This window comes from Pelodiscus sinensis, chromosome 17 (genome assembly GCF_049634645.1).
Source record: "Pelodiscus sinensis isolate JC-2024 chromosome 17, ASM4963464v1, whole genome shotgun sequence".
NCBI lineage: Eukaryota > Metazoa > Chordata > Testudines > Trionychidae > Pelodiscus > Pelodiscus sinensis.
This window is the reverse complement of record NC_134727.1, coordinates 14,823,681-14,876,531: the sequence shown is the minus strand read 5'-3', so window position 1 is coordinate 14,876,531 and position 52,851 is coordinate 14,823,681. Positions and strand designations below refer to the sequence as shown.

At 46.6% G+C, this 52,851-nt stretch overlaps 2 protein-coding genes across 8 annotated transcripts; one reads left to right on the top strand and one right to left on the bottom strand.

Moving 5' to 3' along the window:
* Positions 1-26,065: 26,065 nt before the first annotated feature.
* SLU7 (spliceosome associated SLU7) lies at positions 26,066-44,622 on the bottom strand. Its single transcript, XM_075900193.1, has 16 exons — positions 44,226-44,622; positions 41,926-42,108; positions 41,533-41,686; positions 40,767-40,847; positions 39,310-39,474; positions 38,212-38,280; positions 36,143-36,190; positions 35,405-35,536; positions 34,253-34,350; positions 31,142-31,209; positions 30,800-30,939; positions 29,443-29,604; positions 28,663-28,767; positions 28,442-28,516; positions 27,997-28,110; positions 26,066-27,147 (listed from the first exon to the last, which is right to left on the bottom strand). The coding sequence occupies exons 2-16, from the start codon at positions 42,093-42,095 to the stop codon at positions 26,968-26,970; spliced, it is 1,761 nt and encodes a 586-aa protein (XP_075756308.1). The 5' UTR covers positions 42,096-42,108; positions 44,226-44,622; the 3' UTR covers positions 26,066-26,967.
* Positions 44,623-45,387: 765 nt separating this feature from the next.
* PTTG1 (PTTG1 regulator of sister chromatid separation, securin) lies at positions 45,388-52,500 on the top strand. Of its 7 annotated transcripts, none has more exons than XM_075900200.1 (7): positions 45,388-45,526; positions 45,831-45,905; positions 48,590-48,693; positions 49,401-49,576; positions 50,168-50,258; positions 51,650-51,802; positions 52,333-52,500. In XM_075900200.1, exons 3-7 carry the CDS (start codon positions 48,609-48,611, stop codon positions 52,410-52,412), a joined length of 585 nt encoding a protein of 194 aa, XP_075756315.1. In that variant the 5' UTR covers positions 45,388-45,526; positions 45,831-45,905; positions 48,590-48,608; the 3' UTR covers positions 52,413-52,500. The 7 variants fall into 7 exon arrangements, with proteins under 7 accessions (XP_075756315.1, XP_075756314.1, XP_075756309.1 ...); XM_075900199.1 differs by having other exon boundaries at positions 45,831-45,975; XM_075900194.1 differs by having other exon boundaries at positions 45,504-45,625.
* Positions 52,501-52,851: the final 351 nt, after the last annotated feature.

The following is a 52,851-nucleotide window of genomic DNA, read 5'->3' as shown; positions in this document are numbered from 1 at the left end:
ACACTTAAAAACTTCAGAGGAGTAGCCGAGTTAGTCTATATTTGGAAAAACTTAAAAAAACAACAAATAGTCTATCAGCACCTTAGAGACTAACAAAATATGTAGATGGTATTATGAGCTTTTGTGAACACAACAAAATTGGGGTGAGTAAGCAGTAGGTCCCCAATGCACACAATAATCTCACACATCTGATGGCAGGAACTGATGTTCAACCTTTAGAAAAGCATCCAGATATGAATTGTTTTCATGCTTGTTCATCTTTAGCATGGACACAGAAGGTGTCTCGTAGCTCCTCTACAAATCCTAGCTACTTAGGGCCCACATTACCAGAATAATGGACCACCTTGCAATAGTTGATGTATAGATTGACACAGCAGCCCTGGAAGATAGGGCTGTGTTAGAGACCCTATTTTACAGATGGGGACTGAGGCATAGAGACACTATGTACTGCCCCAAAGAAGCCTGTTATAGGGCAGGGACTTGAATCCAGGTTTTCTGACACCCTAGCCACTGGGCTGTGTACTCAGTGCCACTGGCACATCAGAAATTCCTCTCCCCACGCAGCTGGAATGCCATTTGCCTAACACAGGGCTGTACGTCCCTGTTTTTCTGGGACAGTCCCAGATTTAAGGGTTCTGTCCTGGTGTCCTGTAAAGGCGGCAAATGTCCCAGAAAACCAGTTGGGATCCAGCTACAAATGGCACAGTCATTTCCCCCCCTCTCCGGGACACTCTCACAGACAGCAGCGCTAGCGCAGAGCAGCAGCAATGCCCCGCCTCCACCCAGCACGTAAGCAGCTCCCTTGCTGCTTTGAGCAGGCACCCAGGGCCACTGCCGGTGGCGTGCAGTGTCCAGAGCTCCGAGCTCCCATGCAGTGCATGCTGCTGTCCGGCACACCCCCTGCTCCCCCGGCACTTCCCTCCTGCTGCAGGAGCAGCAGTGGATGGCCCTTTCTCCCCCTGCCCTTTCCCACTCCGCTGGGGGAGCATCAGGGCATGGACCCTCTCGCACAGCCGTGCTCCACAAGCCAAGTCTGGGGGCTTCCTCCCCCCCGGGCTCCTGCTAATGTGAGCCAAAGCTAGTGTGGGGACTGCAGGAAAATTAGCACCATGGGTGGCCCAGCTCCAGGCCTGGCAAGCGATCCTGCCATGGAAGCAGCTGGGGCTGGGGCAGCAGGGACTTCTGGGGCCTGACCACAGACTCCAGCCCCATAAACTGGAAGGCAGAATGTGGGGGAGGGGCAGGGGGAAAACTAGGAGGAAGGAGAGTGGGAGAGGAAGGGGCTTGTGCTGAGGGGAGGGGGGCAGGGCAGGAGAAGAAAGGGGAAGGCACCAAGGGACAGGGTGGAGGAGAGACAAATGCCAGGGGCCAAGTGGAGGCAATGAGAAAAAGGACAGGAAGAAGGAGGGGAGGTGTCAGTGGGGGTGGGAGGTTGGAAGGGACAGGGTGAAGCGAGGAGAGGGGAGAGGCATTGGGGGGGCAAGAGGGAGAAGGGGAGAGGAAGGTGCTGGGAGAAAGGTTGAAAGGAGGGGTGGGCATAAGAAAGCCAGTGATGGAGCAAGTCAAGTGAGAGAGCACAGAGGGGCATTAGGGGAACTGGGGCAGAGGGTAGTGAGGGGATGGGCATTGGGGAAAAAGAGGGCAAGGGGGCAGGGGCAGTGAGGGAAGGGGAAGCACAGGAGGGTGCAGGGCTAAGGGAAGTTGCAGGTGCCAGGGGATTCTGGGGTGAAGCAGAAGGGCAGACACCTGCAGGGGAGGGACCAGCACCAGAGGAGAGGCAGGGCAGGTGTGTAGAGGGAGGTTTTAGGAGAGGGGATGAGGAGAGGTAGCTACACATGATCAGGAGGAGTAGACACAGGGGGGAGAGAAGGGCTGGTGGAGGGGGGCAGGTGTCAGGACAGCAGAGGAGGGTGAGGGGTTCGGGGACAGCAGGCACCAGGGGAGCTGATGGAGTAAGGGGAGGAGACAGGACAGCAGACGGAAAAGGTGGTGGTTTATAAGATATTTATTAATAACTTGGGTGCCACAGTGGGACATCCAAACAAACCACATGAACTCAGTACTGGTGCACAACACAAAATTCATTCTGCTCATGGGAGGAAACTCTTAGAGGGAACACTTCTCCCAGCCTTCCTCCCCTCTCCCCAGTTAATGACACACAAATTGGGTTAATGCAATTGCAGGATAGTGGCATGAGGGGGGGGGTTCGGTGGGGGCCAAACTCATCCCTATTGGTAGGAGGATGGTGGGAAAAGTTCTTAGAGGGGGTCATATGACACCTTTTACTTCTGGTCATGTGTCCATCTTGACCCTGAGAGTGTAGCTCCAGAGGCGTGACTAATGGGGATCAGGGGCGTGGGTAATGGGGGTCAGGAGTGTGGCTAATGGGGGTCGGGGCATGGTTAACAGAGGTCAGGGGGTGTGGCTGTGTCCCTAATTTTGGTTCCGAAAATATGGTCACCATAACTATGCTGGCATTGATCAAATGTCCCTCACATGGCAGCTGGCAGCACAAATGCCCACCTGTATCAGGCTTGCTTCACTGATTCTCAGTGTTGATTGAATAAATCAGAAGAACAAAACATTTTACATTCACAGGCAACTGTGCCCTTCTTCCAGGGTGATAATGTGAAATTGCTGTTTGCAAGGGGCTGACAATTGTTGGGCCGCTGGGAAAGGTGGAGAGAGGTGGCTCTGTGCTCTGGGAAGTGGGGGGCCTCAAGTGGAAAAGAGGAGACTGGGGGCACGCCACACAATCACCCAAGCTAGCCCTTCATGCCAGCCAGAGTGCAGCAATTGAAATGGCATGGGGCCCCAGCCACCACCACTGCTGCAGCAGTGGGGGTGGCAGCCAGGAGACCCAGGCCCTTTTGATTTCTGGGGCTCTAAGCAACTGCCCCATTTACCCACCCCTGTCAGCAGGCCTGACTGTTTGCACCAAAGAAAAAAGGGATAAAGGAAATCCACGAATACAATCTGTTCTTTGCGCTCAGCCTCTCGCTCTCCCTTTGACCCCGCTGCGCAAAGTTAATCATCTGGTGAACATATGGTGTGTGATAATACTATTACAGTTGGTACGAGTCCACCACATACTGTTTGTGCTGAGGGCCGACTTTGCTAGGGACAATGAGAGCAATTCATACAGCCACGTAGATAGCTTTGACTAATTATTTGATATTTTTCATGCTAAGGAGAAAATGTAGCCTTTTGAGCCTCTACAGGAACTAATCTCTCTCCAAGGCTACGTCTAGATTGCAGGCTTCTTTCGAAAGAAGCTTTTCCAGAAGAGAGCTTCCGGAAAAACTTTTTTCAAAAGAGAGGGTATGTCTTTACTACCACCCTAGTTCGAACTAGGGTGGTAATGTAGGCAACCGGAGTTGCAAATGAAGCCCGGGATTTGAATTTCTCGGGCTTCATTTGCATAAAGCCAGGCGCCGCCATTTTTAAATGTCCGCTAGTGCGGACTCCGTGCCATGCGGCTACCCAGAGTGTCTACACAGCAGAAGTGCATTGAAAAAGTGAACTGCTTTTTCAAAAGAGAGCATCTGTACTGATTGGACGCTATCTCACATATAAGGCCACCCGGAACCAGTTCAGGCAGGACATTAGGTCAGCAGTTGCTTCCAGGTGCTGCTGCCTAAGGCTAGCTGAGAAATACGCGTAAAGGGACCCCCCTGGACAGCCGTTTCTCTGGTTCTGCTGTGTGCTTGCCTACTTCTCTGAGGGACAGCACAGCGTTAGCAGTGCATGCTCTGGTTGCCCAGCTTTTGGACATGACAGCACTCCTTGCCAGGGAGCCAGAGCTGTCTTTGGGCATTTGCTGGCCCCACACTGCCATGATGCAGTTTCTGCAGCAGTTTGTGCAGGCTGCCTTTATAGCCCTGCACAAGCTCGACACAGAGCTCATCCTTGAGACTCTCTCCCTGTGCAGGAGCAAGCCCCTTGAAACCGCACCCCACAATGGAGAGATGGTTTTGAAGGCTGGACACCAGTTCCGACTGGTGGGATTGGCTGGTTATGGTGTGGTGGGACGACCAGCAGTGGCTACAAAACTTCCACATGTGGAAGGCCACCTTTATAGAGCTATGTGCCTGGCTCGCCCCTGCTCTCCGACAACGCGACACCCACCTGTGGCCGGCCATCTCCCTAGAGAAGCGGGTTGCTGTTGCCATCGCCATCCGGAAGCTTGTCACCCCAGATAGCTACCGGTAGGTGGGCAACCAGTTTGTCATGGGGAAGTCCACCATCAGGGCCCTCCCCATGGAGGTAAGGCACTCTTGGGCTGCAGTCCCTGCAGGGGTGGTGGTAGTCCTGGAAAAGGGGACCCTAGAGAAAGGGTCTGTGGGGGCTCAGGGATGGGCACAGGAGTTGGGGGGAGTCCTGTCTCCAGGGGGTTGTGCCATCCTACCTTCACAGTGCCCTGCTGCTGGGGGGGGGGTGGCCTCATGGGGGGGCTCATGGGCTGTTTGAGGGGCATGAAGGGAGCAAGCACCTCCCAAGGGCTCAGGCACTCCCTCTCTCATTCTCTGTTTTGTGTCTTTGTTTGTCTCCTTCTGCAGGGGGTGACGGCCATCAACTCCATCCTACGGCGCAGGGTCGTCCTCCTAGGAGACCTGGACCTGATCATCGCAGGATTTGCCACCCCGGAGTTCCCGAACTAAGGGGGAGCAATAGATAGAACCCACATCCCAATCTGTGCACCAAGTCATCAAGCAGCCCAATACATCAGTAGTAAGGGCTACTCCTCAGTGGTGCTGCAGGTCCTGGTCAAACACCATGGACAGTGCACAGACATTTTCTTCGGGTGGTCGGGCAGAGCGCATGATGTCCATGTATTTAGAAACTCCAGCCTCTACCAGAAGCTTGAGGCTGGCACATTCTTCCCCTGGCGTGACTTTGGGGTTGAGGACGTGCAGCTGCCACTGTGCATTGTGGGGGACATGGCCTACCCCCTGATGCCGTGGCTGATGAAGCTGTACACTGGCCACCTGGACCTCAGCAAAGATCAATTCAATTCCCACCTCAGCTGGGCCCGAATCCAGGTGGAGTGCACCGTGGGTGCCTCAAGGCATGGTTCAGGTGCCTCCTGACCCACCTGGATATGGGGAAGCACATCCCCAAGGTGGTGACGGCGTGTTGTGTCCTACACAACATTGTGGAGAGGAAGGGTGTGGCCTTCCTTCCGGGGGAGGGGGCTGAGGCCAGTCGTGAAGGGAGGTCCTTCAAGCAGTCAGGGTATGTCTACACTACCCCGCTAGTTCGCACTAGCGGGGTAATGTAGACATACCCTCACGGACAGCTGCCATCCACCAGGCCCATCAGTTGGGGGTGCACATCTGGGAGGCCCTGAGGGAGAGTTTCTCCCAAGGACCCCAGTAACTCTCCCCAGGGCCTCCCCACTAGGGGCCTGTGCCTTGCTCCACTATCTTTTTTCCACCACAACTCCTCCCTTCTCCCCTTCCATGAATGCTGAATAAACACACCTATTTTGATTTCAACAAAATGAACTCTGTGTTTTTCTTTCAATAAAATAAACTGGGAGGAGGAGGGCTGAGAACCTGGAGGGGGTGTGCTCAAGGTTGGGAGTTGTGTGTGGAGTAGCTGGAAGTGCCACCTTGGGTCCGGGGACCTTGGCAAACTTGGGGTCGGATGGGGCCTGGGACAACTGGCGGTGGACAGGACGGGGGAGCTGGAGCAGGGTCAAGGATGGCAGTGTGAGGGGACATAGGCATAGCAGGGGGATGGAGCAGAGGCATCACTTGGAGGGCAGAGGGAAGGGGAATGGGCATAGCAGGGGGAGCAGGAGGATGGGAGGCAGGAGGAGGGACAGCAGCCAGATGTGCTATCATTTCATGCATGATGGCACACATGTTGTCGCCCTGCCACACAAGCTGGTCCCACATGCGAGTCTGCCACTCAGCGTCCTCCCGGACCTTCTGCGCCAGGATGCTGTATGTCGTGCAGGACACCCACATGCTGCCTCATGAGGTCCTCATGGACCCTCGTGCACTTTCAGGTCCCCCAGGGTTGGGCAGCTGCCTTGGCTGGCGTGGATCACCCCTCAGTGATGGCTGGTCCGACTGTGGAGAATAGAGGGAGAGGTGGTCAGTCATCCATGCAGAACCTGTCCCTGAGGCTGTGCCCTTCTCTGTGAGCAGCGACCAACAGTCCTCAGGCCAGAGGACGGGGATGTCCCAGGAACAAGGCCATGTGTGGCCTGCGCAGCAGGCCCTACTTCACAAAGGCCCCAAGGTATCCAGGGGACCATGCTGCCCTCTTCCCCCATGAACAAGCAGACAAGGGAAGTGTCCAGCCATAGTGGGGTCACATGGGCAGGAGAGGGGCTGGAGCAGCCTGGGCCTCCACGGGGCCCATACACAGACCTGCGCCTCACAGCGCTGTCCACAGGAGCAGGTGATGTCTCTCACGCAGGCAGGCATCCCTGTGTGCTGGGTGTGGCACTCCTTGTTCTGTGTGGGGGTCATGTGTGCGCTCTTGTTCCTAGACTGCTTCCAGCAGTGGGCTGCTGGTGGGAGGGCGTCCCTCCCAGAGGCCAGATGTGTGTGTGGCCTCCCAGGCCTCTGAGCAGGATCCCAGGAGTGTTTCGGGGCTGTCTCCTGAGGCTGCATGGCGCACACTGGTGCTGCATGTGCTTCCATGTGCCCTGACTGCAGCATGATGTGCAGGCTGAGGAGGCCAAGTGATGATCAGACCCCTCTGTGCCCGCCTCCCCCGCCCTGTGTGTGTGGAAAACTGAGAGCACTCGCTTGATGATTCCTCCCTGCCGTCAGAGGATGCCTGAAACATGTCCAGCGGTACTGGCTCCAGGGTAAGTGTCAAAGTGCTGGTAGTGTCGTCCTTGTCCTGTCCCTGCTCCTCTTCCTCCTCCTCAGCAGTGAGCTCCAGGTGGGCAATGAAGGGCGTTTCAAGCCCCAAGTCCACCACCACGTGTGGGGAAAAGGCTTCCCGCCCCCCAGGATCTGGTGGAGCTCCTGATAATAGGGTCAGGAGTGGGGTCCTGCCCCAGAGCAAGAGCTGCACTCCCTAGCGGAGCTTTTTAACTTTACTCCAGACCAGTTCTAAGGTCTGAGGGAGGTGTCTCTGCTCCACCAGGGCCTTGGACATGCACCCATAGATATCGGTATTTCGGCACCGTGAGTGGAGATACTGCAGGGTCTCCTCCACCCCCCACAGTTCAAAGAGGGACTGGATCTCCACTCTGGGCCAAGAGGGCATATGCTGCTTGCTACCCCGGCAGGATCCTGGGAGCCCTGGTGTTGCTCCCTGTGAGAGCCAGGGGTGCTTTCGGGGGGCTTGTGGCTGGGCCAAAAGTGGCAATGCCTGTGCCAGGGAGAGCTACATGGTCAGGTGCTGCTCCCAGGACCAGCTTCCTGAGGGTATGTCTACACTACAGCACTAATTCGAACTAACTTAATTCGAATTAGTTAATTCGAACTAAGCTAATTCGAATGAGTGCATCTAGACCTAAAAACTAGTTCGAATTAGCGTTTTGCTAATTCGAACTAGCATGTCCACATTGAGTGGACCCTGAACCGGGGTTAAGGCTGGCCGGAAGCAGTGCTGGCAGGGCATCAGATTAGGACTTAGAGAGTGGAGCTGCTGTCTCAGGCTAGCCGAGGGCTGTGCTTAAAGGGACCCGACCCCCACCCCAGACAGACAGTTCTCAGGGGTTCCCTGCTCGCTTGTCTAACTTGATGAGGGGCAGCAAAGCACATCACAGCACTCGGCCATCAACCCGGCTGCACTTGCCGCAGGCTGCCATCCGGGGAGGAGGGTCAATCGGGGGACTGCAGGAGAGCTTCTACCCCGAGAAGCCCACAGAGCCACCCCAGTCCTCCCCATCGGGGGCTTGTACCCCATTCCTCCCTCACCTCCTTCCACTTACCTGTCCCTAGCCCCCGTTCCTGATGTACAAAATAAAGGACACGTGTGTTCAAAAATAGAAACTCTCTTTATTGAACAAAACTCGGTGAGACTGGGAAAAGGAGGTGGGAGAGGGGAAGAGAGAGGGTGGGAGAGGGGATGGCAACTAAAATGATCAGGGGTTTGGAACAGGTCCCATATGAAGAGAGGCTAAAGAGACTGGGACTTCTCAGCTTAGAAAAGAGGAAACTGAGGGGGGGATATGATAGACTGGTGTGGAGAGGGTGCATAAAGAAAAGTTCTTCATTAGTTCCCATAATAGAAGGACTAGAGGACACCAAAGGAAAGGAATGGGTAGCAGGCTTCAAACTAATAACAGAAAGTTGTTCTTCACAAAGCAAAGAGTCAACCTGCGGAACTCCTTGCTGCAGGAAGCTGTGAAGGCTAGAACTAGAACAGAGTTTAAAGGAAGTTAGATAAAGTCATGGAGGTTGGGTCCATGGAGTGCTATTAGCCAGGGGGTTGAAATGGTGTCCCTGCCCAAGGTTTGTGGAAGGCTGGAGAGGGATGGCACGAGACAAATGGCTTGGCCATTATCTTCGGTCCATCCCCTCCAGAGTCCCTAGTGTTGGCTGCTGTCGGCAGACAGGCTACTGGGCTAGATGGACCTTTGGTCTGACCCAGTACAGCCATTGTAAGCTCAGGGCTCAGGGTTGGGGGTCTCACTAGACCACCTTGATTTTCATGCAAACCTGCTCTTGGGTGGCCAGGCTGGCAGCTATCCTGCCCTAGATGGCCACTTTCCTGTGCCTAGTGCGGAGGTTGTGGATGAGTTCCACGATGTCTGCACTAGACCAGGCGGGTGCCCGCCTCTTGCGGACCTGGGCAGGCTCCCGGAAGCCACCAGCCTGGTCCTGGGAAGAGGCGGACGGTGGGTGGCTGGCTCGAGCCGTGCCAGGTGCAGGTCTGCTGGCTTGGTGCTGGCAGGCTTGCACCTGGCACGGGCACCGTAGCCAGCCTGTGCCCCTTTAAGGGCTCCGGGGCCGGGAGGGGGGCAGAAGAGTTTCCCTGGTGGTGCCCAGAGTGGCCACCAGGGCAAGCTGGGGAGGGCTAGCCTCCCACTAGTTCGAATTAAGTGGCTACACAGCCCTTAATTCGAACTACTTAATTCAAACTAGGCATTAGTCCTCGTGGAATGAGGTTTACCTAGTTCGAATTAAGCGCTCCGCTAGTTCGAATGAAGTTCGAACTAGCGGTTTGCTAGTGTAGTGCCTATCAAAGTTAATTCGAACTAATGTCTGTTAGTTTGAATTAACTTTGTAGTGTAGACATACCCTGACAGAAGACTTGTCCAGGGTGCCTGCAGATTTAAGAGCTGGCAGGAGATAGGAGCTATAGAGTTCTGATTACTTTGGATGGTGTGTCCACCAGGGCATCTGTATTATTTCCTGGAGGCCTCTTTAAAAAAAAAGCCTCTTCCGTGTCCACACACGCCTGTTTCTGAAAGAGCTTTTTTGGAAAAAGGCTTCTTCTTTGTAGAAAGCAGTTTACCGCTGTCAGAAAAACCCCTCCGTTTTTTTGGCTTTCTGTTGAAAGAATGCAATTGCAGTATGGACTTAAGTGTAGTTTTTCCAGAAAAACACTGCAGTGTAGACATACCCCAAGTGAAGTCAGTGGAAATGGTGTATATATAGTAAAATATCTGTGTGCAAAAGCTGGAGACCTTGGGTGGCATGTGAACTTCCAAGTGGGGAAAGACTAGCTCCCAGACTTGCCCCTTCTGCACTCTCCCACCAGTGTCCACATTCTCCCACTCTGTAGGCTCTGGCTCCCACCCCACACTAGAACCCCCAACCCTGGAGAGCCAGGGGGTTGGGTGATGTGGTCCTAGCCCCAGTCGAGGTTAGCACTGGGGTTTTGGAGCTCCATGCAGACTCAAAGTGGGAATCGGGCGGTGGGGAGAGACCAGGAAGCACAGCCTATGGTACCCACTACTCATGCTGGAGATGATACAAGAGCTGTTGCAACATAGATCGTAAGCTTTTAGGGGCAGGGACCAACCATTTTGCTATTGCTATCTGCATAGCAGTTAATACCGTGGGCTACTGCACCATGACTGAGGCTATTAGGTGCTACCACAGTACATGTAAATCATAATAAAATGCTAAAGAATTTATTATTTAAATTTAAATTGCAATCTACTTTGAAACGCCTCATTCTTCTGGACCTTCCCTCAAATATTGCATCAGTGCAGAGGGTGTCACAATGTTGTACACTATTGCTAAAACATGCCTTCACCACCAGTTGCAAGCTCATACCAGATATGAGTTAAACACTGAGGCACCAGAGTTTATTCAGTTGTTGAAACTGGATAATTACAGCTAAACCCTTCCACTTTGTTCCAAGCATGAAGCAGGCCAAGGGCACAGTGTACAAGGGACGTAAAAACAAGCAGTTCCTCACCTTTGCAACTATTGTTCTTCCAGAGGTGTTGCTCGTAGCTATTCCAATTAGGGGTGGACATGTGCCATATGCACGACTGTTGGAATGTTTTTCCCTAGCTGCTATCTAGCGGGTCGGCTGGGGAACCCCCTGGAGTGGTGCCTGTACAACTCCCTGTCTACGACCCTGCTGACCCAATTGCCCCTCAGTTACTTCTTGTCTGCGACTCTGACTGTGGGGAAGGAAGGGTGGGAATGACAAGTACAGGATCTGCTGAAAAAGCTCCACATTGTCCGCAGAACCGTGGCTACACTTTACTTTCACTTTCGACACTGAGCCTGATATTTAAATCCCGGGTTCATATGCACTTCCAAAGTGCTTGATTTGCATCCCTCCGTAGGCAGAGATATGCAGTCTAGGCTTAGCCTATCTGATGTTAAGGACAAGAACAGACCCTTACGATTATTACTTGAACTCAGACTTGAGAGGAATATTGTGAAAAAGATAAGTGTCTGGTAAAACTGTAACTGGAAGTCCTTGCCTTAATGCTTATAGTGTTTCTATGTTAATGAACATGCCCTGTTGTATGAATGAGGAATGTGAATGAGGAATGTGGTAGGAGAGAAGCAGGAAAGCCATCACCAGGTGTTCTAGGGAGGGACCAGGACAGACGCGAGGTGCTGGGATACCACATCAAATCGTGAGAAGGGGGCATATTGATGACTTTGAAGGAGGAAGGCAGGCAGTTCTCAATTGAGACAAGATAGCAATAATCAAAACCAGGCATGATGGGACAACAGATGAGGGATGAGAAGAACAACTTGAGAAAACAAGCTCTCATTAAGACGGTGCAAAACCCCACTGGTCTCAATTCAAGAAAAACTGCTATAAGAAAGGACTGCACTGCCACAGACTTCTGGTTCATCTGCCACTTTCACTGGGATCTCAGCCCGGGCAGAAAGGAGCTGGGTCCTGATCCTCATACTTCATTAGCTTGGCCAACTAGTGAAGGCGAGCAACAGGCTGATAATTATAAACATCAACTGACAAGTCGGTGTGTGCATGTCTGTGTGTGCACGCATGTATGGGTGAGCAAATGCTAACTGCTTCTCTACTGTATTCTCAATAAACATGGCGTATTGCCTTTTCCCCTGAAAAATATCCCGTGTGCTTCTTATAAGCATCACATAGTCCAATGTGAAGATAGGTACCAAAGACCAAGTTGCAGTTTTGCAGATTTCCTGGAGGGGAATATAAGACAGGAATGCTGTCAAGGAAGCTTGCACTTGTGTGGAATGCACAGTGAGCGGTGATGGAGGGCCCAGATCATGTCAAGTGCGGATGCATGGAGTGCTCCAGAAGGATATACAGTGTGATGAGACTGGCTGTCCCTTCACCCAATCCACCACTGCTACAAACATTTGCACTGTCTTATGAAAAGGTTTGGTCCTTTCGACGCAGAATGCCTAGTGCACGTCTTATGTCAAGGGAGTGCAGGTGTTGTTCCCAGGCACTCTAATGAGGCTTAGGGTAGAACATGGGAAGAAAGACATCTGGCGTGGTGTGGAAGCTGGAGACTTCCTTCGGGAGATACAGGCAGAACAGGGTCTGCACGTCCAGGACTATGGGCTTCAAATGAACCTATGGAGATCCTTCCAGGAACAAACCCTTGGTGATAAACCCACAGGATCCAGAACTGCCACTAAAGTGGCCACTGTGGGACAGGATGTTCCTTTAGAGAAGGACCAGCAGATATAATCCAATGCTACCAAGAACTCCTTTTAGAATGACTCCAGCGAGCCAGACTAAGAAGGTCATGGTGGTGCTGTTCTGATAGCAAGGGAGGGGACATTCAGTGCCATGTCCTGACGATCGCTCAGTGACATGCACGGACAAGCAGATTGTCCATGAGACAGTGACCAACATGGGGACTGTACTGGAACGTGTGAGGGAGGCCATGGAGACAGGGATTGGTGCCGGGATTGAGACCAACACCTACACCTAGATCGGGATGGTGTCGTGAGCAGGAATGCCAACTAGAATGGGATCGGTGACAAGAGCGAGACTGAGACTGATGCAGTGACTGTCATGCCGAGATGACTCAACATGCTTTGGAGAGCAGTGCCAGGAACGCTCCAAAGCACAGTGCCGATCTGAAGAGGCGCAGTCTGAAGAGTGGTGGCAGGGCAAAGTACAGCGCTGCAAGGAGCTCCAGGTGGGATGACTGGGGCTGCGCCAATGCCTCTGGCCAGGGCCGGATTAAGAGCTTTAGAGGCCCTGAGCACTGAAAAGATTACGGTGCCCTCCCATATGCAATTCAAAATAAAAACAATACAATATACTGTAAAATCTCTTTTTTTTGGTGCCCCTGCTTTGCTGGTGCCCTAAGCACGTGCTTAGTCTGCTTATTGGTAATTCAGCCCTGCATCTGGCAGCATGGGGTAACATGGTGCCAATCGCTATGGGAACGGTCAGCGCATTGAGACCATGCTGAATTGGACTGGGACCGGCTTGCCACAAAAGCTCCCAAGCAGGAACAGTTCTGGGAGAACCAGCCTCGAGTCTGATGCTGGGAGTCAGAACAGTGCCACAAATCAAATTGGCGGTGCCAAGACTCCAAATGGCACCGGGACTCCGAGCAGTGCTGGGATGCCGAGACAGGAGTAAAGGGCCAAACATGGCAGGCTTTCCACATGAAATCTGGCGGGTTGCTGTATTGAGGAAGAGCTTGAGTTGTCTCAATGAGCAGCCTCAAAGGTGTGGAGGCGGAGCTACAGGGACTGCCTCCATTCTTGGAGAGTTCAGACAATGTGGCTCACCGCATGGGCAGAGCCCAATGCTTTGATGTCGAGGGTTCTCGATGCCCATCCAGAGTAGGGATGTTAAGAAGCAGATAATTTGCTAATCACATAATTGATAGAATTTTTATTAACTACACAATTAATTGATAAGGAAAGGCAGCCCGGCTGAGTCCCAGCTCGGACCAGGTCTGCGACCAAACTCCTACTCTTCATTAAAAAGGTAGTAGGAGTCAGGCAGGCAGCTTGGCTCAGTCCTGGCTTGCACCAGATCTGGGACCAAACCCCGCAGCAGCTCTGCATTTAAATGCATATAGTCCAATAAACTAGCATTAACCAATAAACTTTTGATTTTGCTAAGCTAACTTTTTGCTTACCAGTTAACTGGCTAATCGACTATACTATTACACCCCTAGCCAAGAGTATTGGGCTCAGAGTCATCATCTGTGCTGCCAGCATAGACTTGGCTGCCTTGGACAACTGTGCTGGGGAGTGAGAGCAGTGCCATGCTGTCACCTTGGAGACACCGGGAGTCCATCTTTGGTGCTGATTCTAGGGCCCCAAGGCTGAAGATTGTGTGTTGTGCATCAACGAGCTCAGTGCTGGCCCCAGGCAATGTGGATCCCAAGTGGATTACGTAAGGAGCTGCCTTAAATGATAGACCTGCTCCTTTTTAGTAGCCTTGCAGATCTTGCACCTATCTGATGAGATTCCAGCAGGCACCAAATGCACAAATCATGGGAGTCATTTGTTGGAATATGTTTCAGACAAGAGCTGCTTTGCTGAAACCCCTGGGTAGCTGGCATGCCCCAAGTCACAGGAGGGAAATGGGGAAGGAAGAAAGGTCCTTTCACTCCCACTACTACACTATGTAACTGGCTAACAATTAACTATTGTTGAACAAACAAACTAGAGAGCTAGGGAGGGATGAATGGCGCTTGCAATGCAAGACAGACACGGTTCCAACAGCCACTGGCAGTAAGAAGGCACTGAGGGTGATCGGGTTACCCACATCATATGGGGCGTCACAGCAGCACCTCTGCAGTGGGCTCCACAGCCAACCCAGTGGGTAGCAGCTAGGAGAAACTTTCTGATAGTTGTGCCTGCGACACACATACCTGTTTGGAATATAGACATGTAAGCACTTGAAGAAATACACTCAAAGGATATAAAAACAATTCTGGATAATTGTAGGCAGTGGGTGTTTGTAGCCAGACATCAACCCAATCTTGGTTTCTGCCCTCCCTCCCCCCAGAGAGCAAGAGAAAGGCAGTCAGCTTTTGATGCCCTGGAAATGCAGGTGTGCTGCCTGTCCCTGACTCTACCATAAACAGAAACCAGACAGTAAATGGGCTAGCTGACGACCCGGGGCCTCCCGTCGCCCTGATGGCTAGTACCAGTAATTGACACACCTGAACTGTCCCAGGAGAGGAATCTTCGCCCATCACATACCAGAGGTGCCCATTGTCTGCATTTTCCCAGGTGTGAATTATGCTTTGCACCCTTCGTGGGAAACTTGGCATTCAAAGCCATTTTTCCTAATTGGCCACTTGAGACCAGGAAGAAGCCTACGTAACCCAAGGGGTATAAAGAGGGGTTCAGTAGCCCACCCCATTTGAGCTCCAATCATCTATACCTGCTGGCAGGTATTGATTGTCTCCCGAGGTCTGTGGGACGCCCAACCTCGCCCTACTTCTTCCCAAGGGATTGAGAGAAAGACGCTGGCCACGCCAAGTCTGGAACGCAGGGGTGAGACTATATACCTGCTAGGTGTCTATTTGCATGCATTTAATAAGAGCTCAGAGAACCAAAAGGGTTTCATGGTTCCTGTAAGTGACTTATTAGTGTAATTTCTGTCGTGTCCTTTGTAGTGGCTGTGTTATCTGTAACACAGTAGTAGCATTTAACAGCTAAGTTTACCCTGTAACAATAAAATAGTAACTGTTTAAGCTTTAACCTGACTCCTTCAGTTGCTGTAACAGAACCAAGCACAATTTAAAAGAACTTCAGCCGGTCATAAGGGACAGGTATAGGAAGAGCCTGGGCGTTTTCGATTGTCATTCCCAGGTCACAGATCCGTTGGGGCATCTCTCAGTCTTTCCTGGACTGCCCGCTGCGAAGGGGTCCTGTATCCTAGCAGCTAAACTCTGAGGTGTAATAAGCTCTTCCTATAAACTCGGGGCATCTGAGAGCCTGTTGGCTGCCCTCTGCGACGGGACCCCGGTCCTAGCAGTAAAGTCACAGACGTTAAACTCTTTCTCGGGGCGCCCTCCAGCCTGTTAGGCTGCCCACTGCGACGAGACCTTGCATCTCAGCAGTTGAAGACTTGGGTGTAACACACACGCACTCACTGCCCTGACCATCAGCTGACAGTGTTGCAGGTGGGAGAAAGCACTGCCTTCCCAAACTGCCTCACCCCGCCCTGTTCATGCTCCACCAGGGTCCCCCAGACTCCACTCTCCCAACCTGCTGTTGTGATTCCAGAGTCTGGGGCACTCTGGTTGTCCAGCTCTGGGGCTGATGGCTTGGTTGCGGGGAGGACCTTGCTAGTCAGAAGTGCAGGCTGCATGGTCCCAGCCCCATGTCATACCTGGTGGCCAGTTCTCCAGTCCTTCAGACCTGGGGCAGTCTGTGACCATGCCACCCACTGGCTCTCTGGGGCCAGGGCTGGCTGTGACCACATCGCCCACCAGTTCTTCAGGGCTCTAGGGCAGGGGTAAGCTGCGTCCGCATCACTTGCCAGCTCTCCAGAGGCCAGGGCAGGCTGGGGCCACTACTGTAGGGCAGGGAGAGGGCAAGGGGCAGCGCCCCCCTGTGGGGGAGGGGTTAGAGGGTAGGCTAGGCAGGGGTCAGCAGTGGCCACAGGGGAGAGGCCTGGGCTGTGGTGGGTGGGGGCAGGGAGGGACTTGCCTCTCCAAGCTATGGGGTCACCCACTGCCCATGTGGATAATTCAAAATGCTCAATAGCACTTGAGAGAAAAGTACAGTGTGGAGATGGGTGTGGATGCTGTAATAATTGATCCAGGATATTGCTACTTCTCAGTAGTTGGTTAGTTCATGCTCAGATCTGCTGTACATCAGATGCAGAGAAATGGCTGGAGTTCTGCTCCACTTAGATTATGTGCACAGAGATAAAACAGCTTTGAGTAGTTGTGCTTTTCTCAAGCACTTTCATCTGCAGATGGAAAATATGTATGCACTGCTGTGTTGTGCCTGTCTTAGTGTGTTCTGACTTACAGGATTTCAGAAAGTTCTGCTGGAGCACATATTTGGCAGTGTACTTGCATTAAATAAATAAACTGGCCTTTCATAATATGAAACAGAATAAACATGAGATTTAGCTTTCTGAATATTTAGCCTTAGTCACTGCTTAAGAGTTACATGAGGAGATCAAGGCTTTGTCTACACTCAGAACATGTTAGCAAAAAATCCCATCACTGTTAATACTGGTTTAGTAGGTGGAGCTTTGGCTGCTGACAAAGTTTTCAGCAGTGTATCATTACAACCAAGTCTAATCCATATACAGCAGAAAATTGGATCAGCAGCTAAAACCCCATCTATGCCAAGGTTCCCAACCTAGTTAATTTTGCAACATCACTGAACAAGTTTTAGCAAGGCTGATAAATATCCCTAGTGTAGACTGTGTTCCACAGAACCGTGACCTTGAATCTGTAACTTTCTAGTGGGATTACAACTTTTAATGAGCATACAGACTAATTTATGACAAGAGGCAGGAACATAACCTGAGGCAGGATTAACTTCAGCTCAGCTCCCTCCCCTTTTAAACATACCTGAGTACGGGAAGGGCTGGAAGTAGCTGGCTGGAGACAGACGAGAGTAATGAGTTCCCTGCCCAGAGATAATAGGATTGGACTGAGGGGGGGTATTTTTTGTTTTGTTTTTTCCTCACTTGTACTTTACGATTGTTAATATATTTTACTGTCTTGTTAGAAACACCGTGTGGAAAAGATCTTATTGACTGCAGTTCTTTTTCTTCTGCTGAGTCATCTCACTATCTTACAGATGAATTGCAGCTAGCCTAAAATATAGATGTATGGCACAGAATGGGAAACAGAAAAAGAAGTAGGGAAGTGTGTATGTTTTCAGAGATAAATGGTAGGATGTGGGAGATTGACTTTCTATCTGCAGCTGTTAATGTGGCAAAGCATTTTCTGTCTGCCAGAGTTGGCGCTGAGTCATTTTTATTGTCCTATCTAGAAAGAGTTTCCAGGTCCCTGAGCAGTCTTTAGTGAATGATTGTCTTTGTCCAAAACCTACAAAGTGAATTGAAACTCTGCTTTAACATAAACGATGCCATTGAAAATACCAGGCCTGCTATTTAAGAACTACAGGCTTAACACATACAAGCTATATCTACACCATGAGCTACGGGTGCGTGATCCCAGCTCAAGTAAACATACTGAGCTAGCTCACTGAAATTAGCAGTGTAGCCATGTTAGTATGGGCAACACCAGTGGCAGTAGAGCCTTGCCACAAGCACATCAACATACCGACCCCTGTACTCGGGGGGGTAGCTAGTTTGTGCTGCCACTGCTGGGCTATTGGGACTACACTATTTTTAGTGTGCTTGCTCTATGCCAGCCAATATGCAAGCTGGGAATCACGCCCCTACTGGTAGCACAGACATATTTGGTAATGTAGACAATACTATACAACAGGGGTGGGCAGTAAAAAAGCAGCAGCCGGGTCACTGCTGTTATGTTTACCAGCTCCTTTACAGATATTGGGCAATCACAGCTCTCATGGCTGCTTCCTGCCACTGCAATTAGTTGCAAACAGCAATCCATGGCCAACAAGAGTTGCGATTACCCGAGAACTGCAGCGGCACAGGTAAACACAGAGGTGGAGACCCACAGGTGGACCGGATCCAGACCGCAAGCCAGTATTTGCCAACCCCTGCTATACAAGGCTGAAGTTTGTGTCACTCAGGAGTGTGACTAAGCTACTAGCCTGAGTGACGCAAGTTACACCAACCTAAGTCCTGGTGTGGCAGTGCTATGTTGGCAGAAGAGCTTTTCTTGCCTCTCGGAGATGTGGTATTATCGTGCTAATAGAAGAGTTCTCTCCTGTGGGCAGACATCATCTTCACCAGAGGTGCTACACCTGGGGGCTAACAGACCTGTCGGGCTTCTGGACGGGTGTGGGAAGCAGCTTTGAGGGCTCAGTAGGGATGGGGCCTGAGGCATAAGGGGCAGGCCTGGGGCAGCCAGCCCTCAGTTCCCTGCCGTGCTCCCTCCTCCCCCCAGCCCTCAGAGCCTCCCGGAGCATGCCATGTGGCACTCCGGCGGCAATTTAAAGGGCCTGGGGTTCCAGTCACTGCAAACACCATGCTCTTTTGAATTGCTGGGCCCTGGGGTAGTTTCTCTCCCCAGCTGGAGGGCCTGGCTACACCAGCACAATTGCATCAGTGGTGAAATAGTAGGGGAGAAATAGTGGTGGAAACCAGACTAACAAACGAGTGAGACAAGATATGCCGGGAATGCTGATGAAAATAAGTATTAGGTATATATTTTTAATTGTCCTTTTTTTTCTCTGCCTTTTCTCTGTACTTCAAGGTGAATACGATGATTTATTGCCACCTGCCAAGCAGAGACATGTTAGATTTCAACTAAAGACAAGGTTTTAAGAAAATGCCCACAATCTCTGCTCTGACTTCAGAAAGCTTGTTGAAAACTTGGAAAAGATTTAAATTTACTTCAAGAATACTTTAAAGTCTGGAAGATCTGCTTTATAGTGAGAGGCCAAAGAAGTGCCATCATTTAGTTTATCCGAGAAAAGGTTAAAAGATGACTTGATGACAATCTCTCTAACAGCTCTTTAGTATAAGAGCACATCTACTTTGCAGTGTTATTTCAAAATAACTAAGTGAGCACCTACACAGCAAGCCCATTATTTTGAAATAATTTCAAAATAACGGGAGTCTTATTTTGAATTTTGTAACCCTCATTTTACAAGGAATAATGCCTATTTCAAAATAGCTATTTTGGAACATTATTTATTTATTTAAAATATTTTTACCCTGCCTCTCTATTTAAAATATTTGAGGTGGCTTACAAAAGTTTTAAAACACAATATAAATATATATAAAAATTAAAATACGAGACCCCAGGGGGAAATAAAACTTACTAAGACATCTTGGGTATGTCTACACTACCCCGCTAGTTCGAACTAGCGGGGTAATGTATGCATACCGCACTTGCTAATGAAGCCCGGGATTTGAATTTCCCGGGCTTCATTAGCATAAGCGGGGAGCCGCCATTTTTAAATCCCCGCTGCTTCGAACCCCGTGTAGCGCGGCTACACGGGGCTCGAACTAGGTAGTTCGGACTAGAGTGCCTATTCCGAACTACCGGTACACCTCGTTTCACGAGGAGTACCGGTAGTTCGGAATAGGACCCTAGTCCGAACTACCTAGTTCGAGCCCCGTGTAGCCGCGCTACACGGGGTTCGAAGCAGCGGGGATTTAAAAATGGCGGCTCCCCGCTTATGCTAATGAAGCCCGGGAAATTCAAATCCCGGGCTTCATTAGCAAGTGCGGTATGCATACATTACCCCGCTAGTTCGAACTAGCGGGGTAGTGTAGACATACCCCTAGAGAGGAAGGACACACACACAGACACAGACACAGACACAGACACAGACACAGACACACACACACACCAACAAAAGCACTAGTAAAAAGGGTGACTTTAGCCTGGCACCGAAACAATGCTAGCATTGGTGCCAGATAAATATCGTGGGGGACAGAATTCTACAGCCTGGGAGCAAAAGCTGAGAAGGCCCTGCTCCGCGTAGAAATAGGGCATGTGTAGACAGCACAGTTGTGGTTACAGGCAGTCCCCGGGTTACGTACAAGATAGGGACTGTAGGTTTGTTCTTAAGTTGAATCTGTATGTAAGTCGGAACTGGCGTCCAGATTCAGCGGCTGCTGAAACTGACCGCCAGTTCTGACTTACATACAGAATCAACTTAAGAACCCCAGGCGTCCCCAAGTCAGCTGCTGCTGAAACTGATCAGCAGCTGATTCCAGGAAGTCCGGGGCAGAGCAACTCTGCCTCGGGCTTCCTGTAGTCAGCGCTGGTCAGTTTCAGCAGAAGCTGACTTGGGGACGCCTGGGGCAGAGCAGCTGGGGTGCTGCTGGGTTGCTCCAGTAGCGCCGCTCCTCGGTGCTACTGGACCAACCCAGCAGCACCCCATCTGCTCTGCCCCAGGCGTCCTGATTCAGCCGCTGCTGAAACTGACCAGCAGCGGCTGAATAAGGACCTGGGGCAGAGCAGCTGGGGTGCTGCCGGGTTGGTCCAGTAGTGCCCAGAGTGGCGCTGCAGGACCAATCGGCAGCGCCCCAGCTGCTCTGCCCCAGGGTCCAAAACAAAAGCCTGGTCTGCTGGGGGGGGCACACTAGCTGCGCCCCCCCCCAGCAGACCTGGGACACGGGGAGCAGAGCCGCAGCGGCAGTGGGGTGCCGCGCTTCTGAGGCTTTGCTCTGGCAAAGTCTCAGAGGCGCGGGACCCGCCGCGGCTGCTGCTTCAGTCCCGGTGCCTGTGGTCTGCTGGGGACGGTCCCCAGCAGACCACAGGCACCGGGACTGAAGCGGCAGCCGCGGCAGGTTCCTGCGCTTCTGAGGCTTTGCTCTGGCAAAGCCTCAGAAGCGCGGGAACCCGCCCGGTGCCCCTGGTCTGCTGGAGACAGTCTCCAGCAGACCAGGGGCACCGGAGCAGCTTACGAACGGGGCTCTCTCGCCCCGGAGCTCGCAGGTAGCAATCCGCCACCTCGACCTCCGGGGCGAGAAAGCCCCGTTCGTAAGTGCGGATCCGACATAAGTCGGATCCGCGTAAGTCGGGGACTGCCTGTATTTAAAAAAAAGTGGCCTCCAGGGCTTCCCACGGGTGCCCTGCTGGCCACTCTGTCCACACTCATCAGAATTCTACAGTTCCCCTTCCCCTACAGCCCTTAAAGCCGCTGCCACAGGGGAAAGGGCTTGTGGCACAACACAGGTCCTGACAACCCTCGGTATGTCTAGACTGCGAGGATCTATTGGAAAAAGATGCAAAATGCTCTCATCATTTTGCTTATCTTTTTCCGATACTTTTATCGGAAGAGTCTTTTCCAAAAATTGGCCCGTCTAAACTGGGCAAAACTTTTGAAAAAAACCCTCTTTTGAAAACCCCCTTCTTCCTTGTGGAATGAGGAACACAAGGGCTTCCAAAAGAGCGTGTTTGCTCTTCTGCTTTTTTTTTGCACGGCGGAGTTTTTACGGTATACCTCTGGTATCCCAACCCCGCTCCCCACAGTCTACTTGTATCCCCTGTGCCACATAGCAGCAGCCATCACAGCTGTTCATGTTGCCATGAGTGACCCCTGTACTCTGCCCAAACCCTCCATGGCTGGAAGCTGCCAGCTCCCAGAACCCTGCCTGGGAACAAAAGATGTGCACGCCTTCCTGATCTGGTATAGAGATCCTGGACCTCATTGAGGTCTGGGGAGAGGAAGCAAACCTCCAGGATCTCAGCACTAGGCACAGGAATGTGAGGGCTCGTCTACATTGGCCCCTTTTCCGGAAGGGGCATGTTAATTTCAGCCATCGTAGTAGGGAAATGCGCGGGGGATTTAAATATCCCCCGCGGCATTTAAATAAAAATGTCCGCCGCTTTTTTCCGGCTTTTAGAAAAGCCGGAAAAGAGCGTCTACACTGGCCCCGATCTTCCGGAAAAAGCGCCCTTTTCCGGAGGGTCTTATTCCTACTTCAAAGGAATTCTTATTCTTCAAAGTAGGAATAAGACCCTCCGGAAAAGGGCGCTTTTTCCGGAGGATCGGGGCCAGTGTAGACGCTCTTTTCCGGCTTTTCTAAAAGCCGGAAAAAAGCGGCGGACATTTTTATTTAAATGCCGTGGGGGATATTTAAATCCCCCACGCATTTCCCTACTACGATGGCTGAAATTAACATGCCCCTTCCGGAAAAGGGGCCAGTGTAGTCGTAGCCTGAATGTCTACAGCTGGATGGCTGACAGCTTGGGCCACAAGGGCCACAGATGCATCCAGGAGCAAGGGAAGAGTCTCACAGCTGACCCTGGCTGAAACTCTCCCTCAGGGCCTCCCAGATGTGCCAAAAGCCAAAATAAGCTATATCAATTTAAGCTACGCAATTGACATAGCTCAAGTTGCCTAGTTTATTCCGACTTTAGTCCTAATCTGTAGACGTACCCATGAACTCACACCAAACTGTTAGTTCCAAGACACATACTGTTAGAATATCAGAGGAAATTGAGGGAGATGGTACACAGGGAATTGAGAAATCATGCTGCTAGTCTTAAGAGATTTGCCTATAGAGTCCATCCTGTAACTCTAATTTAAAAAATCCCTATGATTGGACTGTGTGGACTGCTAGAAATTCATCTTATTAAAGTGGGAGCTTTTGATTAGTCTGCCTCAACAAGCCAAGAGGCATAGTTTCCTCTTACCACACCTCTAATATCCTTAACATACTTAAGGACCATAGCATCAGTTCCCAGCTTTTGCTATTTGTCAGAGGAGGCTGGATATTCTCATATTCTGGCTTTGTGCAATATATCATTTTTTTTTCTGACCAATCCTATATTTACATTTGAAGCAAGTTTATTTTGAAGGTCAAAGACTGCCTCCACTAGAAAATTTAAAATTATTTGATAAACATGATCCTGTATTACATACTAAAGCCCAAAGAAGTCCAGTTGGAGGAAAATGAATCCCTAACACTAAGGTCTATTATATCCTTTTGACCTTGGACTACTATGCTATAAATAAAACATTTCAATCTCTCTATTTGTTGAGGCAGCTTTAGAATAGAGTTTTCTGCATTTCTCATGCTCTCAAAGACTTGCAGTCTAAAGAATAATCCTACAGCAATAATCTGTTCCTGTTTTCTCATGTTCTCCTCTGCTAGAGGGCAAGCTGTCCATGAACCTTGTAGACTTTTTTAGCTGAAGAAAGCTGGGCATGCAGAGAAAAGATATATTCATGTCTTCAGAAACTTACTGAATTTCTGCATTGATGAATATGGTTTAAGATAGACTTTGATTATGAAGATTTCAAATTCTTCTTAAAAGAAAATGTATTAATTTATATTTTACACAGTAGAAAATATAGTCTTAAAATGTTATGAAATGTTAATATTTTGGGGTATGTCTAGACTACATGGCTCCGCTGACGGAGCCATGTAGATGAGCTTTCTAGACATAGGGAAATGAAGCGGCGATTTAAATAATCGCCACTTCATTTACATCAAAATGGCCGCTGTGCTGTGCTGTGCCGATCAGCTGTTTGGCAGCACAGCGTGGTAGTCTGGACACTCCGCGGTCGACAAGGGAAGCCCTTGTCGACCGCCCCGTTATGCCCTGTTATGCTTCCCTTGTCAATCACGGAGCATCCAGACTACTGCACTGTGCTGCAAAACAGCTGATCAGCACAGCACAGCACAGCAGCCATTTTGATGTAAATAAAGTGGCGATTATTTTAATCGCTGCTTCATTTCCCTGCATCTAGAAAGCTCATCCACATGGCTCCGTCGACAGAGCCATGTAGTCTAGACATACCTTTAAAGACCAAGAGTATCTAATTCTGAACAACTATTTTCCCCTCATATGAACAGTATTAAGAAAACAAACACTTATCAACACAGTAACAAATCTCAACAGTGGGATTTATAGGGTATTCTTCTTGGCTGGATTGCCAAGATGATGCCAGTTAGGACTTTTAGGCTGTGTCTACACTGGCACAATCTTGCGCAAAAGCAGCTGCTCTTACGCAAAAACTTGCTGCCTGTCTACACCGGCCGCGTGTTCTTGCGCAAGTAAACTGATGTTCTAATGTATGAAATCAAGGCTTCTTGCGCCAGAACTCTGATGCTCCTGCTCAGGAATAAGCCCTTTTGCGCAACTGGTCTTGCGCAAGAGGCCGGTGTAGACAGGCAACATGAATTTCTTGCGCAAGAAAGCCCTATGGTTAAAATGGCCATCAGAGCTTTCTTACGCAAGAGAGCATCTACACTGGCATGGATGCTCTTGTGCAAAAGCACATCACTTGCACAAAAGCACATGCTAGTGTAGACACTCTGTTCTGGAAGAGTTTTTGCACAAGAACTCTTCTGCAAAAGAGTTCTTGTGCAAGAAGCTGCCCGTGTAGACATAGCCTTAATGTAGACTTGCTAAATCAACAGTGCTAACTCCCAATTCAAACAATAACTGTATTACCCTTCTTGGAAAGATTGTGCTTCATAGTCTGACCTGAAGAGGATATGGCCTGAGTCCTATATTTAGATCTGCTGTATAGGACTCAGTATAAAATCTGTGGCATATTCTGCATTCTACCTCAAAATGAAACTTCTATGAACAGCTTAGTGAGTTCCATAAGTATTTAAAGGCAAGCTACAATGCTGGTTGCAGAGTGGAATTTGGCCATAAGTGTTCCTGAATCATACAAATGGTGTTGCAATTTTTTTTTAAAAAGAAGCCTGCAAGCTATCATATACAAAGCTAAAGTAACGTATGTATTTGTATGTATAGCATACTTATGGGAAACATATAATCTTCAATGAAAAGATGTATGTAATCAGTATACATAAATAAAAACAAGAGATATAGACACACTTGGGCATGTGCTGCCGGCTGAAGTCTGATGATGTGGGTTCTCTCTTGTTGAGGAGTCTATTTATGAAAAGTGCATAGAATCACTGATGAAGTTGGGTGGAAGACGGGGATCTAACTACAAAGAGAAGGAGGATGATCTTTCTATGCTAGGAGCAGAGTATGATTTCCTAACTCTGTGTTTTGTTTTTTTAACCCTCACCTGCAAAATCAGAATGCTTAGACTTTAGGGCTTTTCTTTTCTCTTGACAGTATTACATTAATGCTCATCACCCCTCCCATAGATACATATTGTTTATTTAATATTCAAGTTTTTATACGAGTCCGGATAGTCCGAGAACAAAGGATATTCCAGAATTTGTAGGTGTATTAAAAACAAGGACAGGAAAAAGCCAATACAAAATGGAGTGACAAATCAACCCCATTCTGTACTGTAACATTGGATTTTAGCTGATAGTTATACCAATAACTATTTATCTGAAATGGTATTAAGTCAGAATATCTTTCCACAGTTTAACTGGGCTTCTATTTATAAAAAGATTAAAAAATAAAAATAGTGTAATATGGTATTTTATAATGATATGTGAGTACAACTCCCATGTTTTGCAGTTCAAGAGTGACCTGCATGAGTCAAAGAATGCTAACAAAGCTTTCTATGTCTGACCCCTACAGAAACCAATATAAACCATATATTTAAGAGATATTACATGTTTTAAGAATTCCATTGGGACTATTTTCTTAATCCTTTCAGCTGCAAAGCCAGGTTCTGTTAATATTAATTCAACTGTGCATTCTTCCAAGGGAGAGAATTATATATTTCTTAGAAGTGTCAACAATGTCACACTGGAATTGTCATATCCAAAAACTCAGCCATCCATCTGCATCTTCGGAACTCTGTGAATCACAACCTCCCAATCATAAATAGCGTATTTTTAATTGAGGTACTATAAGAGATTAGATCTTAAACCCGTCACTTAATATTCCACAATATAAGATGGAGTTTTGGTATGGACATAGGGTTAATGAAATACATGTTTAATAAAATATGACCATCATAGTAATGCTGTCTGTCTATCCTAACTACTCAAATGTTTAGAAAATGTTTAGAAAAGGAGACTGAATTCTGTTGGACAAGCATGAGGAAGGACAGAGTAGGTGAAGCACTCAAAGTTTCATGATAAATGCAATTTCTCACATGACATCAGTGCTGTACTTGGAAGTGTATACAATGCTGGCTAAAACACAGGAAAAATTTCAAAGCTCTGAGTATCAGTTTTTTGAAACATCAAGAAGAGTCAGATATTCCTAGTTAAAGGACATTTATATTGTATTCAACCAAGTCTGTACATCAAATCATATCTGTTTTTACACATTATTGCATTTCTAAAACAATTACCAAAATGATATTAAGAACAACTATTTTCCCCTATTGTGCTACACATAAGAGGAGTCTCAAGAGACATTTATAGCCATCGTAGCCTACTGCTTTTAATGCTTTGTCTACATTAGCATTTTTGTCTGTGCAGAATGTTACAAAAGTGTCAGTGTAGACCGTGCTATGTTGGTGGGAGAGGGTCTCCGACTGATATGGGTACTAGGGTTGCTTACCGATAACTGGTTAATCAGCGGCCCAGAGCGCTATGGCACAGGTAGGGAGGCCATTGCAGCCATGCTGGACCAGCCCCTACCCCCAGAATCCCAGTTAACTGCTTACACTACCTGCTTGCTGGGTGTGGTTTAATTATGCCAGCCACAGAGCTCTTTCCTTCTAGCATAGAATGGCTACACAGAAAATCTTAGCTGTGCATAAGTGATACAGTCCTTCCATTTTTATATAACAGTGACACCTGCTGGCCAACTGGGCTAGATTCAATTTTTTTCCCCTGGATTTTATTGATTCCTCTCTCCCAATACAATGAATTCTAGAAGACGTTAACTTTCAGTAATACAAGTCTGCACCAAATATACTTTTTTTAAAAAAAGAAAGCACTAATATGCTTATAGCATCAGCTGTTAACTTCATTAATAGACTTCTGCAGGTATTTGGTTTGGTTTTTTGTTGTCGTTTTGTTGTTTTTGGGAGTTTGGTTGTTTTTTTTAAAATATGTGGAAAGAAAAGTTTCAGTTACACGATTAAAAAAAAAAAAAAAAAGCCATCACATATAATAGCTAAGAACTGTGTGCTGGAATGTCTTTCACATAAACTACTGTCCAAGAAAGGAGGCCATAGGATCATCAGGTCTTTGGCGTTTCATTCGGTAAGCCTCCATTTCCTCTTCTGTAGGCTCCCGTGTTTCATACATGCTGTTATATGGCCTCTTCCTCTCATCTAACTGCATGATTTCTTTAACCTGCAGCAGACGAGCCTCTTCTGCATTTAATGCCTGAAATAAAAGAAGAAATGCGGTATCATGACAGATTCTAGTACTTTAAACACTCACAGTAGGCAGAATGGTGGGATTCTACAATGCACATTAAACAGCTAATGTTAGTTCTTATTTTACACATAAAAGCCTTAATGTGTTTTAACCTCCAACTACAGTGCCAAACTAGTGTTTGTGAAACTTGATGTTTTAATTTCACTGTCAGTTCTCTGTTCACAGTACTATTTAAATTTGACATTTTAAAACATAAACTCATCTGAAAATTCAATAATCCTTTAGCAACCCAAGAACTTTTGAAAATTTCATACAGACTAAACAAGGGTATTTTTTCCCTTTTCTTTTTTACGGACATTTACTAACCCTTCCCTAGTGTAGTGCTACTGTTTGCTACTCAGCAGGAACTGTGGCTTATCCAAAAGATGGCTGAAGCACAGCATATCCCCGTAAGGCTGTAATTGTTAGTACTTAGGCAGACTGCTATACTTTTGTGGGGCCCCATTCAATGTCTTCATTGAGACTTTGTACAGTTTCAGTAACCTACTCATACACACTATTCACTTGCAGGATAGAGCCTATTCCTCTCCTTATCCTGTTCTTCTTAAAAGAACAGGATAAGGTTTGTCCCTGCTCTTTCAATTAAGTTAGTGTTCCACTTTTCTATCATTACCCATTGTTCTAACCATTTACTTCAAAGTAGCTAAATAACTCTGTCAAAAAGTCATTTCAATTCAAGAGAACCCCCCACCCACCCCTCTTACCTCCCTCCCCAGAGAAACCATGATTTTGGTGACCTTTATAATACAGATCAGATATTTCTTAACAAGAACACACTGTCTGAGAACACTGCACCTTTTTCAGTTTTTCATGTTTCTTTTTCTCTTCACCCTCACTATCTGAATTTGGACTCCTCTTAAGCTTCTTCTTTTTCTTCTTTTTCTCATCTTTCTGTTTTTCTTGATGTATCTGGAAGCAGAAAAGCAGTAGTTTTAGACTGAAATGCTAAGAGTTATGCACATGCATATCCAAAGAACTTATCTCTAGGGTCTAATAACTTTCTCTCAGTAGTTTGGTTGGGAACACTGAGAGCGGAGACATTAATGATCCAATACTTTACAAATCTCCTAGCAAACTCAGGAGAGAAGAGATGGTCCACCCAACTTTGTGGTACAGTCACAATCCCACTCCACCTTTTAAAACTCAAGATAAATAGAATGTAAGCATCTTCCTTTCCATAATCTGTTTAGGTCGTTATTCCTTTCTAAAAGAAAGACATGTGGAAGAGCAGGTAACCTACCTCCATCAGTGTTTTGGATTTTGTCATATACTCTTCCTCTATAGGTTTTTCCTCTGGTAAGTCTGACACAGTACTCTGAATAATGAAGATGAAAGAAAAGGCATGAAAATTCACTACACATGTTTCACAATGTGAAGACAAAATTGAGTTATTAGTCTTATTTTAGATATTTTATAGCAGCATCTGATTGTTCTAATGTCCAAAAACAAAGTGATACTTACAGCGATTTCTTTTCCAGCTTCTCCTGTACAATAGGAATACTTGACAAATGAGTGGCAGCATTTATATCCCCATCTGCCTTCCTTCCAATATGATCCCCATATACACTGCAAGATAGAGACAGTACTGAAGGAATCACATAACAGGAATGCTACAAGTTATAAGATTTTTGTTTACTGAGAAGAGCAAGGACAGTGCTGGTTGGGGGGGGGGGGGGGGGGGGCAGCAGCCGTGCACACCAGGTCATGGCTTTCTTTCCATCCCATTCCCCAGATAATCAGGGAGTGTGGAGAGAGTGCTTGCATTCTGTACATGACTCTCTCACCTGCCTGCTGAGCTCCCTTTACCAACCCGGAGTGAAAGGCATGCACTGAATGAAAATCAAGCCACATCCCAATGTCCACAGCTGCTGTCTCACTCCCCCTCCTGAAACTCCACCCTTGGAGAAGAGTTAAAACAGTAATTCATCCAAAAATCTTAGAAGGGAAGGCTGAGGAATTTGAAGAATTAGCACATGGGGGAGATTTTCAAAGGCAAGAGGACAGTTAGGTGCTCACCCCCCATTCTAAATCCAGGAAAATTGGAAGCATGACTTCTATTTTTGCCTTTGAAAGTTCCTACATAGTCTCCACTTGATTCTGACACAGCTCCAATTACAGATAATTAAATTATCCTGCTTGGAGGGGGAGACTAAATTCACTACTTCAGTCCCCATGGCATTTGGTCACATTTCCTCTGCTTTACCAGGAAATTTAGCTCAGTCTCTCAGTCTAGCTACTTACTGTATGGTTGTTAATAGTTACATCCTCTTCATATTTGGAACGGACAATAGCTTTCTCTTGTCCTTTGATGACTGTTCCATGCCTAGAATATTCCACATAGTCTTCTGTCTGGGCTAACAGCAGTTCAGCAGGTGGAGCATCTAGATGTTCTTGACCCCCATACTAGAACAATACAAGCAACATTTTTGAAGAATTATAGCCAAAACTCAATTGCCTCAATGCCTGTTCTTTTCGTGCTATGCAAAAACACAGAACATTAAAATGCAAAACGTGATAAAATGTTTGTACTTCTAACTTGCTACCTAAAGACCCTGTTTTCTGCTACAGTGGTAATAGTTAACATCTTTTTTGTTTAGAGAGTATTACCAGCTCCAGAGATATACCCTATTTTAAGTACAGAAAAATCTCAGAAGCTTGCAAAACAAAGCAAAGTTAGAAAAACATCCAAGTACAGAAGAATTAGACAATATACTGTTTGTCGTCAACTTGTGCTTTGCAAATAGTAGTATTTTCATGATTTATTTTTACCAGATTTACTAAGTAAAATTGATAGTAATACAGGAAGATAGAAAATGTTTATCTATAGAGAGCTGCAATAATTATCACGATACTAACGATACTAAATTAAGATTCTATAAAGCATTTACTTTGTATAAACTATGAAATATTTGCAAATTTGGGATAAACTATCCCCAAGTTTCCTTCTTCCAAAAAGGATCAATTTTAAAACTACAAAGACTATTTTCCACCACTCATACATATTTTAAAGGCATAAGTCCAGACACCCAAAACTTGACAGTGCCATCATTGTCAAGTTTTCACCAGAGGTACATTCTGACAGCTGAGAAATGAGGCTCCTGACCATAGAAAAAGAAATGCCAACAGCTCTTCTAAAGCAGAGCTACGCAACACACGGCCCGTGGGCCGCATGCGGCCCGTTTGTTCGTGGCCTATGGGGCGGTTTGGATTTACACAGGGCTCAACATGCGGCCCACAGGTGGGATCCTTTGAACATGGCCTCTACTGGGAACACACTTCACAACAGTGAGGTGTCTCCCAAGCGGGGGGAGTACTGAAAGATGCAAGTGGATGGGCTGGGTTGGAACAGACGGGTGAGTAGAGGGTGTCGGCGTTTCTAGCTCAAGGGAGGAGGTGCCGGGAGCACCAAGGCATTGTGGGAAGTGCTTTGTATTCATGCCTGTCAGTGTGAAAGAAGCTATTTGCACGTATATGCAACCACACTTAAGTTGCAGCCCTCGGCATGTGCTGTGAGTATCATTGTGGCCCCCAGGGCTTCCACAGTTGAGTAGCCCTGCTGTAAAGCATTCTTGTTCATTGGGCATTTCTCTTTTGTTACCTTCTCTAGGATGCTTTCTTTCTGCTGTTCTTTAAAATCTTCTTTTTTCACCTTGAAGGATTTGTACAGAAGCTCCAGTTTTGTAGGGTCTGCTTGAAGATGAACTTCGGAGCCTTTGTCATAAGCCTCCCAAGCAAACACTATATATAAAACAACAAAAAGCCATCACTTAATTAAATGATTCTTCTGAATCCTATACATGTTTTTCAAATAGCTCTTTTAACCTACTCCTAGACTTGATTGCATGATTTTTAAAAGACAATCTGTAACAAGATACATTTCTTCCTTGGAACAGAAATATGACATTTGAAGGTATGATTTTTCTGTCAATGAAATACTTACACTGAGTTTGTGCCATTGAAATGGTATCTCCAGTGTAACGAACAAAATTGTCACCTGCATAACCAACTCTGCAAACAAAAGAAAACACTTATTACCTAAGTAACGTGCAACACCTTTATACTTTGTTAAACACAAAGTCTTTCATCCATTTTTGGCATCTTTTTACTATTACAACTGTGCATATCTCTTGCTAGAAAAGGACATGTTGCCCACACTCTCCAGATTGTAAGATTGCAACATTGTTTATATTTAATTTCTGGACCATAGAATAACACACAAAAATCACACCCTACTCCTCTGCTAACTGTGAGGGTGTGTCTACACAGTAGAGCTAAATTCAAAATAAACTATGCAAATTGAGCTAGTCAATGGCATAGCTTATTTCGAAATAGTTTATTCAAGCGTTTCTCAAACTGTGGGCCGCAACCCCTGGGGGGTTGAGAACAACATACGGAGGGGGGTGGGTCACAACTGGATCCATTTTTTTTTTCTTTAAAAAAATTTGCCTCTCCCTGTGAGCTCCGTCTGGTTTAAAAAAAAAAAAACAAAAAAAACAAAAAAAAACAAACCATGAAATATCGGATGGAAGCCCGGCAGGGACAATTTTCCCCTGCCGCATCTGGCAGGGGCAGGGAAATGAGGAGCACCAGAGTCTAGTGAGGAGGGGCAGTTGCCGGGTGCCAGAGCGCACGCTGCTCTGGCCAACATGAACAGCAGAGACCAGCAGCTTGCCACATGATACCTCCCCTACACGCTGTGAGCTGAGGCAGCCAGGCCAGGCTTCAGGAGCAGCCACTTTCAAAGTAAGAGTTTCCTCTGTGCCTGGCTCGGGGCGGGGGGGGGATGATTAGATAGGAGCAGGCTCCTGGACTGACGTGGAGGATGCCTGCCTCAGGGGGAGTGCACTGGGATGGGGGGTGTTGGGTGGCCTGCCTTGGGGGGGAAGCACTTTTGGGGGGGTTTAACTTGGGTGAGGGTGGGGGGGGCCTCACACAAATTCGGTTAGCATTTTAGGGGGTCGCGGTATCACAAAGTTTGAGAGCCCCTGGCTTATTTCAAAATTGGGAGCATTTACAAAGCACTTGTTTCGAAACAGAGCACTTTTCCTCCATCTTCGCTTACTCCTTGTACAATGAGGGTTACAGGAGTTGGAGTAAAAAGTCCTCCAGCTAGACAGTATTTCGACATTTTGAAATAACTGCCTGCTGTGTAGACACCCTGTGACGGCGCGTTGGGGGTCCCCCGTCTCCTGCACCCCGAAATGGCACAAACAGACTGCACCAGCCGGTGGAATAGAGGAAGTTTATTGCCTCTCCAGGATACAGTACAGCATAGATGTAATCTGGTCACAGAGCTGGGCTAGGATGCCTCAGGCCCCCTTGAGATGGGGGAGACTGGGCCCCTAAACTCCAGCCCCTTTCCCTAGGCTGTCTCCTCCATGCTCCCAGACAGCAACTAACCAACACTCTTCCAGCCCTGCCCCCCCAGCCAAGGCAGCATTCCACCTTCCTTTGTTCCTCTCCATGGGGGGTGTCTGGCCATACCGGTTGAGAGGTCCCTTTGCATAGTGACTCATCCTGTTTTGCTGGGTCGTGGTACCCACGGCAGCCAGTGGGGGTTACCCCAGAGCCAGCAGCATAGAAACCAGCCAGGTACCCCCACTACGTCACACACCCACTAAGTTATTTTGAAATAACGCTAATTATTTTGAAATAACGTTGCTGTGTAGATATACCTTGAATGTTTAAACATTAGGTCTTCAATGTTCTGAATGCTTGCTGGGTCAAGAGGCCAAGCTATGAGTTCTAACAAGTCTTTGATAGTGTAGCATGAAAGTTCAATTTTTGAACAGTGTGCTACCTGAATTTGCAAGGTTTCTATGCTGTGATAATTGCAGATCAAGAGGAAAACAGCTGTGAAATTCAACTATTGAAATATATTTACATATAAATCACTGTGGTCTAGAGATTCAATCTCTGCTATAAGAGGAGGTTCTGCTGTAACCTACAATTTGCTGTTCTATCCACTTGATAATTTGTACTAAAAAACAAACAAACGACAGTATCAATTAGCGATGTGAAGGAGTAGCTGAGTAGTCGATTGCTCCCCTCCACCCCATCGCTGCCACTCTGCATTTTTAAAAGGACACAGCAGTGGCAGACAGTCCTGCTGACAGACAAGTGGGACTGGCTGCTGCTGCTGTGTCCCTTTAAAAATGCAAAAAGGCAGCGTGTGGAGGGGTCAGGGAGACACAAGCAGACCAGCTGCCACTGCTTTTTCACTTTTAAAAATGCAGAGTGGCAGTGTGAGAGCTGTCCTGAGACCCGGCAGGGACCAGAGAATGAGCCAGCTTCTTTGCGCACCGGCTCCTCTCTGTTCCTTTAAGAGTGCAGAGTGGCAGCCGGGAGTTGTGCTGAGATGCAATGCGAGAGAGCCAGAAGTGAGAGCTTAAACTGCCCTTCCTTAACAACTAGTCAAGCTATGGAAATTCCATCAACTACTCGACTAGTCAATTAACAGCTACTTAACATCCCTAGTATCAATCCCATGATAATTACATTGACAAGATCACTTTAAGCATCAACACAACAAAATGATCCTCATCAGCACCGCATGTGTCAACTTAAAAGACAGATGAAAAAAATAAGCAGAAAACCATATCCCAAAAGTACTGGAAGGTTCACTCTTTCATAACCAGTCGTTCATTAGTAGCAACATGGTTAATACAGGTTGAACCTCTCTAGTTCAGGACCCTCAGGAGCTGACTGGTACTGAACCAGAGAATTTGCCTGGCCACTAGAGGTCAATATTGTCTAGCAGCATTACCAGCACTTCTACTGCTTACTGGGACTTTGAAGACATTTAAGAGTAAATGAGAGCTAAATAACAGCTCAGAACACTGAGAGCCAGGACTGCTGAGTGTCAACAAACTATGGAACCACAGGAAACTCGGTCACACCCATGATAAATGAACATCTGGCTAACTAAAATGCTGGACCATGGAAGCTGTCGGACCAGAGAGTGCAGTTTCAGAGATGTTCACCCTGTATTAAAACAATTTCATCTAGTTTTGTTATAGATGCGTAGTCAAAATCTTAGTTTCAAACTTACTCATCTGGATTCTTTCCTGCATTGGCATAAGGGTTCTCTCTCATTGCTCTCGTCTTGGGATCATAGTAGGCAGAATTTGGATCAAGATTCCTCAAGTACTAAAATAAAGAGACATTCAAAATGTTTACTTAAAAATCTGGGATTCTAGCAGAACTGAAAATATATGTGTAATCCTTTCATAGATACTTTAAAATGTTAGCTGACAGGCCTCCAATTGCTATTACATCAGCTTCCTTTAAACTGGAATAACTACAGTAAACTTCCAATAATCCGGCAACTTTAGGACACAGGGGGTGCCGGATTATCAGATATGCCGGAGTACCGGAAGGGGGGCTATGGGGGGAAAAAGGGGGGGGATCGACGGGGAACTGCGCAGTCTGGGAGAGGGTGGCACTGCGGGACCAACCCGGCAGCACCCCAACTGCTCTGCCCCCAGCTTCCCCAAGTCAGCTGCCGGTCAGCAGCGGCTGACTTGGAGAAGCAGGGGGCAGAGCAGATGGGGTGCTGCCGGGTTGGTCCTGTAGCACTGCCCCTAACCTGAGCAGCGCTGCGAGATCAACCCGGCAGCACTCCAGCTGCTCTACCCCCGGCTTCTCCAAGTCAGCTGCTGGTCAGTTTCAGCAGCAGCGGACTTGGGGAAGCTGGGGGCAGAGCAGCTGGGGTGCTCTTCCCCAGGGCTTCCCCAAGACCACCGCTGCTGAAACTGACCAGTGGTGGACTTAGGGAAGCCGGAGGCGGGGCAGAGCAGCTCCAGCTGTCCGGCTGGCTGGAGCACTTCCGGGTTCCAGTTGGTGCCGGATTATCAGGAGTGCCGGACCACTGGATGCCGAACAATTGGAGTTTTACTGTAATAGGTTGCCTACCTTTGTAAAGCACTGATACTTTGTAGGTGAAAACACTACCTAAGTGTCAAAATTTGTATATGTTGACAGAAGGAAAAAGGGGTAAAGAGACAACATGAGTTACCCAGGAAAATCAGTGGCAAACCTGGGGGAAAAAACTAAATCCACAGGCTTCAAGCCCCATGCTGAGTCTATTTGCAGTAACTACTGGTTAAGAGAACATGACCTTGAACACGACCCTAAAAATAATAGAATAATCCAATAAAAGAGAAAAGTCATAATATAACCCAGTTAATTTGCTGTGGCTTACTTTAGCAATGTCCTCCCGAATACGTAAGTTTCGGACTGTAATACGTCTTTTGGAGTCAAAGTTCTGTCCAGGCATGTCGATATCATCTGCATATTTATCTTCATCCTCATCTTCACTGTTATGATCTCTTTCCTGAAAACAGAGTCAAAACTACTAAGGAAAATGATGGGTGTCCAATCTAGAAATAAATACAACAACCTGATTATAAATTTAAACTGTTCAGTTAAAATAAATTCTTCAAGAAACCCTCCACCCATCTCTCAGTTTCTCTAGTTAGGAGCTTGCTATGAGAACTCCTGGTTAAGTGTTAGAATCCATTCTATAGTTAGATGGCAATCCAATAACCTCTATTTTTTCCCAATTTCTACTTGTGAGGCGAAGAGTTAAAATATACTTAAAATAAAACTGCAATAGAAATTATGGCCATTGTTCCTGAGATGGCCTAGATTTTCTTTATGTCACTTATTCTATTGCCTGACAATTTGCCTATAAGAGTTGGTATCACAATAAGATTAAAATCCAAAAAGCCAGATCGTGGAACCAAACTCCAGCTGCTTTGCACCACTCTGGCATCACAAAGCCAGTAATTCCAGGCCGTGCTTGCTGGGATACCATTGCACAGAAAATACATAGATGACATGAAGCCACTACTGCAAGTCCCATGCCAAACCTTTCCAGCATCTGGTAGAATGACTACTGTTATTTCCCCTTCTTTGAGTGATGCATTAAATGTCTTACTGTCTGTGAATTTGATTCCTCTTCTCCCCATTGGTGTCTTGGGGAATTCTGCAGCAAACAAAAAGGACATGAACAGAGAAGACAAAACTTTAGAGTGGGAAGAAGAGAGGACATTGTTGGAAAAATCAGGGCTTATCCAAAGGTAGAGGAAGACAAATATGATAGCTATGGAACAAAATGCATAACAGATAATTGTAAAATACACTTTTTGCTTAAAAGTTTGCAAGCCTCTTACAGCACAAAAACCTTTCTGAGAAATATGTTAATTGTTTTCACAAACTATCACATATCTGACAATTCAGGAACTCATCACTCTTGAAAAAGTGCTGCATAAAGTCAGTTCTAGTGTCTACCACAGGGGTGGGCAATAATTTGGTGAGGGGTGGGGCACTCCAAGATTTTGAAAGTGATCAAAGGTTGCACTTTTCTACAGAGGGGGTGCAGGTTCTGGGACAGAGGTTGGGTGCAGAAGGGAGCTTGGGTTAGAAGACTGTAGTGTCAGAGATAGTGTGGGGTCTGAGAGAGAGGGGGTTGTGACCTGGGGCAGGGGCTTGGAATGCTGGGTCTAGGAAGGAGGTTTGGGTGCAGAAGAGGATTCTGGCTTGGGGAAAAGTGTGTGTGTGTTGGGGGGCAGGGGGAAGGTCTGTAATGGAGTTGTAACCTGTAGGTTGGTGGGAGGGGGAGCAAAGAGTTTGAGTGGTGACCTGGGGCAGGGAGTAGGGGATGGCCTGCAGGACTCCAAGGTAGGCTCTCTGCCTGTGCCAGATCCAGGCTGCTCCCTGTGGTTCTACTAGGGGAACTAGGAGGAAGGGGAGGATTCATGTACTGCCCCTGTCCCTCTGCAAAATGTCTCTGCTATTGACTGGCCAATAGAAGCTGACAGATTTTGCTAGGGAGGGGTGAGGGCAGCGTGTGAAGCCTCCACCTCCTCCTAACACCCAGAGCACAGAGCCACGGGGAGCAGCCAGCCACTTAAAGCAGAATGGGGCTACTCTGAAGCAGCTGGCTGCTCTGTGCCTCAGGGTACCAGCAGGCCATATCTTGCCCACTCTTGTTTACCAACAATGATCATTCCAAATTAATGTCTCATTAGATTTTAACATTTCTTTCTCTCTTTAAAAAAAGTATTTTGAAATTACTGATTTAACAGGGTTACAAAGTACTTTACTTAGTTTTGTTTAGAGACCACAACCCATAGTTTAACCCAGAGGAAGCCAGCTGAAGTATTTTAAGAGGCACCAGTTAATTTCCATGTTGAGGTAACCTCTGGCATGGGGAAGGAGGGAAGATCTATAGACACTGGAGGGAGAACTCCTGGGAGAAACTCACCTAGTCCCATTCAACCTTTCCTCTCCAAAACATCTTTTCCTGCATCTTTAACATGCTCCATTTCTGCCGCCTCCCTCATGCCAGGAGTCTCCATGAAGGAGTTCTGGCACTGGGATGAAACTAGGTAGGATAGTATCTGACCACTCATAGAAGGGAACCTCAGACTGGCTTATTGCTGGGAGTGAAAGGGCATTCCTTTTGGCTCTGGGAGGAAGATGGGGGTTATTACTGAGAAAGGGAAGAGACAGTAAGATTCTCTAAGTTGTGTTGCATGCCTTGGTAAAGCCATCAATTGTCAGTACTGAAAAAAGGAGCTTTACCACAAAGAGAAGATTAACCCATTTTCAGAGTTTTTAAAGTACTTCTTGACACAAGTACATTTTTCTTGATAGTGTACTAAACTTGTTTTATAATAAGAATTTGAACATTGGATAGCGTAGGGTAAACAAACTTCATAAAAATGCCCCAACAGACAAAAATCACTGCTCTAACGCTTGCCCCAGTACTAGGTACTACTTCTATCAATGACATGCGATGAAAAGCAAGCAGATGCAAAAAACAGAAGCTTCAGATCTGTACACAAAAAAAAATAAGACAGCAAATGAAAAACATATTTGCTGTAATGCCGTTTATTAGTTGTTTGGGCTACCAGCTTATGAAGCTGTTCTATTTTGAGAAGGAAAAAGGCACCTTTTTTGGTTCAGTTTTAAGTAAAATATGTCAAGTTTTACTTTACTTACCACCTGCTCCATTAGTTTTCCCGAAGCCAACTCTTCCTGCAACTTCTGGGCTTTCAGAGTACGTTTAGCCTAAGTGTGGAAAGACGGTGTTTTTATTTTGTTTTCTTAAATAAACATGTTTTACCAAAACCAAATAATCATAAGCAAGGTGCATTTAGAACTTTAAAGAACCCAGATTTGTTGCTACCAACCGCCTAATACAGAACAGTCTCCAGCTCAGAAAGCCACTCAAGATCTGTCTATACTGCAATGAAACAAGCTGACTCAGGCTTTCAGAGCTAAAAAATTGCAATGCAGATGTTTCAGCTTGGGCTGGAGCCTAGGCTCTGAGGCTTGCAAGGGAAAAGGATTTCTACGCCCAGGCTCCAGCCTGAGCCCAAATATCTCCACTATAATTTTATAACCTCACAAGCCTGAGTCAAGTGCCTCAGGCCAGTCTCAGGTTTTTTATTTCAGTGAAGACTTACCCAAAAAACCCAGTGTTCCAAAGTTTGTCTCTATACTGCTCTTTGAAATCCCTCTGCACTGACTGTACCATTCTAATCTCTGGTACACTACAGTAGAGAAGAACTTCTAAATACCATCTTACTATCACAAACAGTTTTACTTAATATAAACAAATTTACAAATCCATATTTTCTAAAATACTCTGGCTCATTAAGCTGACACAGCTAAGGCATGTCTGTTTCACTGAGTTGAAATTCAAACTGTCTGCTTTCTGCATTAGCCTTCCTCACTGCTATAGAAAACATTAAAAGACCAGCTAAGATCAAGTATTTTAATTCTTCAATAAATCATTATCAATATTATCTATCCCGTATCATGTATTTACTGTTGGTGATTATATGCAGTTTTTCTCTAAGTCAATTTAGAAAATGCAACTCTAATCTGCAATTCATTTACAGAATTGATCCCCCTGCAATTCCATTGTTATTTTTGAGTTTTTGTTCAAAATAATAAATCTAAGCAACCAATGAGAAAATCCATATATCTTTTGCATTACGAATGCAGCATATGCTGAAGAACATTTAATAAGCCTTTTCACAAACAGGCTACTTAGGTTTGTTTGGTTCCCACACTCCATAAATACCTACATACCAAATCAACTTTAGAATATTCTTCTACAATCTTCATGTGCTCTTCTGGGTTATAACCATTCCAACGATCTCTCTTCCCATCATAATCAAACATCAGTGTAGGTTGCATATATTCATCTGGTGCAATATTGAGGCCTGTGAATTTTGCTCCAACTTTCCTAGGTCTCTGAAAAAGGGAAGTCACCATTATTTTAATGTATTATTTTAATCAATAGGACAGCCATATTACTCATCTATAGCCATCTCTTTAAAAAACTAAATTCCTCTTAAGATACCTTGACAATACATAATTTGCAACCCACAGCTCTAAATATATGTCCATTATTACTTCTAGATTTTATAGTGAAGTCAGGTTAAAAAGATATTGACTTACACTTCTGTCAATTGTTTTATCTGCTTTTATTTTAATCTACTGCTGCCACTAACCCCTTAAAAGGACTCTTAACTGGAAGATTAGTTTTCTTTTTCTTCAATGTTCATTTCCCTGTTTAGATAGTTAGGTTGCATCTATAAAAGTAGCTTGGGGAATTTTCCCACGTCTCAGATCACTTCTAGAAATGGCAAGAACTCTAGCATAGAATAATCCTGATCTCTACTAGAGCTTGTGGAGTTCTACAAGTGATAGAGCAAAAATTAGAGTATTTCAGCAATCTGTATCAGTTTTTCCTGTTTTTGTAGGTCATACATTCAAAAGGAGAAAGGAAAAAAGTTTTTTTAAATAGTGTGATTGTAAAAACCATGTAAGCTGACAAGATGACTCAGAGGCAAATGTCGTACATGAAGTTACTTTTTCAACTAAATAGATATGAAGACAGCAGACACTAAGAGTACTTTCAAGAAATCCCATTAACTGAATTGGAGCTGAAAAAGGTATCCTGGCCTGTGCTTGAGCCAAAGCAGCATACGACAAATTATACAACAAACAGAAAAGAGTGGGTGAGATGTGGTAGACTGAAGTGCCCATTTTCTTATTCCTATTGGCAAATACACACACGCGCGCGCGCGTAAAATGTCCCATACTACCTTGTAAAAATAAATCTTTTGATACGGTTAACTGAGTTTTTTTCCTTCTTATTCCACCTACATAAAATTGGTTTGGTTCAACAGCCTTCAAACATCTCAAACTGCATTTGAGAGATTGATCAAAATTAGGGAAATCACTGGTTATATGGTTAACTGGTGGCCTGAATGCGATGGAGCAGCTCCCCCGCCCACCGTGCCACAGGCGTTCTAGCCCAGTTGAGCTTGCGGCACCACAGCTGGGCTGGAGCAGCTCCCCACCTAGCCTGGTGCAAAATCCTGTTTAAGCAGTTGATTAAATGGGATTTTACATCCACAGTGATTTGACTTAAGAAGGGCCAGTTTAGAGGTGTCAAACTACATATTTTCCACCAATGTACAATTCACAGCAATATTTCCCAAGAAACACAGTCAGACACCAAAAGTAGTCTGGTTTACCTCCAGGCAATCTTTTCTTGCGTGTGTCATTGAGCCACAGTTCTCACAGGCTCCTTTACGGTACCTAGTTGCAACAGCATTCTAAAACAGAGGGAACAAACACTGTAAAACACTGACTGACACAATGCCCAAAACCAACTTTGGCTGATGTGCATTTTTCATTAGCCTGATAGGGCGAAGGTGATTTTGTGTATACAAAATAGTCTCTACAGAGTCCAAACACATAACTTCAATGTTCTGGAAATGTTTCTCAAATGTTCTGGAAAGCCAATGGCAAAAGTTTCATCTTTACACTCTCCCTGTTTCACAATCAGTATAGAAACCAGAGGGAATAGATATTCCAGAGGAATCGGTAACTCCCATTGATTTCAATAATACTGAATTGAGCTCTCTGATTTTCTCCTTTAGACTACATTACTCAATTAAAACCCATTTTTTTTTCTATGGAGAAAGAAATTAATATTTTACTTCAATTTGTTGCCAAATAGTCAGAGGCAATCACAACAGAAAAACACAGACTAAATATACTGTTAATTGTTCTTTTAAGGATGCTTCCAACAAGTAGATAAAAAAGAGGAATCAATGCTTCTATGTGGGGACAAAACTGAACACTAGATTTACTAAAACTTAGATTAGTTCTAGTGAAAGACTTTTCATAACAAAAATCACTGCAAGGCTAAATCAATTTCACTCCAAGAAGAATTTACTGTATTTTACAATTCTTCCCTTCCCAAAACAATAGTCCGTTTTCATCTTTGCTACACACCTCTTGAACCCCTCGTTTGTACCATTCCCCAGATGAGCTGAACTCTTTTTGCTTCTCTGGCTGAGGTCTCTGATGCTTCAATGTAGGTCTTTTTGAAGGATCTATGTACCACGGCACTGAAGATATGTACTGAGGAATATGAGGGTTGATATCTCTGTAAAAAGAAAAAAAATTAGACATGTGCTACATTGTTTATGCCATTTGAATAAGTGAAAAACAGGATAATTTTTTAATTAGCAATAATCACGCCTTGGATTAATATCATTGGCTAAGATACTGCCACTGCAGCATTAGTCTTTGTGACAGGTGGGCCAAAATAAACATTAATTATCTTAATGTAATATCTGGCTGGGGAACCATAGGTTGCTGACCCCTGCCTAAGATGAAACTTACTTTCCTTCCTCATCCACTTCAGCTGGTGCATTTCCCAGCTTTCTCTGTTCTTCTAATTCCTTCTTCTTCCTCCAGTCTTCTCTTGTCATCTTTTTTGGCTCCTCCAAACTTACATCATTTGACCCTCCCGCAGGGGTAGAGTTTATTATTTCAACTGTCCCAGATGCCATGGTCTTTTTCTTTCTGACATGAACAAATACAAGTACAATGAAAAGGATAATACATTACAGAACACTAGTACTGAAAAATGAACAATCAATATACTCTACTTTTTTATCTCTTGCAAATGAAGTAAGTAATGGCATAAAGTCTCTCTCTATAAAAAAATTTCCTGCAGGATGACAGAGTGACATCACCACATTCCTGGTGTTGCCCTGCCCCCAGGTCCAGGCAGCTCCTCTGGTGCTTACATCACTCCCCCATGGGTGGGGGTCATAGGCCACCGCCATCAGCTCCTGCCCCCACACACTGGCCACAGCTGGCTTCCCCCCACAGACCCTCCTCGTGCCACACTACCATTGCAACTGGCCGGCCCCAAGGCCAGAATGTGTACCTCCACCTTTCCCACTGACCAGCCTCTTTTCCCAAGGCAGTGAGTGAGGCTGGAGCGCCAGCACAGTCTCCCTGCTGCAGGAGGAGCAGGGATGGGGCTGAACTGGAGCTGGTGAGTGAGGGGGTTAGGGGTACATGATCTCAGCAGGGCGGTGAGTGACAGTGGTGGAGGTGGTGAGTCTCGGCTGGGGGGGGGGCAGGTTGGAGCACCAGCCTAGACTCCCAGCATGGTACCAGCCCACTCACTCACCACCCTGTCGAGACCATGCACCCCATCCCCTCACTCACTGTCCTGCCAAGACCTCACACCCTCAGCCCCTTCATTCATACCCCCCAAACCAAGACCCCTGTAATGGACAGAAGGAGTGCTGACCAGCACCCAGTGAATGAGGGGTTAAACTCAGGTAGCTAGTAGACCACTGGAGATAGTGGGATGAAATTTGAATTGTATAAGATTCCTTGCATGCCTTCTTTGTGTGGGAGGGAAAAACCAGGAGTTGAAAGACATAGAATGATTTAAACCCAGGCAGGACTACCATGAGTCCAAGGAATTCAGGGAATGGAAGTGGACTGAACCAAGAAAAGAATGGAAGTAAGTAATGGGGAAAAAAGTGAATCTAGTTGCGTTCAGGGTATTTTTTTTATTTTGTGGTTTGGTTTGAACTGCTGTGTGAATCTATGCCTCCACGTTTACCATATCGCATTGTGCCCAGAGTCTTTTCTCTGTTTTAATTTGTTTTCCTTAGTTGCTCTGTAACATCTAGCAACCAAGAATGCTTTATCAAGTTTACCTTTTGTTTTGTAATAAAAGACACTTTTTTTAGCTGATGATTTGATTCTAGTGTCCTGGAAGGTCGGTCTGTCTGTGTGTATCTGCCTGCCTCACACTGAGAGGTCAGCTACTGGAGACTGTAGCTTGTTTTCCTCTTTTCTTTTTCAAGCTCTTTTAGGGCAAAAGAGCTAGGGGTAACCTTGGCAGTAGGTTCAAGTGTTCACCCCTGGTTTTTTTAGGGATAAAAATCACTTGATGGTGGCAGTGATCCCCCAAAATTTGCATATTGTGATTCTAGGGGGAAGATTTTTGTAATCAGTGCTATAGAAGCAAAGGTATCTTTTTCTTTTAAGCTCTTTGCAGGCCCCCATCTTCTGTACTAGGAGTGCTTGAGTGGGGAACAGCCCTGACAATCTCACACACCCAGCCACCTCATGCACCTCTTCCACAGAGATCCTGCTCCCTCTGCCCACTTCTGCACCTTCCCCCATAGCCAGACACTTACCCTGAGCCTGCTCCTGCTCCCTCCACCTGGCCAGACACCTGTCTCCAGAGAGGTAGGTAAGTGTGTGTGTGGGGGGGGGGGGGCGAGGGGCGGGAGACTGGGGGAGATTGGTGAGCGTAGCTCTCACACTCTATGGCTGCAAAAGTGGTGGGGGTGGGTGGGTTGGCAAGCATAGCGAGCAGGGGACATAGCCCCCTTGAATTGTTTTTTAATAAATATCTAAATGGTTTCAGGACTCTCACGAACATGCTTTGTGATGCAAGCAGAAAACGTACCTTTATCCAGTACTTCTGCAGAGACTCCAGGGCATTTTATAAACATACATGAAATAAGTATTACAAAAATCAAGTGAAGCTGAGGAGTGCTATGCCAATCTCACTAGCCGCTTTACCCAAGGAATACGTCAGGCACACAGCTGACTATAAAACTCAGGAATCCGGTCTGAAATCATACAAATCAGGAGCTACTCACCAGTTCTCACTACCGACTAGGCTGGCCCCGGAAGTGAAGGTGCGGCCCTGGTCCCCTACTTCAGCTACGGCTCCACTCCTCTCCCGCAGAGCCGCGAGCCGCGGGACAGGAACCGCGGCAGGTTCTTGTCTGCACAGCCCGGCCTGCGTTGTGATCCGGAGGCCGGGCCGGGGATCATGCGCAGCCGGAGGGACTCTCAGCACCGAGGCATCCACGGACCCCTCGCGAGGGAAACTGAGGGAGGAAGGGGGAGTTACGCGGTGCCTAGCCCCGCAGACAGACGCCACCGCAACGCCTCCGGCTCGAGAGCGGGGCCTGGCGCGGTCACGAGGCGCGACGCAGCCGTACCCCCCCTGGAGCGGAACAGGCCTCAGCTCCAGCTCCGAACGGGTTTACCGATTAGATCTCGGCTCATTCTCCCCTCCCCCCCCGCTCCCACAATGCATCGCGCCGCCGGCCCTGGCTCCGTCTCTTAAAGGAACCTGTTCCCTGCTCCGAACGCAGCTGTACCCCGGGGAAGGGGCAGGTGCTGCGGGCCCCCAGTGCACGGACGGAGCTGGGCGTGCACAGGACTCAGGCATGGCACGCCCGGAGGTTGGTCTGCGAACCCGAGCGACACCGCAGAGCCCTGCAAGAAGCAGCGGCCGGACCAGGCGCTGGCTGGGCGGTAGCCACCTCTGCCAGGCGGCACCCAAGGGCCCCTCGACTGCCCTTTGGCGGCACTTATGCAATTTCCCGTGACAAGAAAAGACTCGAACGGCACCGAATTGGCCTCCATCCTGCCCCCCTGGCGTCCACACGGTCTCTGTGTCCATCCCAACCCAAACGGGTCCGGGTTACACCGGCTTGAAGCAAGAGCTGTGGAGCTGCGGTCTGGACATTGTTGGGCTGGGGGTGACACACGCAGATGTCGGTGTGGTCTTCGGCTGATGTAGGGCCCAGAGCTGAGCAATGCTTATGAAACAGCATGGCCGTGAACAACGAGCTGGTTTATTCGCTGGAGAGAACAGGACAACCAAGAGGCCGAACCATGTGAACTGCCCCGCGGGGCCAGTGACATGCGGAGCAAGCAGCATTCACGGCTCCTCCCGTAAAGCTTCCCCGTCTCATGCAACGCGACAAGTGTAGTGGGCAAGAATTAGGCCTGATTAGGCTCCCTCCGCTGCCAGGCTTCCGGCCGCCCCCAGACTGACAGCAGCTCGAGCGACCTAGAAACACCCACTCACCCGTCGGCTCTGCAAAACTAGCCAATCAGCAGCCGAAGCGTTAGTTTTCGTGTCAAGCAGCCAATGGGAGGAGAGGTGGATGTTTAAAAATGGCCTCGCGGGTAGTGGCGCGCGATGGCTCGAGGTGCTGGCGTGTGGCCGTTTGCGCGGTTCCGTAGCTGGTGCGCGCTCTGGGTTTGTCCTTTTCGAAATGTCCCTTCCGCGTGCGCTTGCAAGCGAGGCCGCGTCCTCCAGTGAGCTGCGCTGTTTCCGCCTGGGGGCTTAAGCGGCGGCGGGGCTCGTGTTCAATCTCCCCTGCTAGTGGCTTTCCCGCGGCAGTGGCGGCTGCAGCTCAGCTGTGGCTTCTGGGGTGAGGGCTCAGGCTGTGTCTCCTCCGCAGGCGGGGTTGGCCTTGTCTCTCCGAAGAGTCGCATTGTTTTGCCTTCCCCGACTGCCTCCTGGGGGTCTTGGCCGGGTAAGTGCTCGCCCTTCTGAGCAGGACCTGGGAGAACTTTCCAAGTGTCCTGTAACTCTCACGCTGCTAGGTGAGTGTAATTCTTTGCCTGGATAACGCTCCCTGGGGACTATCTCCTGAGGGCACAGTCTGCACTCATCCCTTACATTGTTTACCTGCCAGTGATACCCTACTCTGCTGTTCAGAACTGCTTCAATACATCATTTCACTTCCTTTTTATGGTCAAAAGGATGTGAAATGCTCATACTAGTGTTGCTCTGGGAATTGGTGATGAGGGGTTCTTCATTGAATGATTTGTTCTGAGGCACTTGGCTTTTGCTACTGTTGGTAGTCTGACCTGGTATGGTGGGGTGAGGAAATCTCTTGTCCTGAGGTCAGCACTGGGTACAGAAATTGTATGGAAGGCTGGGGGAGGGAGTGCCTTCCCCAGATAGCCAGGTGTGGCCTACTACTTTCCCCCCTAGCCTCTTCCTGTCCCTTGGCCAAACCATAAGATTTATATGCCCCATCCAACCCCAGATAGTGCTGCCCAGAGGACTGAAGCTGCAGAGTGACTGCATGTCTCTGGCACTGGAGGAGCTGAGGCTGTAGGGAAGAGGTGGCAGAAGGGGAAAGACTGGGAGCTAGTATCCCTGGGTGGCTAGATAACTGGCTGTACTGGTGCTATTTGGGAGTTGGGTTGGCTCCTCCTGGCAAGGCTATCCTGTTCCCTGGCTGGGTTTGAGGTTTGATTGACTGGATGTTATCTGTAGGTTATTGTTTGTCTTGTAGCAGGTCAGAACTTGTTGCCACAGTCTTTCCTGCTGGTCTCAGGAACTAGCTTGTCAAAGCTGAAGGCACTCGGGTCTCTCCTTAAATTACCTGTCTTCTGCACTGGTTCAGGTCTTGGTGCCCTTTCCTGACTGTACTGCCTGATGATGATGATGATGCCCACCCCCTGCACACTCTGCAGTCCCCCCTTCCCAAGGGACCCCAAACCTCTAACTATATTTCCTCAGTGACCCACTGCCTGTTGTCTCAGGTACCTTCTCTCTAGCTTACCCAAGCAGCCAGGCCCATCCTGCGCCACATCTGGTGCAAGAATCCCCTCCCCTCCAGGAGCCCCTGTTTACAGTAATCCAGCTGCTTTCTGATTGGCTGTGGTTTGCCTTAGCTGCTGGCTTCACAGTCTCAACCTTCTACCAGAGTTGGGTTTAAGGAGGGGAGTGACTCTCCTACTATAGCCCCCCTCTGTGGTATGGCTATTCTTATGTCTAGTTACTGCTACTTCATGCTACTACTAGGCTATGTCTACATGGCAGGCTTCTTGCGCAAGAGTTCTTCTGCAAAAAGGTCTTGCGCAAGACCATGTCCACATTGCCATGTGTTTTTGTGCGAGAGCCGCCATGGTGGTGTGGACACTTGCACAAGAAAGCTCTGATGGCCATTTTAGCCATAGGGGTTTCTTGCGCAAGAAACCCCTGTTCCCGTCCACACTAGCCTTCTTGCACAAGAGGGCTTATTCCTCATGGGGAGAGGAATAACTCTTACACAAGAAGCCCTCTTTTTCTGATGCTTTACTGTAAATTTACTTGCGCAAAAACACGTGCAGTGTAGACGCTCCACAATTTTTTGCGCAAGAACAGCTGTTCTTGTACAAAAAGCCTCAGTGTAGACGTAGCCCTACTGTGTTGGTGCAGTAATGCTAATTGGGGTTGAACAATTATCCAGTAATGTTCTCACTTTATCAGGCTTCCATGATGATTAATCCAAGGTTGAGGAAACAGACTTGTCTTCTCTTTGCTCCTAAAGTTACAATAAGATTAGATGAGCCAATCAGAGGCACAAATTATTCTAGTGTGGAAAAATCAAGTTAGTACCCCTTTGAGTTTCTCTTAACAGTACTTCCAAGCTCTCTAAGTTGCCTCTTTCTGACAGTCAGCTCCTGATAAAGTTAACTACTAAAGCAGGCTGGAAATAATGTGCTTGGGCTTCCAAATTGATAGTTTGTCATTTTTGGTATTATAGAGGGAACATTAATTTGCACTTGCAAATCTTGCTAACAGGTGAACAAACAATGCATTAAGATATACTTAAACAACTTTGTTTAGGTTTATTGTAGTTTAGGAATAAACATTTACATATTGTAAAAAATAATCCTGATCCTACAACATCAGGCAAGATTTGCAAGAATATGATCAAAATAAGGTAGTGTATTTGTGTATGCCAATGTAATCTGAATTCAGGTGCCACCTAACTGGAAGGTTTAAATAGTTAAAAGCCTACATCTTTGTACTGCTGTGCAAAACAGGGACAGGTCCATCCAATGTTCCCTGTAGTCTTTCCATCCCATGTGTAGATTTCTTCCTTCCATGTGCAGAATAAATTGTGTGCACTGAGGCATGTGCAAATATGCATGTGCCATCAAGAGAAACACAAATTTAGCTGTGGGCGCTCTGCTAATCAGCTGGGTGGCATTGGAATTTGCCTTGAGTGGCTCTACAAGTTCAAAGCTTACAGAGAACACTGGGCAAGTCTCACTTAAACTCTCATCTACAAAATGTCAAATGGACAGCATAGTCAATATCAATATCTCAACGCATGTTTTGTATGAAGAGACACCAAAACCATGACTGTTCTCACTGTTTGTTCCCAGAGGATTTTTCAGTAACTCAATAAGTGATTTTTATTTTTTTTTCTTGCAGTGATCTTGTCAAGCTGAAGATGACAACCCTTTCCTTCCTAGACAAAGAGAATGAAGGAGATGTTGCTGCTTCTAAGGAACGGTTAAGGTTGTCCTCAACATCTTGTGAGTATATTACTACAGAAATTAAACTTTAACTCTCTTAACTAAAGCAAGGTATCTAGTGAAATAAACCAGGAATACACTTGATTTGCTGTTTCTTCATATGTAAAGAATAGCATGACACTTGTGACTAGAGAGAGAACATGTGACTGACTATTAGCATGTCCCTGACACAGATTACACACTAGCAATCCTGTCCAGTCAAATAGGAACAGTATCTCCCAAAACAAATTTAGCCTCGTGAACAGAAGTCCTCTTGTGTCAGTGTAGCTGTTTATCCAGCAATGCTGATAACTCCTGTTATATATCTTTTTTCTCTTCCCCCCCCCCCCCCACGTGTCTCATCAAATGGAAGGGGAGGGTGGTGATAGCAGGGACAGTTATACTCCCAAATGATCAGAGGGGGCAGCAAGTGCTCCAGCCCTGGAGAGCAGACAGCAGGCTGGCTGTGTCCCCCCCTCACTGCCGCAGGGAGCAGATGGTGACCCCAAACCTTAAGGACCTGAACAATGCTGGGGTAAATCTAGGTTTATAAGGGTGTGTGTGTGTGTGTGTGTGTTTTTGTTTTGTTTTTTTAAAGACCAAGCCTCTGATTCTGTCTGGAAGCATTTGACTGCACTTGTCCTCTTACTAGGCAGAAAGCTTGACATAGATAAATGTAGCTTGTCATGCACTTCATTCTAAGTACAACTGTAAATTTCTACCTGCAGCGAAAGTTTTATCTGAAAGATTGCAGACCCAGACTTCATTTGGTGGAAGAATAGTTAATGCAACTCCAGCCACATCCCAATCTGTCAGAAAGGCTCTGGGAAACGTGAACAGGGCTCTGGTAACCACAAACAAGGAAACACTGAAACAGAAAAAAACCGCCTTGCCTGCCAAGAAAGTATGTATTTAAAGATTTAAGCAGGAATGAAAAATGCACTATAGTTCTCTATGTAGCTAGCTTCTAGAAATAAGAGCAGAGGCTGGCTACTGGTATTTTGATATTTGAGTGCAGTAAGATTCCATGTTAATGCAAGACTAAACCTATTGCCAGTAATCCAGAATCTTCCCTGAATTGGAAGGGGCAGTTTCCTTCTATGTGGAATACTTTTCTGGTAGGAAAGCAGTTGGGAGTGACACCAAAACAAATCCCTTCCCAAGTCTTGAATACAACATACTGCTTAAGCTGACCTCTATTTAGATGAGGGAGTTGGAAGACCAGCGTTACTCTGGCTCCTTTTATTTACGCTGGTCTTACTCGGTATTTAGTGAACTGTTATCTGGCAGATACAGAGTCAGTGGCCTTCATGTAACTCCAAACAAACTGGAATATTAATACCTTACTAAAAGCAAAACGAGCTAAGGGGTCTTGCTTATGAATCCCAGGATTTCTGCATAACTTTCTAGAAACTACTTCTGATCTTGCTAGCAAATAATTCTGTCTGGAAAAACTTAGGTCATCCCCCTAACTTAATCGTAAATTCTTTCTTAGACTACTGGAAGGACAACTGGAGTGGAAAGCTGCAGTGTGGCCGCTGAAGCCTATCCAGAAATAGAAAACTTCTTTCCCTACAATCCTCTAGGTGAGAGCTCACTACTGTAAATGACATTTGTCTTGACTAACCTTGGCCTCTGCAGTGTTCTTAAAGATGTAGTTTGACTTTTAGACTAACCTTCATGTCCATAGGAGGGTTGTTGCTAGGCTGGTGAGCTTGCTTTGAGTAACTCTTGAAATGTCTTGGCTATCAAGGCTTAGCAGAACAAATACAAGGGACACATGTTTGAAGAATATCACTACTTCAGATAAAGTGCTAATCTCTACCAAGAATGAGATAATGTAAAAATTGCTGTCATGGATCCAAATGGCAAACTGTAGGCAATCGACAGTTTTCATTCCACCTCTGAGCCATCATTTATTCAATGGAGGGGGTGGTCACTTGTTCTAAAATCTTGCAGGCTGTGCACAGAATGGTGGGTCATGCCTTATGCTAAATCATATTCAAATTACATAATGAGAAGTCCCACAGGGATGTAGCATAAGCAATGAAGATGCAAGGCCTTCAGTGGGAATGTGGTCCTGAAGTCTTCTATACATCTTTTTATGAACATAACAGCTCCCTTAATCTAAAATACCAAGTTGTTTGGGTTTACATTGTCACTGTAAGTGCTTGATTACTAAAAGCTCTTCCAGTATATTTGGGGAAAAGATTCTATCATTAAAATCTTAGTGTTCTCTTTAAGGTAAACCTTCAAAGTAATATGCCCTTTCTTAGGGTGTGTCTAGACTACAGGGTTTTGTCGACAAAAGTGGACTTCTGTTGACAAACTATACCTGCGTCTACACTACTGTCGACAGAACTTGGCAGATTTTGTCAACAGTGGTAAACCTCATTTTACGAGAAATAAAGCCTTTTTTCAACCTTTGTTGAAAAAAGGCACTATTGCATCCACACTGTGCTTTTTCAAAAGCGTCTAGACTGTAAAAAAGTGGCTTGCTTTGTTGATGGAACTGGCTGTAGTCTAGACGCTCTTTTTCGATAGAGGCTTTGTCGACAGTATCTGTTGATAGTCTCTGACAAAAGCCTGTAGTCTAGATGTACCCTTAGAAGCATATGCTCTTATTTCAGGGCCCATTTGTAGCAAGTAACTATCTCTTAAACACACACATCCATGAGTGCTCTTCACATGCCAAGCAGCCCATAGGAGGGATTCCTTACTGCTTCTGTTAATTGTTGCACTAAATCTAAGTAGGTAGAATGTCATTTCTAATAGTTCTGTATTGCCTAATCAAGAAACAAATGGATTGCATAAACTCTGCCTACGTTATTCCATATGCTATTAAGATCTTAGCATCTAGCTGCCTGGGCACTCAGTCTTTCAACACATGTTCGGGTTTGAGGCACACTCTTCACTCAGATGTCAATCTAATGGAAAGTCATGCAGCTCTAAAACTTAAACTAATCTCTCTGAACAGACTTTGAGAGTTTTGAAATTCCTGAAGAACACAAATTAAGCCACCTGTCCCTGACTGGAGTTCCTCTATTGATGATTGACAAGAATATATCCGTTAGCTCTATAAACATGGTCCCTTCACCTGTGAAGCTGTCACCAATTTCATGGGAATGTGGTAAGTAAAGCCTGAGCTGGATTTCAGTGTAGCCTGAGCTGGATTTCAGTAAAGCCTGAGCTGGATTTCAGTGTGACTTTTTTATTGTTGGTTGGGGGGTTAGGAAGATAAAATCCATATCCCTGTGTGCTATAGCTAGTCCATCTTAATCAGCTGCATCAGCTAGGTTGAGAAGAATGCTGCATTCATTTGAAGAGGTGACTGGGTAGATGGGGAACAGACACTTCTGTTGTCCACTGCGCAGCCAATTGGATAAATGCAAGAATAAGTATATCAGAGCAATCTAATTTTCTCAACATGAGGCATCGAGTTTCTGGTTTGCAGCTGTAGTCTAAGCAGACTAGACCATCTTAAGTGGTCTTGTGCATAGCCCTCTTGCTGTTTTCAAGAGAACCAAACCACCAGATAACGGGTTTACATCTTAAACCTAATTGCCAACTCTTTAATGATTAAACTGAAATATAAGGTGACTTAATAGAATGTGGGGATTCATGAGACACTCTTTTTTATTCCCTTTTTAACTCTTCCAGACTTGCTACAATCAACTGCCAACTTCCTCTCCAGCTTAGATGAAATCATTGACTTGCCACCTTTGTGCCATGACTTTTAAATCTTAATTTTGAAGCTTCTTATTGAGCACTGACTATTTTGGAATTTTTTATGTATCTCTTAATAAAGAATTTGAATAACTTGCATAACTACCTAAGATTTGTTTCTACAGCGAGCAGATACAATCCTGCCTACAGCAAAAGAATAGTCACCAGAAATTAGGCAGTGACCATGTTAGTATGATGGCAAAGATTGCAGCAAAACTGCAATCTTCTCATTCAATTGAGCATTACCAAAAATCTTATCAAAACTAGGATTCTAAGCAATGAAAAACTTCAGCTAAAATCTTTACTGGAATGCCTAACTTTAGAGGCTTTATTTCTGGATTGTAGTGGGGACAGTTTCTTCTGTCTTCACTGTAACAGTGAGAACTCTGGCTGTCTAAACTACATCCCTTTTCTTGAAAAAGGGATGTAAATTAGACACTTCAGTTTCAAATG

Coding starts and splice junctions, on each gene's coding strand:
- SLU7 (XM_075900193.1), bottom strand. CDS start 42,095: ATGGCATCTGGGACAGTTGAAATAATAAACTCTACCCCTGCGGGAGGG. Junction 36,191..38,211: donor GAAAACTAATGGAGCAGGTG/GTAAGTAAAGTA, acceptor TGTTTGCTGCAG/AATTCCCCAAGACACCAATG. Junction 28,768..29,442: donor TAACTATTAACAACCATACA/GTAAGTAGCTAG, acceptor TCTATCTTGCAG/TGTATATGGGGATCATATTG.
- PTTG1 (XM_075900194.1), top strand. CDS start 45,531: ATGTTTAAAAATGGCCTCGCGGGTAGTGGCGCGCGATGGCTCGAGGTG. Junction 45,626..45,830: donor GTAGCTGGTGCGCGCTCTGG/GTTTGTCCTTTT, acceptor TCTCCTCCGCAG/GCGGGGTTGGCCTTGTCTCT. Junction 49,577..50,167: donor CCGCCTTGCCTGCCAAGAAA/GTATGTATTTAA, acceptor ATTCTTTCTTAG/ACTACTGGAAGGACAACTGG.